Here is a 71,871-nt window from a genome sequence, read left to right on the forward strand (position 1 = left end):
CATCAGAGAGGATACTAGTGATCAAGAATGATGAATAGAATAGAATTCCTTATTAATCAAGTGTGATTGGACACACAAGGAATTTGTCTTTGGTGCATATGCTCTCAGTGTACATAAAAGGAAATACAGCGGTACCTCTACCTAAGAACGCCTCTACTTAACAACTTTTCTAGATAAGAATGGGGTCTTCAAGATTTTTTTGCCTCTTCTTAAGAACCATTTTCTACTTAAGAACCTGAGCCCAGAAAAATTTCCCAGGAAATTTGAGAGCGGTATGAAGGCCTGTCCAGTTTCCTGCCATTCCCCCTTTAATCCCGGCCATCTGGGCTGCCAGAGGAGCCTTTTGGTGGCGCTTAAGGAGGCTTTGGCAGTCCAGAGCGAATGAAGCATTTTCCTTTCTCTGGGTGCGTGGAGAGGGAATAAACCACTTCGCTGTGGTGACTCCCTTGTGCTGCCTCCCATACACCTGGCACGATGTTGCCTCCCAGAGTGTCTGGATGCAGAAAGGCAAAAGGGGATGCTTCGCCCCAGCCGGATCAACTGCTTCAGCCAAACTGAGGAGTCACCACAGAGAAGGAAAGGCGCTGGCTACAAAGCGAGCAAGCAAGAGGAGAGAGGAGTCCTTCAGCATGGGAAGGAAGAGGAAGCAGGTAGCAGCAGCAGCCGCCGCCTTTTGGTCAAAAGAGTGGGAGGTTCCTCCCTCTTGCCTGCCTTGGTTTCTCTCTCTGATGCAGTGTATGGAGGCAGCCAGGCCCTGAGGTGTGTGCTGCTCCTTGCCACCTCAAAGTCCCCTTTTTTTTAAAGCCTTGGATTTTTTTTTGGATTGCCCTCACCTTCCTTTCATAGCGGCTGTCCTCCTCCTTTTCTTCCTCTTCCTCCTCCCATCCAAATTCTGAGTTTTTATTTCTTTCCTAATGGGTTTGCACACTATTTGCTTTTACATTGATTCCTATGGGAAAAATTGCTCCTACACAAACGTTTCTACTTAAAAACCTGGCCATAGAACGAATTAAGTTCTTAAGTAGAGGTACCACTGTATACAATTTTGATGATTAAAAGTAGCATTTCCTCTCCATCATCGTCTCTCTAGCTCTCTCTCTCTCTCTAGTGGACAGTTTGGAGTAGAAGCTATGAAGGAAGAAGAGTCCTATCTGTACTTTTCTAACTCAGTTGACACACACACACACACAAACACATAGAGACAAAAAAATAATAATTCCCGGAAGTACCAACAAGGACAGACAAGACTTTAATCTCTTATCGTTCCCTTCCCTTCTTTCTAGCTCTATCTAATTTCCGCTCGCGGCCCCGCCTCCCATTTTCTGCGCAAATCAGGCAGGCCTTCGGGGTTTTTCCAAGCCGTGTGACCCTGACGTTAAAATGCCACTCCCGTGACGTCAGTGGGCTGAGGCGGAAGAAGAGCGTAGAGGAAATATCGAGGAGAAGCGACGGTGTTAGGTGACTGCTCGGTAAATTGTTAGGAAGGGGGCGGGGGTGAGTTTCGGAGTCAGGTCTCTGAAGCTTTTATTGGATTTTTTTTTGGGGGGGGGAAGTCCTTTTCTGCTCTTCCTCTTCTTTTCCACCGTTATTCTCCTTTGTCATTAAAATTATATCTATTTAGAATTGTGTTTGCGCTTTTCTCCTTGCTAGTACTTCCTGCTTTCCACCATCACCTCCCTTAGGCACAGACCTGTGTCAACTAGGCGACTTTGCTTCTTCGCTTTATATTGCTAGTCCTATTTTTGCCGTGCTATATAAAGTAAGCTCATCTAGTCTATCCTTCAGCTGTGACGGACTATTTTCCCTATCATCACCAGTGGTGAAGAGCGGTGGGTGGGAGAGCGCATCCGGAATACTGGCTGGTTTTGGAAGATTACCGTAAAGGTTTCCATTTGTTTGTTACATTGGATGTCTTTATGACTGGTATTTATTTGGAATGATGTATTGAATGCATATGCTAACTGTTGGGTAAGGAATAATGCTTTTTCAATACTCGGGTAGTTTGTTATAATAATTTATTACATTTATATGCCACTCAGCCCTCTGAAAAATAAACGTGCAGCCTGTTAAAGTAAAGTAACCTAGCTCAATATTTGTAGTCAAAAGCTTCATAGCCAAGGCAGTTTCATTGTTTAAATTTGTTTTGGTCAAAGTGGAAAATGGTTTGGTTTTGGTTTGATTCTCTTTATAATTATTTGCTTTGTCTATGATGGAGTAGCTGATGCTTATCGTATTTATTTCTTTGTTTTATTAAATTTGTATACTGCCCAACTCCCAGAGGACTCTGGGCGGCTCACAACAAAGATGAAACCATTGTAAATATTGAAGCCATCTATTAAAAACAATTAAGAAACATATACATATACTACTGATGTGTAAATGATAGTGCTAGCTTTTTTTTGTTAGCTTTAGTTTTTTCCTAGCTTCAGTTTCTGAAGATAATTGAAGGACTTGAAGATTTCCACATTGACTGATTGGCAAGCCACAATTTTTAGTAATTATTAGTAGTAGACTTGTACAGTAACTTATTTGGATGGATATTCTCGATGACAAAGATGTAGCCACCTGAAAGTTGCTTAACAACTCTCACTTCTATTCTTTTCTAGCTTACCTATTGATGACTGATGCTAAGTGTTGTATTTCAGCCATATTAGAACACCTGAGGTGTGTTCCACATTTCCATCATGATAGTTATATCTCTTAACCCAAAGCTTTTACATAGATACCTTTATATTAAATATATTTATATGGAAAAGAAAAGAGAGTTCAAACCGATCTTTGCTAGGTTTATATATTTACATTATTTTAGCTCAATCACTGAGCCCTTTAACCTGTATCTAATGCTATCTAATTTATGACAGGTAGGTTCTCAATATTTTCCAGATTGTGACTTCTGATCTTTAGAAATCAAATGAGAATAATTAAAAATGCAATTCCATTTGGCTTTTTCCATCGTTTCACTAGAATGGTTCTATTTTAGGCTTGTGTCCAATACATGTAGATTGCTTACTTTTACTTATATAGAAATATGACAGATTATAGGAAGTTTGGTCTTTGCCCACCCAAATATGGATGAGTGGACCCCCTCCACCAAGAATTCCTATCCAACATATTCATACTTTTGGAGGGTATCTGGGTTGAGAAAAAGTGCTCTGAAACAGCAACTATTATTTTGTTTCTTAGGGAAGGATTGCATTTTCATTTTTTGCTTATAACTAAACAAGCTGTGTCCTATTTTTAAATTTTTCTGACAGAAGTAACAGTAAGTATACACATATTCAGATTGTGTTTTGGAGTTGGTAGCGATATGGAAGAGTGACCAATTGCCATAAAGGGATTTTTCTTCAGAAGTATAGGTTGTTCTTTAAATAACAGTGCATTTCAAAATATAAGTGAATAAGTCTGGTTGAATTAGCCAGGAACTTAAGCTGGACTTGTCATCTCATTCTTATGCCTATTTTCTTACAATATAAATGATTTTTCTTAATTCGGATCATTTTTATTTGCTCAATGAATAACAGTTCTACTGTTAACTGTAGCAGCAAACTACAGAGAAGATAATGTGTTATGAATATTAAATAAGATATTGAAGAGTGTATAATGTAGAGCAGTGATTATCCCCCTATGGTTGAGATTCTCCCTCTATGGTTGAGATTCTCCCCCTGAGAATCGGTGCAATGTCATCAGAGTGGGGTCTGGGAAGGCTTGAAGAAATGTTATGATTTAAATTTTGAGTTAAGTCTTAGGGGTCTGTGACCATGGTCTATGACCACAAAAAGTATATAAAGGGGATCTGTGGTGAAGAAAAGATTGAGAATAACTGATGTAAATTGTAATCCAGCAGACGTGCTTGGTAAATCCACAGTAACTGAATTTAAACATGCCTGGGATAAACATATATCCATCCTAAGATAAAATACAGGAAATAGTATAAGGGCAGACTAGATGGATCATGATGTTTTTTTCTGCCGTCAATCTTCTATGTTTCTATGTAATTAAATAAAGTCTAACATAATTCATAAAGTATAAAATACAATGTAATACAATACAATATAACACAAGGTTTTGAATAGTGAACAGGTTTTTTTGTAGTTCTTTAGACGTTTCGATACATAGTTAGAGAAATAAGAAAGTTGATATAAAAACTGCTGCAAAGAACTCTGGCTAGAAGTAACACATACAGAGAGAATTGTTTGTCTCTCAGAACAGTGAATGTTTCTGTCTTCATTCTCTAGGTCTAGGTAGTTCTCACTCTTAAATTGCAGTATACTTAGCACGAAACTTTGAATATAATTTTAGTGATCCAATTGGCGATTTTGATCTTTGACTATATATATTTGAATAAATTAGAGTTTATTGATGTATTAGCCAAACCTTGTACTTTTTATTCAAAGATACTTGTGTGTTTTATATTTCTGCATCTTCCTGTTTCTCAAAAGTTGTAGGCTGACTCATTTTCTGCCAGGATGGATCTATTATTTGGGCGCCGGAAGACCCCAGAGGAGATGCTACGGCAAAATCAGCGGGCTCTGAACCGTGCCATGCGAGAATTAGACCGTGAGCGGCAGAAGCTGGAGACCCAGGAGAAAAAAATCATTGCTGACATCAAGAAAATGGCCAAGCAAGGACAGATGGTGAGTCTGGAAAGAAAGGGCAAATATGATTTTTGAAAATCATCAGAAGAAAATCTATGTATCTGCTTCCTAACTTGGTTCTCTCATCTTAGGATGCTGTGAAAATCATGGCTAAAGACCTGGTGCGAACAAGGCGCTATGTAAAGAAATTCATCATGATGCGGGCTAACATCCAAGCTGTGTCCCTTAAAATACAGACACTCAAATCAAACAATTCCATGGCTCAGGCAATGAAAGGTGTCACCAAAGCCATGGCTACCATGAACAGACAGGTGGGTGAGCCGCAGTAGTCTTTTTGAACTACTCCTTTTTAATCTATATCAGTGGTCCCCAAACTATGGCCCATGGGCCACAGGCGGCCCACTGAGGCCATTTATCCGGCCCGCCAGTGAGTGACAAGAGCACAGGGAAAAGAAAGAGAGAAAGAAAGAAAAGGGAAAGAGAGGGAGGGAAGGAGAATTGGAGAGGAATGAAGGAGGGAAGGAAGGAAGGAAAGAAGGAGAAATGGGAACAAGGAAGGAAGAATGAAATGAATAGAGGGACAGGAAGGAAGGACTGTTTTTTGGGGGGGTATTTTTTTTTAAATTTTTCTCTCGACATACATTCAAACAACACAGTGTACCATCTAATTTTCCATGAATAAAATGCGGTATTTTGTTAGTAACTAGTATCAATCATCAAAAATGTTGCAAAAGGTTTTTTTTTTCTAATTTTGTTATCCAGTTACATTCATTTTCTTTTAATTAAATTCCCTCCTTAATGTTACTTCAAAAAGTGCAACACCAATTATATTTCTAACTTATTAGCCATTATGCCAAAGTGCTTCCTTCGTTCTTTATACATTTTTCTATAAGCCAAGAAAACCTTGTATAGCCAATCAGATGTTAACAAAAGAAAATTAAAAACAAAACATAAACATATATGAATTTCAGATTTTCTCCCCCCTCTAAATAGTACATTCCCATTTTGTTTTTTACTTTAAAACAAGGCATGTGCAGTGTGCATAGGGATTTGTTCATAGTTTTTTTTTTAGTCCGGCCCTCCAACAGTCCAAGGGACAGTGAACTGGCCCCCCGTGTAAATAGTTTGGGGACGCCTGATCTATGTAATACTCACTGATCAAGCATCTGGTTGCATTCAGAAGATCCAGTAATGAGCTGCCAAATTTTTTACTGCCACACTGTGGGTGTGGCTTATTTTGTGGATGTGGCTTGATGGTCATGTGACTGGGTAGGAGTGGCTTGCCAGCCATGTGACCAGGTGGGAGTGGCTAGAACGATCATCATCGTTCAAGTGAACTGTTAAGTCCTTGACTTACAACCTCACCAGTGTCGCTCGCTGGGGTGACAATTTGCTTTGCGTTTGCCTGCTCTCCTTCCTGGGTAGCTAGGCGAACGGGTGCAGATCAGCTGGTCTCCCTGCCGCTTTCTGAGGAGGAGGAGGGTGGGAGAGGGGGAATTTAAAAATATCAGAAAGCCGAGGGAGAGTTACACGATTATTATTGCTGCACTATGCCTTTGCATCTCAGCTGCGAGCGGAGTGAGGGCTTTGCAAGGGGAAAAAGACCGCAGCACAGACTGTTTCGGCGTGGCTCAGCTCAGCTCTCCTTTTTTCCAGCTGCTGCTGCTGCGCGCTCATCACTTTTTTCCTTTTTCCTCATTCCTGGCCTTGAAAGGTGGCCGCGTGAGGCTGGAGGGGTGCTGGGCAGGAGAGAGGGAAGCTCGTCCGAGGCCAGGAAAGAGGAAAAAAGCGAGGAGCGCAGATGCAGCAGGGGAAAAAAGGAGAGCCCACCCAAGACTGGTAATCCCGGAAGTAAGTGCTGCCAGTCAGGTGGAGCTGGGCATGCAGCTTCATTTCCGCTGGTAGAACTGTGTTCCACCCCGTCCTGCCTGCTGCCCATCACTGAGAAGATTGCACTTTCAGATTGATTTGCCTAAACTTCTGGAGAGCCAATGTCAGTTAGATTAGACATCTGGAACTAAGAAGCCAAATAATTTGACTTGACAAAAGGCAACTTTTTAAAAGCTATTTTTTTATAGTATGTGTGGGATTTGAATATATGTTCCATGCAGTGCTTGTTTAGCGGCTGCTTCATTTAGTTACCATTTGTAGTTAAGACCAATGAAGAAGTTATTTTGCAATCCCCTAATTTACAACTTTTGCAGGTCTATAAAGCAAAGGAAAATGAATATGAGATCATAAATATAGCGGTTTTTTTATTGATAGTTGTGGTTGCTAAATGAGGACTACTTGCAAAATCTGTTTTGTTCGTTTTTTCAGAAAGGGAATAAAATTGGAACTGCTAAATAGGAAGAACTAGACAATGGTGATATCTTATGAGTGGCTAGGCAGAAAATGTGGCACAGAAGCATTTTTAAATTGACTAATGCAGAGAATGTATCACCTATAGTATCATAATAGTTTACAAATACTTTTTTTCAGTTCATCAGCTGAACTATTTTTTCAACAGGATTCTTCAGACTGGATTCAATCTGTTGTGAACTATTCTCACTATCACTTGGTCAATTAATACTTTAAAAAAGTCTGTTAGTAACAGTAATCTGATAGTCTAGTGATGTCACTGTTGCTCATCATCCCTTGATCACCTCCAGAATAGTTTCTGCAATGCAGTCTGGCCTTGAAGAGCATCTGGACTCTTTATTTGGTGCAGATAGCAGATGTGTGTGGACTGTTATGAGTGTCTTAAGATGGCTTACAGAACAGAGTGTAATCTTGGGGTGCCGCTTTTGACCTTTAAATGCCTACGTTGGCATAGGATAAAGTTATTTGAAAGATTGTCTCTTCTATCTATCCCATCAGGTACAGAAGAAGAGGTATGTTCTGGGTCTCACCTGCTAAGGAGTTCCATCTCATGGGACCCAGGAGAAATGCCTTTTCTGCTTCTGAATTTTCCCTCTGTAACATCACTTCTCATGTGGTGAGACTAGCCCTATCACACTTAATTTTCCAGAAAGCTTTGAAAAGGTGTTTCTCTCATAAACCTTGGAGTTCTGTAGTGACCCTGTAACTAGAGGGAGGGATTTTAAGTTTTTATGTTTTACATTTGTTATTTATGGGTTTTTTTTATTAAAAAAAATTGCAATACTGTTTTAACTTTTCTGCTTGTAAGCCTCCTACAGTCATTTTTTGTGAGATTGGCAATGATAGAAATAAAATATTCCCTTCCATTCTTTTTTAAAAGGTTAAAAGCAAGTGAGGGTTTCATTTCTCTTCTGAGATTTTGTAACATTGTTATTTCTTGCTTCCTTTAGCTCAAGTTGCCTCAGATTCAGAAGATCATGATGGAGTTTGAAAAGCAGTCAGAGATCATGGAAATGAAGGAAGAGATGATGAATGATGCTATTGATGATGCAATGGGAGACGAAGAGGATGAGGAGGAAAGGTAATTAGCACTGGGGACAGAAAAGCTGGTAAGGGTTGCATATTGAAAAGAGAGTTTGGCATCTAAGAGGTGGCAAGTGATAGCTTTTTGACTGTCAAATCCCTCCCTGAAATCTGAGCGCAATAAAGCCAAGCCTTTTAATTCAATCTGAAGTTGAGATAAGAATTGAGATTCTCTTAAGGGAAGTAGTGGATTAGCCAAGCAAACAAGTACATTTCATGTTCTTGTTTTTCATTCGCAGTGATGCTGTTGTCTCCCAGGTGTTGGATGAGTTAGGTCTGACATTGACTGATGAGCTGTCAAGTAAGTATTTGCATGAATTAGGAAAGAAGTACAGCAAGGGAAGAGGCATTTTTGATTCAGCAGCTATAGAAACTGACTGAGTGAACGAACGAACGAATAGGAGAGAACTCACATGATTCTTGTAAATCCCAGATGGGTAAAATTATCATTATATCCACCAATTGATTCTGGGTAGTTCAAAATATATTATCATAAAAATTCAAAACACTTAAAACAAGATGGGATATGGTCACTCTATAGAGACAAACAAAAGTAACAGAAAATAACTGAATAACTATCCAATAGTTAATAGTATTCCAACACATAATTTAAAAACAGGTATTTCAATAAAGATTAAAAATATGTGGTGAGTGATAATATTGCCAGTAAGACTGGGACTCTTAAACTTTGTGTACTGTAACTCCCTAATCCCCATAATACTATAATTTCAGAAATTTTCCCTAAAACTAAAGTTAAATGGAAATCCTTGAGAAAAATGCAGTGGTCCCCTCTGGAATGAATGTAATTTCTTAATTGTAAAATTAATTGTAGAAAATGTGATCCTGGTTGCTTTATTCAAAAAACCCCCCAGAATGAAGTAGTTTGCTATCTATGTTGAAAGAAGACACTGAAAGTACATAGAGGGAGATTTATTTTAAAAATTGACAGTCTTCCCTTCCTTCCTCCAATTCAAATGGTGCTGCTATGTGGTTCTGTCTTGGTCCATGTATGCACAGTCCAGTCCTATCTTATAGCTTCTGGGTTTTCCACCCTACTTCCTTGGATTAATCAGCTTGTGCAGACAGAGCAGGAAATTGAGCTTTTAGGATAGATCTAATGTGTGCAAAAATCATTAGTAAAGTGCCCCCCCCCCCATCTGTTCTGAAGAATAACAAACAATTCTCGAAAGTTTTCAGGCCTTATTTTAATCTATTTGGGAGGTGACCAAGGCATTGTGACTGTGAGAGAACCTCCTGGTTCAGAAAAGGGCACAGTTTGTGCATTAAACAATTTTTTTACAAAAGCTTTCTTGGTCATGGCTTCCACCTGCTCTGTGAATCCAAGCGGACACCCAGATTTCTCACCAATTCTGTTTGAGGCACTGTACCCCATCCAGACTGAAAGCTGGAAAAAAAACATTGGATCCAAGAAGCCCTAAAATCCAAAGCGACTGAGTCTTGGTGGGGTTAAGCTGAAGCTTGTTCTTCCTCATCCAGATCCCCAGCACCTTCTTGACACTGAGACAGGACCTCTCGCAGGACCACTTGGTTGTCCAGGAATGGAGGTGTAAAGATGGGTATCATTAGCATATGGTGCTAATGATACCCATTAGCATCTTACCATGTGCTGCTGAATTACTTCATCCAGCACTATGTTTAGTTGTTAAAATAGTAGTAGGGAAGAGCATTAAGGTAGACATTTTCCCACTCATCAATTATGTCTGGAACTGGTGTCTGGAAGGGCCATCAGCATGCCATGCCCCTGCTCTCAGCCCTTAGCGCCAAGATCAATAATATTAAAAGCTATTGAGAGATAAGGGGAGCAAAGATGTACCATTTCCACTCTGCTCTTGCCAGAGGTCATCCATAAGTGTGGTTAATGCTATGATTATTGACATAATAGGCCCGGGGGAACTGAGATATCTCCCCCCGGCCTATACAATTTATGTATGGTATGTTTGTATGTATGTCTGCTTAATAAAGGGTTTTTAAAAATATTTAAAATAGTAAATTATTAGATTTGTCATAAACTGTTTTATTGTGTTGTGAGCCGCCCCGAGTCTACGGAGAGGGGCGGCATACAAATTTAATAAATAAATGAATGAATGAATGAATGAATGAATGAATGAATGAAATGATATGATATGATATATGATATGAGAATCTTTGCCCATTTTGCCCACAGTTAACCTAACCATGATAAGAGTAATCCCGATGCCACAGTCTTGGTAGAGAACTAGGAATGGATGGGGAATAGTGTTATTGGGTTGTTGCAGACTTCATTCTCTTCCTCACAGACTTGCCTTCCACGGGTGGTTCTCTGAGTGTGGCAGGAGGAAAGAAAGCCGAAGCTTCAGCAGCCCTCGCCGACGCAGATGCCGATTTGGAGGAGCGGTTAAAAAACCTACGGCGAGACTAGAAGAGCAGTGCTCAGCTCCCTTGCCTTCCCCAAGCACGGGTGCTCTTCAGCCACTCTTGGTGTTAGGATTACAAGCAGGGAATCCTAGCGTTGCAAACTTGTGTAGGGTTGACCACGGGTGGCATAATTGGGGGAAATAAGGGTTAAACCAAACTACGTGGTGCTTTTCTATTCCCCTTTAAGTTGAAAGGACTTTCAGCATCACCTGACAAAAGTATAGGGTAAAATATTTTTTTCTTTTTTCCCTATCATGAAAATGCTTCCATTTTCATGAGGCTGAATACTTGGGATCTAAAGGAAATTTCCTTTCAAAGGTGAGGGAGGGCAGGAGTGGGTGACATTCCCTTCTTAATACCTCTCGTTCTTTTGGTGATGATGGTAAGCTGGAGCGGGCCAAGAAGGGGGAACAATAGGTGATGTCCCTGCCATTGATAAGTGGCCAAGAACTTTAATATTCTTTTTCCAGCAAAACTTTATATAAAACCCCGTCGCTGGAGGCAGGCAGGTACGCAGGCAGACCGGCTTCCACACTTGATTCTTTGTCTCTTGTAATAAAGGTTGTAAGTTTATACTAAGAGTTCCTCTGGCATCTACTCTTGCCCCTGAAATGGAACAAAATGAAACTGCCCCTTGACCATTGTAGTTCTAAGTGTCCCAACACTGCTCATTTGTCTCTGTTGTACATTTGGTAACTTTTGGAGCAGGGCATGTTTTACGTGGGAAATGTAGGCAGATTGCTTGGTTCTATACATTTCTTTTTGAGTCTGGGACTATATAAAGACCATTGTAAATGTCTTCTTATGCTCTACCTATGTTTGAAATGATGGGCCCAGTTAGTGAGTTGTAGATAGGATAGGTGGGTTAAAGCAAAATGAAGATGTCTACAAATTCGACATGGAGCAGAGAGCGCTGAGGAAATACCTACTTAAACAGTGCAAAATTAAGCAGTGAGATTCCTTTCAGCAGGGTAAAGCGACAGCTTTGCCCTTTGTTGGAAGGGAATTTATTTGCCCTTTATAAATTTGGATGTTAAATCCAGCAATCCTGATAGCTGTGTGGAGACATCAGAGGCAGAAAAGAGCTGAAAGAGAGGAAGATTTCTCTTGAATCCAGCCTATCGCTATGCCACAGGAAATTGTGTATCTCCTGTGGAATGAGGTTGCTGGATGAGAGGCTATTTGGCTGATCTGGCATGCATGCTTTTGCCTTACTCGAATCCATAACAAGGTTTACACAGTTGTGCCAGGGAATTTTCAGATGGAATTGGGGAAGACCAAAAGATGAAGGGAATTTGTGAGGCCTGCGGAATATATGACATGTTCCCTGGGGTGTATAGACCATCCCAACCTAGCTTCATTCTAGAAAACAAACGGGAGAGAGGAATTTTGGAATCTCTTCCATTTTTGTCCACCTGCTATATCTAATGACTTTCTGCAAATGATCCAAGGAGGCTGATTTTCTTTTTCCTTGTCTTTATTTTTAATTGCTATGTTTGGAGGAGGGATGCTTCTGATTCCCAGGATCCAAGGTGGAATGTCATCTGAGGTCTGAATTGTTTGGGAGTGCAGTATCCAGAATGTCCCAGGGGTGGTGGAAGAGGTGATTCTGAAGGATGCCCGATCATGGGATGACTCCAGCAGGCTGTTTAATGTAAAGCTCTTCTGCGGTTTTATTTTCCCTTGAGTGCTACTGCACAAAGCAAATATGGTAAAGGTGAGACTTCCAAAAATCTGGGAACATTATGCCAAAATCAGAAGACTTCCAACGGAATAAAGAGCAATGACTCAGTAATTTAACATGTCCGGTCAGAATAAAATACAGGAGCTTTATTGAAGTTGGGAACTCCTGTAGTGCCTGCTGAGAATGGTGCATCAGTGCTGAGCTTTCTGTTGGTTGAACATTCTGGAGTCCCTACGGGAAAGGAAACATGGCTGGCTGGGGATTCCAGTGATTTGGAGGCTATAAAGATAATAGAAAATCATAAAGTAATATAGGTGTATTTTCCCATTGCTGTGGGATATAATGCTGCTTCTGACAAATGGGTGGGGTAGGATGCAATGGGGAGAACTTTCAGCAAATAATTGTATTCACACTACAAACCAGGGCAAAATGGAGTATGGTGGCTTGTAATCAATATATCAGTACATTGGTACCTCTACTTAAGAATGCCTCTACTTAAGAACTTTTCTAGATAAGAGCTGGGTGTTCAAAATTTCCCCCCCTCTACTTAAGAACCATTTTCTACTTAAGAACCCGAGCCCAGAAAAAATTCCCAGGAAATTTGAGAGCGGCATGAAGGCCTGTCCAGTTTCCTGCCATTCCCCCTTTAATCCCGGCTATCTGGGCTGCCAGAGGAGCCTTTTGGTGGCGCTCAAGGAAACTTTGGCAGTCCAGAGCGAATGAAGCATTTTCCTTTCTCTGGGCGCTTGGACAGGGAATAAACCTCTGCCAGCACCCAGAGAAAAGAAATGCTCCCTTTGCTCTGGGCAGCAGAGGAGTCACCACAGTGAAGGAAAGGCGCTGGCTACAAAGTGAGCGAGTGAGAGGAGAGGGGAGCCCTTCAGCATGGGAAGAAAGGCAGCAGGTAGCAGCAGCAGCAGCAGGCAGTGTATGGGAGGCAGTGTATGGGAGGCAGCCTTGCGCCGGGTGTATTGGAGATGTATGCTCCTCGCCGCCTCAAAGTCCCTCTTTTTTTAAAAAAACGTCTTAAAGTTTTGGATTTTTTTCGATTCCCCTCATCTCACCTTCTTCCTTCGGCAGCGACTCTCCTCCTCCTCTTCTTCTTCTTCCTCCTCCCACCCAAATTCCGAGCTTTTATTTCTTCCCTAATAGGTTTGAATGCATCATTTGCTTTTACATTGATTCCTATGGGAAAAATTGCTTCTACTTAAGAACGTTTCTACTTAAGAACCTGGTCACAAAACGAATTAAGTTCTGAAGTAGAGGTACCACTGTATAATCGGTATATAGTGGGAACTCAACCACTGATTTCCAGTGCTGTCCAAATTGAGTCATCACATACAGTAGTACATGTGGCTTATTTGGATATAACATTATTTGAACACAGCAACTGTATTTGGCAACCAAATTATTTAGGAAGAATATCTCCTCCTATAGTTTTTTGGGGCTCCTGTGTCAATATCTGAGCTTGGATTAAGGATTGCTAATGTTTTCTCTTGCAGGAGCCATATGTCTTTAATATACAATGTCTTATAAATCTACTTGATAAAACCTTTGCCTCTCTTTTTATCTTCCTGTGTAGAAAATATGTTTGGAGTCAAGCAAGTTTCCTGTGTTAAGACCTCCCCACTATTTACTATTTATCTTCAGAAACTCCCTACTAACAGATTTTCATTGTTCCCATATTCCTGATACTTCCATCCATTCTATGGCTTGTTTTCCGTGTTAAGCACCCTGATATCATGGAAGCTTGCATTTAAAAACAGAGTCAAGAGATAAAGTTTCATTGCAATAACTGCTACACTTCTCATATGTTTTGTCTTTTAAATAAAATGAAAAGAGTGAAACCCTTTCCTCCAAGATAATATAATTGCTGCATATCCCCTCTTTCTGACTAAATGAATTCCCTATAGCCCAGCTATTCTATGTGGCAAGTTGTCATATTCCCACTGAATGCTATCACTTTTACCCCTGAAGTCCAAACAATATAGCAACACTCACCTAGGGGGCGTTTTTTAGATCCGGGTGAGCTATGCCCAGTGCCCGCAAGCAGGAATGATATGTCTCCAGCAGTTCTTTGCATGCCTCTTCTCCCTTTTCTTTAACACTGTAAAGGTAAAGAAGTGGTAAAGCAATGATAACAATACTGCTGGTTTGTCTAACAATTGAACAACAGCACATAAACCTGGAAATCTTTCCCTGCAACTCTCAGAGGTGTGAAGCTCCTGTCACACCCACAACGGGGTTAGTGAATTGGTAGCTTCCATTACCCTAAGGCAGTTAAAAGTGCCCACTTTAAAATAATAATGAAATATTTTATTGTATTTTCCCAGATTTTCCCAAGTTCTATTCTTCTCCTGTTATAGGTATTGCTCAATGACGTAAGGATAATAGCCCTTGATATATAGAATGTTCTCGAAATGAAATTTAACAGATTTTTTAAAATTGTTTTTTTCCGTTCCTGAAGTACTTATTTCTGCTTTCAAAAAATAATAAATGCACCAGTCCAATGTTTCAGTGTTTTTCACATTCATCTGTAAATAACACATATGGGTGAGCAGTTGTGTCTTGTAGTGGGAGGAATCACGTTTGAACTGAAACAGCGGAGATGGGGGGATGACTTATATTTTGGTTTTTAGGTTGGTAATGATGTGCATTGCAGAAGACAGGAAAGTATACCATGTATTTACAACTTGAAGCTTTGGGGCTGGGTCAGAGGTACATTCCATTCAGAACAATGGGACTTGAAACCGATTCTGCAACACCAACATTTGGATCATATATGGTTCTAGGCGAAGGAACATAATTTTTGTATTTGTTGCAAGTTGTACTCTGGCAGCAAACTGGAGATAGAAAGAAACACTTAAAAAAATGAGGATGAGTCAAATGCTACTTTTCATTATTTAAATAACATTCTAGGAGTTGACGTCCATTTTAAAAGATGCCAAGTTCGAAAAATAATCATCTAGAAGATGTCTAGGATGTGAAGGGTGTCCTGGAGGATTCTGTGTTTTCCTATCCATTGCTGTAAAGAGCAGAGGGTGCCCATTGACCAGTTGATATAACTGGACAATCTTACAGATAGTTCTTGACATAACAATGGTAACTGAGCCGGGAATTATGGTTCAAAATCACTGTAGCCGATATGTGACTGCATCTGATTATTTGACATTGTTTGTTGTGATTAAATGAATGCTGCAGTCATTAAGCAAATTTTATGGCCATTAAGTGAATTAGTTTTACCCAATGGGATTTTCTTTTTTAACTGGAAACCAGAAGTAAATGCTGAAAATCAGCATAATAATAATAATAATAATAATAATAATAATAATAATAATAATAATAATAATAACAGCAGCAGCAATTATTATTATTATTATTATTATTATTATTATTATTATTATTATTATTATTATTATTATTATTATTGAGCATTGCAAACAACCATAAAGATGACCTAGTTACCTAAATATAATTAGGGAACTCTGTGTGTGTACACATGGCTATCAAGTCATAAATAGCTTTTGGTGGTCCATTATAACTTCGAATGGTCGCCAGTTATCATAAGGACTATTTAGTTAACATAGAACAGTCTACCAGCTCTGAGAACTCAGACCAAGTGTGTCACTGATTATTCATGGATCAGAGATTTCAGTAAATAGAGTAAGCTATGGTTAAATATGAACAGAGACATTGTCTCCATGCCAGGAAAAACTCCATCTATTAGTTTTTGTGTGTAAAAGAGCAGAAGAGACCACAGTATTCATTCCCTGCCCTTATGCAATATGAATATTTTAGAGGTAGATAATTAACAGGATTAGCTGGAGTGATTTCATTTTCTTTCATCTACTTCAAATACTCCAATTTTCTTAATTTTACACATTCTCAGTTCTCAGGGCACAATTTCATTTACCTACTTTTGAAGTCGATTCCTCCTCTAACCTGTTTCCATTTGGGCTATAACCTGACATACTCTTTTCCAGAACTATTTTAATTTTTGAGAATAGGGAGGTGGATTACAAATGGGAGAAATTGTGGGGGTTGAACATTCCAGTTCAGGGTTCCAGCCAACTGTCTTTACGTGCATTCTAGTTATCTTCCCCTTTGTGTTATTCAGTGGCCACTGAGAAAATTTAGAACAAGGTGGTTGGTAGCCAAATTTGGGAGCAGGCAAGCTAATTTTTAAAATGGTTTGCGGAGAGGGGTGGCATACAAATCTAATAAATAAAAAATAAAGATTAAAGTTAAAGTGTTAAAATTATTCATATGTGATATATGTTATATAAAATGTAATTGTGAGGAAGACATAACAAATGAAATGTGGAAAAATAAATTTTATACTACGTAGATGGGGAAAAAAAATCAAGGGGGGGGGGAGGAAACAAACAAAAATCCTTAAAGTGGGGTTTTTTGGTGCTTTTAAAGGTTTTGGACTTTGAGTCCAAACTTCTGTTTCTAAATGTTTGCCTAATATCAGCTTCTTAGCCCGGTTTAAATTACCGGGATAGAGGAGCTTCTATATTCTGGAAACAAAAAAAGGAGAGGGGGCATAACAAATAGTCATCTTCTGTCTGCACGCGAGGTTATTTGGGGTGATGGAAGCATTGAGCCACGTACAGTATTGTGCAGCAAAACTCTTGTGTTGTTTTTGGGACTGGCTACATTCTTCCTTTCTGGATCTACAAAAGTGCCTCAGGCTTGATTCCAGTCCAACTGAGCCCTGCTATTTCTCTGCCTCTCCCTGGGCTTTGCATTCCTCATGCCTGCCATTTTCCCAACTTAGCTATGGTTGGATGCATCTCAAAAAGCCCCAGAGTGGCAGTTGGAATCTAGAATGTTCACAGCCATTTTTAAACAATGTGGAGATAGTTTAGATGTCCTGTTCCCAACGTCCTGCAGGTGTTGGACTGCCATTCCCCACATGTCCCATCAAAACAAACTGTAATTTATGGTGTCTGTTGTGGAGGGGCAAATGGCTGAAGAGAAGTGGGCAGAATCCAATGATATTCTCATGTGCTGGGTTTGTGTGTTGTCAATCTTGGTTTGTTGAATAAATTAGTTTTGGCTAGATTTAAGACATAAAAAACCACTTAATTCACACAGTGGTTGATCTTGCATAACACACCGTAACACCAAGCCCAAGATCTCATTCTGATTGAGGGCAGCTTAGACAAGATGATTACTCAGCTTGAATCTTAAATTGATTTATACTACAGAGCTATTATTCAAAACCTCTATATAAATTGGGGTTATAGTTAAATATCAAGAAGATGCCCAGGTTCTGAGAATGGGATTAATCATCATTTTCAATTTACAATATAATTGCCCCTCACCATAAACACTGTACGTAGTCTAATTCACACAACATGGTAAAACTAAAAATTTAGTTTTGAGTCTCTTGAACTCAGGCAATAGGGTTGTCTTTGGCTGGGATCAAATTACTTATTTATATGTATATAAATAAAGCTATAGCAGCTTTAATCTTGAAAAGACTGTGTCACAGAAAAGGCAGTTTCAAGATTTTAATGATATAAAGTCATCCAAAGTCACCTTGTGTGAATTGGGCAAACATATAAGTGTATAAACAAACAAATATTTATTTATTTATTCAATTTTTATGCTGCCCTTCTCCTTAGACTCAGGGCAGTTTACAACATGTTAGCAATAGCACTTTTTAACAGAGCCAGCATATTGCCCCCACAATCTGGGTCCTCATTTTACCCACCTCGGAAGGATGGAAGACTGAGTCAACCTTGAGCTGGTGGTGAGATCTGAACTGCTGACCTACAGATCTACAATTGGCTTCAGTGGCCTGCAGTACAGCACTCTACCTGCTGCACCACCCTGGCTCTATGCAAACAATAGACAGCCAGTTTAGGTCAATTAGAAAGTGGAAGACACTGAATCCTAGTCCCGCTTTAGGTATGAAAGTTGGTTGGGTGACTTTGGTCCAGTTATTCTCTCAGCTCCATTTTTCAGGGTCAGGTGACAATCTGGTTAGTCAACTGTTGACTCCCAATATCTTCCAGAATAGCTCTCTTTGCAAGCTGTAAAATGGTAGCTAATGCTATTTCTTGTAATGAAGCTGCTACAAAGTTATCCTTGTAACAAGGACGTTGTATATAATAACCCTGGATGCTGTATTTTATGGCAGCTGATTTTTTTGTGCAGTCTTCAAAGGCACCTCAAGAAAACCAAGTTAGAATAAACCTTACAAGATATGACAAAGGTGTGTGTGAACATCTTTTCGCTTTTTAAGATAAGGCCACAATCAATAAATGTTATACCACATGATTCTTGACAAATGTATCTTTTTCTTTTATGTACACTGAGAGCATATGCACCAAGACAAATTCCTTGTGTGTCCAATCACACTTGGCCAATAAAATTCTATTCTATTCAATGATGTACCACTCAAAATTGAGCAAAGATCTTCCTGTCATGATTCTTGACACATTTATCTTTTATATACACTGAGCGCATATGCACCAAAGACAAATGTGTGTCCATTCACACTGGCCAATAAAGAGTTCTGTTCTGTTGTGTTCTGTTCCATTTCTTTTCCATTTCATACCATTCCATTCCATTCTATTCTTTCACCTACTTTTCCTGCAAGAGCCTCGAGACCCTCAAACCTCAAGAACAGTTTCCGTGGGAAACACCACCCTTTGGACAACCAACCATTTAGCCCCAGAAGCATTCTAAATAAATAGCCATTCTGTCTTGCATGGGTTTTCTCAGCTGGTTTTTCCTCAGTCAGGCCCTAACAACTTATTTTGAGTAATGTGTATGTTTCTCTTTTTGTTCCTTTATCTTACTTAGTTTATTATTATGTATTTTTACTTCCTGAACACCCCTCTGCCACAGAGTCACTGGAGTTGGGCACTGTAGAAGTTTAGCAAACATATGAATAAATAACAGAATAACAGTTGGAAGGGACCTTGGAGGTCTTCTAGTACAACCCCGTTCAACCGTATACCATTTCAAATAAGCAAGCAAGCACGCATTTTTTCCAAATTCCACATATGCTCACTGAAACAGCTTTTAAACCTGAGTTTGTGTGTGTAGCTCATTTCTGATTTCCAGTCTGAAATGTTTCCTGTTAATAAGGTATTATAAATCACCATATGGTAACAAGGAAATGTTTAGGATACTCCTCTTTCATATTTTCTACTTGTTTAAAGTTGTTCCTGTTTTAAATAAAATTCTGCAAACAACATTCAGGATAATTCAAGAATTTTGAAGCATGGCTAGCTAGATTGAAATTTATAGCTCAAATTGACATGAGTTTTACAGTATATGGGAGACCCTGGCAGGGAACTGGCTACAGCTGAGAATCGTAATAATGACAAAGATTTTGAGAAGATCACAAAGTATTAAGATCTTAAAATCAAATGGAATGACTATGGTATACACTGGCTGTGATGGTCTCAGTGGTTATTGGTGCCATGTCAAAAAATTTGGAAGGCACTTCATTTAGAAAATCTAGGCATTGACAACTACAAAAAGTAATTACAAAAAGCTACTGTCTTGATCCACACTTCCAATGCTGATCTGTTACAACATCCCAGGTTCCTGGCAAGAACTCGGTATGAATGAAATATGACACCACTTAAGGAAGTGGCAGTTGTGATTTCACATGATTGTGTATATACAGTAATAATAGATTTTAAACTCTTTAAAAATAGATCCAACGTCTGGTTTCTCCTAGGAAAGTCTGTCTCAACTTAGTTATTTGTCCCGATTTCTCCCATTAGTGTGGCTAATGCTGAGCTCCCAAAGTTTTAGTCTTCATTTCTCATGAGTCCAAAATGGGGGATATTTATTTATTTATTTATTTATTCATTCATTCATTCATTCATTCATTCATTCATTCATTCATTCATTTATTTATTTATTTGATTTGTATGCCGCCCCTCTCCGGAGACTCGGGGCGGCTAACAGCGACAATAAAACTGTACAATAGTAATCTGATATTAGAAATGATTAAAAACCCATTAATATAAAAACCAAACATACATACATACATACCATGCATAGAATTGTAAAGGCCTAGGGGGAAAGAGGATCTCAATTCCCACATGCCTGGCGGCAGAGGTGGGTTTTAAGTTGCTTACGAAAGGCAAGGAGGGTGGGGGCAGTTCTAATCTCTGGGGGGAGTTGGTTCCAGAGGGCCGCCACAGAGAAGGCTCTTCCCCTTGGTCCCGCCAGGCGACATTGCTTAGTTGACGGGACCCGGAGAAGATCCACTCTGTGGGACCTAACCGGTCGCTGGGATTCGTGCAGCAGAAGGCGGTCCCTGAGGTAATCTGGTCCGGTGCCATGAAGGGCTTTATAAGTCATAACCAACACTTTGAATTGTGACTGGAGACTGATCGGCAACCAATGCAGACTGCGGAGTGTTGGTGTAACATGGGCATATTTGGGAAAGCCGATGATTGCTCTCGCAGCTGCATTCTGCACGATCTGAAGTTTTCAAACATTAGCCCCGTGTAGAAATTGCCTCACGCTCTTTATAAAACCGGTGAGAACAGATGCTTTAAAGTTGATGACAGTCCTTCAGAGTCAGTCTTTGCAGCAGGATCACAAGGTCCTGCCTTGAAAGCACTACAGAAAAAGCCTACATGTGGCAAGTGCCAAAATGCAAGAAGAAGAAAAAGAAGAAAAGATTTGGACTGAAAAATTCACCCCATATTTCTCCCCGTGAAAATCATAATGAATGGGGATTCCCATTCTAAAAGCAGATGCTCTGTGCAATGTACAGCGGCCATGCTAACAAACAAAATTAGTTGGACAGGAAGCTTCATCAGTTCAACTGTAAAACAGCCCATAGAGGGTTCTCACAAGCTTTCAGCGCATGCTTGTTGCTTTAAATTGGGCCAGTTACCAGGGCAACGCAGCAGGAGAGCCTAAATGTGGGTCAGGAATACGCTGATGGCAATGGATTAGACTGGCAGGGTAGGGGCCATGTAGGAGGAGGAGCTGCTGGCTTCCTCAACCTGTCACTTCCTATCACTTTCTTGGAAGCCTTGTGACAAGCTGACCTATCAGAGCTGCATTGCAAACAAGCTGAACTGAAATCATCTTCAAACATCCATGTTAACCTCTGCATTTCCTACAGGAAAATGCTGCAAATTGTATCCCATTCCTCTTTATGCTGCTCTCCAGAGTACTTTGTAGTTTGTCCAAAGATGCAGTGTGGTTTCCTACAAGATAACAAATTCTGTATGGAAATTCAAATTCAAAGAACATGACTCTACAGCTCAATATTGAGCTACATGTATTTTTTTCTTTTGGAGATGTATCAATATTTTTTCAATTTCCTATATGCTCTGATTATGTATCATCATTATATCATTACCGTCATCCAGAAAAGAAATACTAGGCATAGGAAGTAGTGCAAAGAAAGTGTCTGTTGTATTTTTATGTATCAAATGAATATTGTGTCTACTATGCTTCTGAGAATCTTAAAGAAAGATCCTAGGAGCAGACTCAGATACAGCAGAGTCCACAACATCTATAAGCAATGGATTCCACTATAGGTTTATCTTAGGCCCTGCAGCTCATATTCCTTGTAATCTTTCATTAGCCCAAGGCTCTAAACTCCCTCAGTTATGTAATTGATTGCTGCTGATTTAAATTGCTGCAGCTTCATTAGCAAAAATTAATGTTCCCTTCTCTGCTTCTTTCAGACCTAACAGATGGTAGGTCTTAGAGCAGTGATGGTGAACCTTTTTTTCCCTCAGGTGCCGAAAGAGTGTGGGCGCATGCTATTGTGCATGCGCGAGAGTCCACACCATAATTCAATGCCTTGTGAGGGCAAAAACAACTTCCCCTGCCCCCCGGAGGCCCTGTGAAGGCTGGAAATAACCTGTTTCCTAATTTCTGCTGGGCCCAGTATACAGTACTTTTTATCCTGTTTCCTCAAAAATAAGACCTCTCCTGATAATAAGCCCAATCATGGTAATGAGGACAAGCACTTATTTCAGGGTTCAAAAAAATATAAGACAAGGTATGTCTTATATACCTTGGGGAAAACATGGTATGTTTTTCATATTCATACCTTAAAAAATTGAAATCCATGCCTCATAAAACATAAGCCGCCCTGAATCTGAGGAATAGGGCGGCATAGAAATCTAATTAATAAAAAAGAGAAAAAGAAGATGGCTGCCGAAAACTTATTTTGCAGCTGCCATGTTCAGTAATCTCTGGCTGGAGACAGGAAAAGTGTATTGATATCAAAGAAACTTTGCGTGAAATCCATATGTAAAAGGGAACCCAGGATAAAGGTCTTTATGATTCATCTCAAGTAGAAACAATGATAAATATATTTGGTGTTTATTTATTTATTTATTTATTTATTTATTTATTTATTTATTTATTTTATTACTTAGATTTGTATGCCGCCCCTCTCCGAAGACTCGGGGCGGCTCACAACATGTAGAAACAAATCATGGGTAATCAGACAAGTTTAAAATGTTTAAATATTAAAAACCCCATATGCTAACAGACACACACACAGACATACCATGCATAAATTAAACGTGCCCAGGGGGAGATGTTTCAGTTCCCCCATGCCTGACGGCAAAGGTGGGTTTTAAGGAGTTTACGGAAGGCAGGAAGAGCAGGGGCAGTCCTAATCTCCGGGGGGAGTTCGTTCCAGAGGGCCGGTGCCGCCACAGAGAAGGCTCTTCCCCTGGGGCCCGCCAACTGACATTGTTTAGTTGACGGAACCCGGAGAAGGCCCACTCTGTGGGACCTAATCGGTCGCTGGGATTCGTGCGGCAGGAGGCGGTCTCGGAGATATTCTGGTCCGATGCCATGAAGGGCTTTAAAGGTCATAACCAACACTTTGAATTGTGACCGGAAATTGATCGGCAGCCAATGCAGACTGCGGAGTGATGGTGAAACATGGGCATATCTAGGTAGGCCCATGACTGCTCTCGCAGCTGCATTTTGCACGATCTGAAGTTTCCGAACACTTTTCAAAGGTAGCCCCATGTAGAGAGCATTACAGTAGTCGAACCTCGAGGTGATGAGGGCATGAGTGACTGTGAGCAATGAGTCCCGGTCCAGATAGGGCCGCAACTGGTGCACCAGGCGAACCTGGGCAAACGCCCCCCTCGCCACAGCTGAAAGATGTTGTTCTAATGTGAGCTGTGGATCGAGGAGGACGCCCAAGTTGCGGACCCTCTCTGAGGGGGTCAATGATTCCCCCCCCAGGGTAATGGACGGACAGATGGAATTGTCCTTGGGAGGCAAAACCCACAGCCACTCCGTCTTATCCGGGTTGAGCTTGAGTCTGTTGACACCCATCCAGGCCCCAACAGCCTTGGATGCCGCCCCTCTCCGTGGACTCGGGGCGGCTAATAACAGTGACAAAAACAGAATGTAAAAAGCCAATACTAAAAACAGCTAAAAACCCTTGTTATAAAACCAATCATACATACAAACATACTATGCATAAATTGTAGAAGCCTAGGGGAAAAGATTATCTTAGTTCCCCCATGTCTGACGGCAGAGGTGGGCTTTGAGGAGCTTACGAAAGGCAAGGAGGGTGGGGGCTATTCTAATCTCTGGGGGGAGTTGGTTCCAGAGGGCCGGGGCCACCACAGAGAAGGCTCTTCCCCTGGGCCCCGCCAACCGAAATTGTTTAGTTGACAGGACCCGGAGAAGGCCCACTCTGTGGGACCTAACTGGTCGCTGGGATTCGTGCAGCAGAAGGCGGTCCCTGAGATAATCTGGCCCAGTGCCATGAAGGGCTTTATAGGTCATAACCAACACTTTGAATTGTGACCGGAAACTGATCGGCAACCAATGCAGACTGCGGAGTGTTGGTGTGACATGGGCATATTTAGGAAAGACCATGATTGCTCTCACAGCTGCATTCTGCACGATCTGAAGTTTCCGAACACTTTTCAAAGGTAGCCCCATGTAGAGAGCATTACAGTAGTCGAGCCTCGAGGTAATGAGGGCATGAGTGACTGTGAGCAGTGTTAGCTCAATTTTGTCCCAAGGTCTTGATTTAAGTAATACAGAAGGCACTGATTAGTGTGTGTGCAATAGCACGATGTAACTACTTTAGACAAGAAGGTGGAACAGGAAACACCGCAGCATCCAGATCCCTCCTTCTCCTCTTCCATTCTCCAGAGCTTCAATGGCAGTGAAGGGGGCCTCCTAAGGAGCACTTGTGATTGGTGTTATCTTAGGTCTGAGACTGTAAGAACAGAATTTTTTTTCTCATGGACTGACTGTTAGAGTGAAGAAGACAGACCATTGATTCCATTATAAATGTTTCAAAATGTGGTGTCTCAATCCATGATGGGATGGTTGCACTGGAATATAATTACACTTGTCTTGAAATTGCTGAATTTGTTGCTGGCTGGTTTTCCGAGCTTTGCTTGGAGCGCTAGTCATTTCTTGGTTTTTTAAAAAAAACATAATTTCATTAAGGTTTTTTAAAAAAACTAAAAGTACTTGCTAAATTTTTTTGAAAAGGGTTCAAGAAAGCAGCCTCCCCAAAAGCAGCTTTATGACAAGTTTGTGTTTATGACAAGTGTAAATTCCATATCTCTTCATGTCTTCTTCATCCCAAAACCCATCTCTTAACAATAGGCAAATCAAATTAAGTAACTTCCAATCTGTTTATCAGCAAGGCAGAACTCTAAAATATTTAAATGTGGTCAACTTCACATCAAGGGTTAGGGTTGCTTCTCCTCACTTCAAAGACATCAACAAAATACAATTTCCCTGTCTCTTTATTTAGTACTACTGAATATCTAAAATATACTATTTAAGCCTATGTATATATATGCCATATATGTATATACATATTACACAGGCGCGCACACAAAAACATCATCTATTATATGTGCTGTATGTGTATGTCCACCTCACACACATCCCCCCCACTTCTTCTACAATTATATAAATGCTCAAAAAAATAAAGGAAACACTTTAAATAACACAATATAACTCCAAGTAAATCAAATGTCTGTGAAATCAAATTGTCCACTTAGGAAACAACACTGATTGATAATCAATTTTACATGTTGTCAATTTTACATGTTGTCAGCACATTCAATTTTGTACAGAACAAAGTATTCAATGAGAATATTTCATTCATTCAGATCTAGGATTTATTCTTTGAGTGTTCCCTTAATTTTTTTCAGCAGTGAATATTCAACCTCATTTACTGCATTTGGAAAAACACCTCCAGAGTCTACTTTCTGCCACAGCCTAACTTCTGTACCCTAACTTCTGTACATTAGAATATTACACATTCCTTCAGATGTACTTCCCTAGTTTGCATATTCACTCTTGCTTAGCAACCAAATTTTTGGGGTCAATTATGATCATAAGTCAAGGACTATCTCTGCCTTCCTCTGCATGCAGCCTTATCCTAGTAATATCCTTCTTTCTGGTAATTTTCCTCTCTATTAGAGGCATCAAAATAATGTAGACAATGTAAGGTTTCCTGTTACAGCATGGGGTTGGACTAGATGACCCCTTAGATGTCTTCCAGACCTAAATTGCTGTGCTGTTTGTTACTGCGCTGTGCATAACAATTGGGGTTGGCAATGTATAAACAAGCTAACAATGAATGCTTGTATGTATTAAAGTATTATGGCTTTAAGAGTTAGTGATGCAGATTGCCATAAGAGGGAGCCAGAAGCGTGATTCATTCTCGCTGTTTGATCTCTGATCTCTCTGTCTCTGTATTTCTCTGTTAGTGCTGATTAATTGTGATTGCTGTAGTAAGAACAGTGTGTTCGACGATAGTTTATGTATTTGTAAGCTGTACAAATAAGTCTTGTTATATTATCAATGTACTGAGAGATATTGACAGATTTGACTGTGCATGACTGGACTGTTTAACTTGACCATGATATTTGCTAAAGTAAACATTATTTATACTCTTTGGCTTGTATGATTGAACCAATACTCATATCTCCTGAATATCTGCTGGACATCTGCTGGAATTTCACATTTCCTTTGCGCATGTGCATCCTTGATAACTCAGGGGTCACTCTGTACGCTTCTTAACACTGTTGAAGTTTCAAAGTGTCTTCTGAAGCCACATCTAGTGCCAGGGTTTGTGATGCATTCTTCCTTTTCTCTCTCTTTCTCTCTCTCTCTTTTCTCCCCTCCCCCCCTCTCTCTTTCTTTCTTTCTTTCTTTCTTTCTTTCTTTTTCCCTTTTCCCCTTTCTTTCTTTCTTTCTTTCTTTCTCTTTCTTTCTCCCTTCCTCTTCCTCTCTCTCTCTCACACACACACACTCACTCTTACCTAGTCTGGGCACAAACAATCTGTTGTTACAGAAGTTTTCATTTCTCTCTATAATGCACATGGTACTAATCAATACTCTATTTCTCAATTATGCAAAGTCTCCCCATATTTACTTGGCAGTAAGTCTATTCTCTTCCAGTGGGATTTACTCCTAATAGATACACAAATGATTGGGGGCAACCTTAATAAGCTTTAAGTAAAACTTCTACATTAACAAAATTTATACCTAAACAATAGAATATAGGAGTAAAAAATAAGAATGGGAGGGACAGAAAAGGTTGCATGGCTGCAAAATAAGCAGAAGGGCAATTTTTAGCCGCTTTCTGGGACTGAAAAGTTGAGGGGACCCAAGCAGGGATGGGTTCTAACGTATCTTGCTGCCAGTTTGCTTCCTCAAGATGGCGACCACTTGCACAGTGCCAGAAACCTGGCCTCTGCATATGGTCAAAAGAAAAATATAGCTAAATATTTTTTTTAATGAATTTTTTAAATTAAAAACGTTGGTGGTGACAATGGATCGGCACTGACAGATCCAGTTTGGTGATGCCATCGTGACATCACAAGTGGGTCACTATTGTTTCGGGAAAACCAATCTAAACCATTCTGAACCCACCCCTCCCTAATAGAAACAATAGACTAAAATATAACAAGGAGAAATGATTTCTTTATAGACAAATGCTCATTAAACGTCTTTACTTTGAATAAAAATGCAATTAAGTACTATGAAAGCTAAGATCATAAAATTACTATAAGGGTGGGAAATGATAACTTCTTAAAATATAATCAAACTTAGTATGCCATATTTTTCAATTATAAATTCAATAAATCCCCAAAGACCCACCCCAAATAATATGTCTCATTTTATCCCTGGTGAAATAATCTGATAATGTGCAAATCATCATGTCTAAAGCCTTTCATGACATTGCGCTGAGTTACATGAGGCATTAATTTTTGCTGCTTTGCTGCTTCAAATTCCTAGAGGTTGAGGGCCCTCTAGTCTACATTCCATAGGGTAAGAATCAGACAATAGGCTTTTTAAGTGGTGGCCCCCATTTTTTGTACTATCTTACCCCCAGAAGAACCTTCTTTCCCAGGGGTGGGCTACTCTGGGTTCGCCTGGGTTGGGACAAACCTCTAGCAAAGATTCTGCACAGTTCAGCAAATCCCTCAATCCCACTTGTAGCTGGCTCTGCCCATCCCATTCCTCCCAGGAATCTCCACATGCCTGTTTTGGATACAAGATAAAGACAGGGTCCACATGGCGGCTCGGGGAGGGTGACAAATGGGCCTTCTGGAAGCTCTGAAAGGCTGGAAACAGGCCCATTTCTGGCTTCTGGGGGGCCTCCAGAGACCAAAAAGGATGAGGAAAACCTCCGGAGCCTGGGGAGGATGAAAAATGGGACTCCTAGAAGTTCCTGAAGGCCAGAAATGGGCCCATTTCTGGCTTTTGGAGGGTTTCTGGAGCCCGAGGAGGGCAAAAATGTGCACCTGCTGCCATGGTGCAGGAGGCCAGCTAGGACCACCTATTCACCAACCAAGCAGAGAACCTGTTATGTCCAGAGGATAGTTAGGCCTTGTACCCGCCCCATATTCCTTGGGCGGGAAAATACTACAAGGGGATTGGTTGGCTCAGCCTGGCAGCCCTGTATATATATAGCTGCCAGGCACGGCCATGTTGTCTTTTGCTTAGTTCTGTAACCGTTACTCGTTGTTAATAAAGAACCGTTACTCACCACAAGAGTGCAGTCCTTCATTCCTGCAAGGATCTAACATCTGGCGACGAGGAAACGAGCACCAGAGAAAAGGTAACCAGGGGAAAAGAAAAACTGCTAAACTTTCCCTGCTGCTCGGGCCACCGGATCTCACTCCGCCGCCCACGCTGCCACCGCACCGCCGCCGAGCTCTTTAGCTACTCCGTGGCCGAGGGAAACCCCCCTGGGTCTTCCCCACCGCCCACGCACCGAGGGGAACCCCCTGTGCCTTTACCGCTGAGCTCTCCCAGCTGCTCGGAGGCCACCAGCCTTTTCGCTGCCACCGCGCCACCGAGAGAACCGCGCAAACGTTGCTGCCGCAGCTGTTACTAAAATTTTTGAAGCCCACCCCTGCCCTTTCTCTCTATTTAGGTGACAGATTAAAATTAAAATTGAGCCGGGGTGGTGAAGCAGGTAGAGTGCTGTACTGTAGGCCACTGAAGCTGACTGTAGATCTGTAGGTCAGTGGTTCAAATCTTATCACCGGCTCAAGGTTGACTCAGCCTTCCTTCTTTCCGAGGTAGGTAAAATGAGGACCTGGATTGTGGGGGCAATAGGCTCTGTTAAAAAGTGCTATTGCTAACATGTTGTAAGCCGCCCTGAGTCTAAGGAGAAACGTGGCATAAAAATTAAATAAATAAATAAAAAATCTATTTTAATATAGCAGTTATTTGAACCATGGTTTATGCTGGTATCTTTTAATTTAATTTATTTTATTATGGTTTTAGTTGTGTGTACTACCAATATGTTGTATGCTAAACTGGGTTGATTAAGGTGACTTGGAAATACACTAAATAAATAATAGTTGCTGAATGACGATGGCTGTTTTTATCATTAGAACAATGGCTTGATTTATAAGGCTTCAGTTATAAGAGTTGGCTGAGTATAATATAGGCCTAAATAGAGTGTATAGGATTTCCTGTTTGAAACCCAAAATTTATGTTTATTTTTTAAAGTCTGCTTATTTACAATCTTTGTTTCAATGGTGTTTCTATGTAAAATGACCCTTGGCATTGTCCTTATTATTTTTCACTGGGTATTTGGCTTTCCCAGATTAGGACCTTTCTATTTTTATGCCTATCATAGGGAAAAATAAAAAGGAAATGATAAAGACCTTATGACTAGCAGGTCCAGCATCAAATCCTCTTCCTAGGAGCGCTAGGATTAGTTTGGTAGATAGAAATAAATAGGAGATTATGAAATCATTGTGATGTCACCAAAAGGAAAAGTGGGGCTCAGTGAAAGTGGGAACATATGAAGGGGAGAGAATATTCCTGAAGTTTAAAAAAAAGGGGGGGGCAGGATGTTGTTCTGAGAATGAAATGTGCCCTACAAATTTATCCAGGTCACTTAGCAAACACGAAGGAAAGAGTCCTTAATGCGCACTGGCCTATCTTGATCATAAAAATCGCATATTGCTTGTGACTGCATTTGCTTATTTTTTAAAATCTGCTCTATTGTTGCCTGAAATGCAGCTGGAATGAAGTTTGAATCTACTCATTGCAAGATGGATTTTTCTCCTTTTATCTTTATGGCTTCTCTTGTCTTCACTTCCCAGGGTGAGATCTTATCCTGTTAATAAATTGTTATATATAATAATTGTGCTATAAATAATTATATAGTTATAAAAGAAAACTAGTCACACATTTGTTTATTTTTAAAATTTACACCACCATCATAAAACAAGTGATCCTTTATAGTGGATGTGAACATTACAGTGATTCCGAAGAGAGTATATTGAGATCAGTTCAGTAATTTATCTATATCCTGTGCTTTTTATTACGTAACACAAACCAGTATATTTTCTATGTTTTTCTATGTTTCGATTTATTTAACACCTCCTTCAATGAATTCAGATTAAGAGTAAGTTGCTGGCAAAAATAGTTAGTTGTTTTATCAATTCTACTCTTCAAAGAAAATTCCCATTAAAATGAGAGGAGCTTGTTGATAAATATGATTATTTTTTTAAAAAAAGTTCATGTATTCTGTTCTTAGGTGGAGCTTCCAGTTATCTGTTATCCAGAATGTTTATCAGGCTAACATCTGCTCACTTCAGCTGCTGGTATTTCCAAACTGTTTAGTAGCTGTTCTTGCATCAACTTTTCTTTTGAATGCTATGAGGCGAGATGAGTGGATTTATCTTGCTAGCAAAGGTAAGCAAAGACCTTGCATTTTCTTCTTCCCAATAATTCCCAAGTTGACCAATGGCTTGATTGTAGTACTTTCTCTAAAGAGAGGCAGTTTTGCAATGTGATTGTTTCTAAGCAAAGAAGCTGAATTCCTGAAAATGCTTTTTCAGGTTAATTCTTACTCAAAGGAAGATCAGGAGAATGTATAGTAAAAGGGCACGCATTAAGATTTAGCATTGCTAAAACTGCTTGAAAATGGGGGGGGGGGGAACCTTTGACAGAGTTTGGTGTCACTGATTTATAGTGCTCCAGAAAAAAAAAAGCTAGGAAAAGAGTTTGCATATAGCAGTTCTGACTTGGGGTCAAAGTCCTGGGGCTGTCTGAGAGGCCAAGCCTGTTTATCGTGATCAATGGGTGCCAATAGTCAGTGACCTAGTTTATGTAGTTTGGCTTATAATAACAAGGACTTTCATATGACATTTTCTGAAGATTCCATATACCAATTATCACAAACCAGCCCTGAAATTCCTGCTCGGTTTGTCCAATGTTGCTGTTTGGCACCCAGACTAATCTCTCTGCCTTATATTCAAGAAATTGCTTGGATTCCTTTAAATTCTCTCCTCTCCCCACCTTACCTCTGCTCTGGGCATCCAAGCCATCGCCCATGTGCTGCATGAAAGCCCACATATTAAATGACTGCCTATTTACCCTTGAATAACCCTGCGGCTCACCTCAGAAATATGGTGAAGGGGTTTGCAGTGGAAATCAAGACCTCCTATCATTGGCTTCAGTTTCACACTAGCCCCCTTTTCTAGTACCACCTGTCTCTTTCTCCAAACCATCTCGCTTTCCTTCAGCAGCATTTCCCAAAACCCCAGAAAAAATCTACACATACCTCACTGCTGGTTATCTTCCATGCCCCACTCACCATTTTTCAAAGTTGGCTTTCAGTTCAGCACAGGGGGGCTCCTCTGGAGGAGCATCTGGAGTACCTTGTCCTTTTGCAGGGACTTCTGGCTGGTTGGGACTCTGGGACATGTTGCAGCTCCTAGTGTGTGTGCTTGAATCTGCCCTGATCAAGAGGAGCGAGGAGCATTCTGGCTGGAGGCAGCCCTGCCCACCACTCATGCGGGAGGGGTAGACAGATAGGCTGGGTGGGTGGATCTTGGTTATGGGAGATATGCTTCAGCAGCCTGCACTGCCTGGTTTAATTTGCAGAGCTTAGTTGGGAGAGGCACCCTCTCTCCCACGTGAGGATGGATCTGCTATGTGGGAAGGGGGGGGGGGAGAGGAAGAATGGATGGTGTCTCTGGACTGGAAATGGCCTCGGGTCAGATCCAGGGAGACCAGTCCTTACAAGCAGGAAAACGAGCCTGCAAGGTGATCAGCAGATGCCTGCTTGGAATTTTTTGTGGTTTTTTTAATGCAAGTTCAGAATACAGCTGCAGCCCTATGGAGGAATGTCAGGCTCTCCAGCCATTATCCCAAAGGAAGCTTATGTTACCCGATGGGTTGGGTTCAGTCAGTGACTAAGCTTCAGTTACTTTATACTGGGGGATATGTGTGGGGCAGTGCGCAATAGCGCAATGCACGTGGCCCATGTTTTCCTATTTGATCTGATGAAGTGGGGATGGAGAGTTTAAGAGTGGCTGGGATCGTACATTTACCTAAAGAGGAAGAGAGGTGCCATCCAGGGGTGGGTTCTAACTTACTTCATTGCCGATTGGCCTTCTCCCGTGCCGTGTATTCGTGTCCCATAGGTTCACGCGCACATGAGCAGTGCAGAAAAAAAGGTGGAAAAAAAAATCTGGTGATGCATGTGCAGTGCTAGAAATGCAGCTTCTGTGCATGCTCAGAAGAAGAAAAAAATCCCCCCCAAAGATGGCAGCATCCACAGACTGGCACTGGCCGAACCGGTTCCATTATGTCATCATGACATCACCAGTGGGTCATTACCGGTTTAGGCAAACCAGTCCAAACCAAGAGGAATCCATCTCTGGTCTCTGGAATCCATACTGGCATGCTGGAATTACTCCATAGTAAATATTGCCACTCTGCACATGCTCGGATGCTTTTGGAAACAAATCATTGACTTTTACTACATAGCTGAAAACAAGGAACTTAGATTAGACACTAAGAGAATGGACTGCCTCAGGGAGAATGTGCTAGTGAGTTTCCATGAATCTTTAACCTGCCTCAGATTGACTCTTGAAAGTTTGGTTGCTTCTGTGTCAGTGTTGCTAAGATCATGGGAAAGGAGAGAGAGCGAGAGCGAGAGCGAGAGCGAGAGAGAGAAGATAAGGGAAAAGAGGAGGAAAAGAAGAAGCAGAAGAGGAAGAGGAAGAAGAAGAAGAAGAAGAACAAGAACAAGAACAAGAAGAACAAGAACAAGAAGTAGTAGTAGTAGTAGTAGTAGTAGTAGTAGTAGTAGTAGTAGTATTACTATTGCTATAAAGCCGGGAATTTTGGTGCATAACAGTGATGCTCTGTTAACTCTGAGATGGATAAATGACACACCAAAACCTTTCTACTTTGAATCAGAAATTGTACAGGTAGTTCTTGACTTACAACCATCATTCTGCCCAAAATTTCTGTTGTTAAGCAGAAATTTGATTTTTGCCCCATTTTACAAACTTTCTTGCCAGTGTTGTTAAGTGAATCACTACAGTTAGTAACCCAGTTGTCAGTGTAGGGTTCCTTGTCTCTGGCGCTACTGGTGTGCTCCCGGAGACTGGCGTGGGTGTGCATTGGGTGGGCACACACACATCAACATGAGATTTGGCTTCTGTGCATGTGCTAGGGCACTTGCATGTGTGAAATTTCACCAATTTTGAGCTATTTCTTTGCTTCCGCGCATGCGCAAAAGCAAAAAATAGTCGAAAATTGGTGAAATCTCATGCACGTGAACATCCCTCATGTGAGATTTCACTTCTGGCACATGCACAGAAGCCGAATCTCACATGGGCACATGTGTGCATGCATTGGGGACATGGAGATGTGTGCGCATCTCCATTTCCACTACTAGACTATAGTGTGGCTCGTACCGGATGCAACGCGAGTACTGCCAGTTGTCGTGAATCTGGCTTTCACATTGACTTTACCTGTCAGAAAGTCACAGAAAGGTGATCACATGCTGTGATCTTCGGATACAGCGTCTGTCCTAAACATGAACCAGTTGCCAAACATCTTTTGATCATATGACCATGGGAATACTGCAAAGGTCACAACTGTGAAAAATGGTCATATTTTTCAGTGCCGTTGTAACTTGAAACCTTGGCCGATGTTTGAACCTTCTCCAAATGAAGTCAAGTAAATTAAATTAACTGTTGCAAGTTGAGGACTACCTGTATTTGGTACAGCGGGATTGACCAAAACAGTCCACAACGATTGTTATTATAATTATGTGGAAGTTTCTTTAAGTTCAAAAATGAAAAAAAAATGCATAGGTTGTTTTGTGGTTTTATTAGTGGTTATTATTAGCCAGTTTTCCTTTAGGATAAGGTGACCAGACGCAATTTTTAATAATTGCCCTGCGTCCTGATTTTCCTTTCTCTGGACTGTCCAGAGCGAATAAAGCCTTTCCTTTCTCTGGGCACTGGGAGAAGCTTCCTCCTCCTGAAGAGAGAGAGAGAGAGAGAGGGAGGGAGGGAGAGAGAGAGAGGGAGGGAGGGAGAGAGAGAGGGAGGGAGGGAGAGAGAGAGGGAGGGAGAGAGAGAGAGATAGAGAGAGAGAGAGAGAGAGAGAGAGATCGGGGAGTGTGTGTATTGGAGACCAAGTGCGCACCTCTCCAGTATTGGGGAGTGGAGAGTGCTGCTTCCAGTATGCTTTTCAAAAAACGGGAAAGATAATCAATTGATATAAGTGCCAGACTGGGAAGCAATACAGAAAAACAAACATCGAGGTAAAAGTCTGTAGAGATTTTTCAGTCGCCCATTGTCCATGCCTCCCCACCTGCCCCGGTCAATGGTGTCCGGCTTTACCAAAGTTATAATCTGGTCACCTTATTTTAGGAGCTCAAGATGGCAGGCAGAGCAGCCTCTTCTCCCCACTCCTCTCCACAACAACCTTTGAGGGAGGTGCGGCTGGGAGACTGTGATGAGCCCAAGACCTCCCAGTGGCCTTTAGCCCCACCTTCTTCCCCTGGCCTAAAATACAGGTGGCTTGTGGCCAAAACCTTCATTGGATCTATCTTATAGGAGCAAAGGGTGCCTCCCAGGAGAGATAAGCAGCTTTGTGTTCATAGCTTACCCTTGATGTCTTTGGGTATGTAAGGATTTTTAAAATTGGTTAATTGACAAATTACGTGGGAGGATCTGGCAGCACACAAATTCTCCTTCATGTCTATTGAGTATTAAGAGACTGAATTCGGTAACTCCCAGGGACACACACAAAAAACTATGAACGCATGAAGGGTTCTATAGTTAAAGGAGTGTTTGCTGCAAGGATTGCTAGTACAGGTAGTCCTCAACTTACAACAGTTCATTTAATGACCATTCAAAGTTACAATGGCACTGAAAAATGCGATGTGCCACCGTTTTACACAATTACGAACCTTTGCAGCATCCTTATGTGATCATGTGATAAAAATTCATAATGCTTGGCAACTGGTTCATATTTATGACCTGCGCTGTATCCCAAAGTCATGTGATCCCCTTTCTGTGACCTTCTCACAAGCAAAATCAATGGGGAAGCCAGGTTCATTTAACAACTGGGTTACTAACTTATCAACTGCAGGGATTCACTTAACAACTCTGGCAAGAGTTGTACAATGGGGCAAAACCCATTGTACAAATGTCTCTTAACCACAGAAATCTGAGGCTTAATCCTGCTGGTAAACTGAGAACTACGTGTATTCAATTCAATCCAAAATTGTGCACAATTTTGTCTTAAGGCTGAAGAGAAAATATAAATTTTCAATGGCATCCAAATAGCACCAACAACCATAAAACAACAAAAACAAGGAAAAAGAAACGTATTTTGGGAATGTGTCCATCTGACATTATCCATTGTTGGAAGAATATTAGCTTACTTTTTGACACTAAAAAAAAAGAGAGTTTAGAAAATGAGCGAGAAAAGACAATCAGAACAGGACAGTGTGACTTTATACGATCAACATCAGTGCACAACTGTAATTGTCCAGGAGTGTGTGTGTTACATAAAAGGGCCATGTTTTCATTTCCTCCTTGACTTCTAGCCAGAGACTGAAATTCAGCTTTCATAAAGACTGTCATTTTTTAAAAATATGGGTCTGTGCTGACCTCTGGTGGACAGAATACTAAAATGCAACACTGTAAATGATTCCAAATAGTCAACTATTCAGAAAAGCTATTCCGAAAAGTTTAATTTCTGGTGACGTGGGAGGAAGATGGAATTATTGTCTTCATAAAAAATATTAGGAATGGAGTTGGGGAGGGGGACATACAAATATATTCAGTATATCAGCATAGGGGTATTAATTCCAGTTGCATTAACAATTGTAGAATTAGTGATGAGAATCACACAATGCCTCAAGTTCAAGTTATTCAAATACTGCAGTGAAGCCTTTCTCAAGTCTATGTTGAAAGTCAATATGACCTGAAATTTTCCAGCTGAGATTTCAAATTTTTAGTATTATTAGCTGCTTAGATTCATGTTTATTAATTAAATCTATTTGCTGCCTATCTCGCTACTGGGCTACTTTTTTCACATACTTGAAATGGGTAGCCATATAAATTTACCAAATAAATGTATTTATGTATTAGATTTAAACTAAGGGTGCATGGTGGCACAGAGAACACCCCCTTTTTACCCTATTACCAGTACTTCAATAAAGAATGCAGGCCAAAGTTATACTCAAAGACTGTAAGTTGATGTTCTGGTTTGTATACGGTTTGTATACGGATGATATGCAGATGATACCCAGTTGTACATCTCCACCCCATGTCCAGTCAACGAAGCAGTGGAAGTGATGTGCCGGTGCCTGGAGGCTGTTGGGGACTGGATGGGTGTCAACAAACTCAAACTCAACCCAGACAAGACGGAGTGGCTGTGGGTATTGCCTCCCAAGGACAATTCCATCTGTCCGTCCATTACCCTGGGGGGGGGAAACTATTGACCCCCTCAGAGAGGGTGCGCAACTTGGGCATCCTCCTCGATCCACAGCTGACATTGGAACATCATCTTTCAGCTGTGGCGAGGAGGGCGTTTGCCCAGGTTCGCCTGGTGCACCAGTTGCGGCCCTATTTGGACAGGGAGTCATTGCTCACAGTCACTCATGCCCTTATCACCTCGAGGTTCGATTACTGAAACGCTCTCTACATGGGGCTACCTTTGAAAAGTGTTCAGAAACTCCAGATCGTGCAGAACGCAGCTGCGAGAGCCATCGGGGGGCTGCCCAGATTCGCCCACGTATCTACAACACTCGTGGCCTGCATTGGCTGCCGATCAGTTTCCGGTCACAATTCAAAGTGTTGGTCATGACCTTTAAAGCCCTACATGGCACTGGACCAGAGTACCTCCAGAACCGCCTGCTACCGCACGAATCCCAGTGGCCGATAAGGTCCCACAGAGTTGGCCTTCTCCAGGTCCCATCGACTAAACAATGTCGTCTGGTGGGCCCCAGGGGAAGAGCCTTCTCAGTGGCAGCCCTGGCCCTCTGGAATCAACTCCCCCCGGAGATTAGAACTGCTCCCACCCTCCTTGTCTTCCGTAAACTACTTAAGACCCACCTATACCGCCAGGCATGGGGGATTTGAGACACCTTTCCCCCAGGCTTATTATAATTCATGTTTGGTATGTATGTGCTGTTTGGTTTTAATTATGATAGGGTTTTTAGTTTTTTAATATTAGATTTGTGCCAGTATAATACTGTTTTTATCGTTGCTGTGAGCCGCCCCGAGTCTTCGGAGAGGGCGGCATACAAATCTAATAAATTATTGTTGTTGTTGTTGTTGTTGTTGTTGTTGTTGTTGTAACAACATGCTGAGGCATTTCAGATCCCCTAAAACTGAGTCATAAACTGACTTCTGTGTAGCCCAGTCTACCATTTTTTGTGTAATCCAATTGTAAAGTTGAAAGAAGTCATTAAGAAGCCACACTTCAGATCTTTAAACCATTTTTGAATATTTTTAATGTTCCTTTTGTACAGTAGCAGTATTTAGCTAGAAATGAAAAGAAAGTTCAACATAAGATCAACCATTGGAAGAAGAGGACATGATAAAGAGTAGAAAATGCACACTGAACATAAAAAGGGAACAGCTTCATTTTGTCGTGGAACTGTGATGGTCATTAATGCCAGTATTAATGAAATCCAGTATTTCTTTAGTATAGTTTATTGTCAGCCATGGTTATAAAGACAGTGGCTGCATTCATATAAAATGCTTCTTTTGATTTTAATTACTTTTTCAAATGGCTAATACGTTGGACAAGCCAACTCCTGTGATACATTCAATGTAACAAGAGAATCCATGAATTAGATTAACTCATGAACTGGGCTGAGCATGTGTGAGAACACAATCATTAACCTGGCTAGAAGATCACTTCTGGGATTTGTGTACTGCATGGGAGTGCATCTGGGAGAGGTTCACACCTTTTAATCACTGTTCGTACTTGAGCCACAACTGCATTGTGACTGGTACCTTGGATGGGGGCAATTCGGGTTGCTCCACTGTGATAGTGACGAGTGGCAGTGGCGTTGAAGGGAATACTTGCTCTCATTTTCACGCCACCCATGTCCAGTTCACAGTGGTGGTTGGGTGGGACTTCGACTTCAACTGTGTCAGAGTAAGTGATCGATTCACTCCGTGTGTAACCTGTGGTCCAGTTGAACGTTTTCTCAGATGAAATGCCCCATGATAGCCCAAAGATTTCAGGTATCCCTGCTGTCATTGTAAAGCCTATGCCCTGAGAGAAGGAAAGGCCCACATCCCAACTATGTTCGGAGGTCACTGTTCCTGATAAGGTGGTTGACTTCTTAACTGTCCTACAATCATAGTTGGTAACTTTGCTAGAGACTATAGATATGCCTGATTCGGTGAATGATCCCTGGTCTAGAAAGTACCTAACACTGGAGAGGCTCTGTGAGCGATAATCTTTATTAATGGTCAGGACATCATAATATTTATAATAGTACTCCTTACCGTTCCAACCAAGGAAGAAAGCTTGATTTTTACTATCTACCTTCCCTAATCCATACATATTTTTACCAACATATAAATCTATACCTGCACAGGTGTTGATGGAGTTTGGGGGGACTTTACCCCATGAACCCCCTCTCCAGCTTAGGGTTTCAAACTCATGTCCATTCACCAAAACCCAGAACTCAGAAGTGGAATATTCTTTGTTTCCATATGGGTAATAACAGTAAGGACCCTGGCTGGGACTGTAATAGCCAGCAGCACAGCCCCGTTCAATGCAAGGATATTCCCATCTGCCAGCATAGCTATTCCAGTGAGACACAGCTTCGGTGGGTATAGATCCTGGGAATAACATCCAACTCATAGTAGTTTCATAGAAAACACTAACATTTCTGCTAGAATGTTGGATGTCATCATTCTGGTCTTGAGCACTGTTGGTTTCATCTGAAAAATAGAGAAAAATATTAATTTTAATAAAGAAATATAAGCATATTTTCTGGACATCTTTCTTAGCCATTTCAGTAACATCTATTTCTGTATGTCCATGGAAATTCTTATTCGTCCATGTCATGCTTGTCACAAAGGTGTGTCTTTCAAAAGACAGAAAGTCCAGTTGCCTTTTGAAAGAAAACACCTTTAGGTCTGTACTGTAGGATTCTAACATAGTTCCAATCCATTTACTAAATCATTTGTTTATAAGCATTCCTACACTACCGTGTCCAAGACTTTCTCATGGGTTCATGAAATCAAAACTGAGAAATCATTTGTAAAAATATTAAACTGTGGCTCTCCTCATCATTTTTATTTGTAAAATATATAGGTTTTTTTTCATGAAAACCATTTTCAATTGATATCTAAGGTCATTTTGAGTCCTCCATAACTTTTATAAGTGGGGAAATTCTTCAAAGAAAAAATACTGAAAACATTGATCGAGTGAAATTTTGGAGATTATGTTTTAAGGTTTCTGTTAATTTTAATGGATGGAAGTTAAACTCTAGGCTAGAATTTGTATATGATCCTTATATACACACACACATGTTGCCAGCCGAAGCGCCCGTTCTTGCATTGCTGGGATTTCCCCGAGGCTCCCCTCACTGGGATTCCCTTCATTTTTGCCGGCACTGCTTTGAATTCCAGCGAGGGGAGGCTCAGGGAAATCCCAGCGCTTTGGCTGGCAATGGAAGTCCGGAGGTGGGGTTTCCCAGCAAGGGGTGGCTCAGGGGAATCCCAGCACTTCGGCTCACAACGGAAGTCCGGAGGCAGGGTTTCCCAGTGAGGGAACTATATACTATATACTATACTGTATATACAATCCAATGTTCCCTCTAATTTATTTTTCGGGGTGGGCGGAAAAGTATAGTGTCTGAGCAGCAGTCCCCTTGGGACTGGGCGGCATAGAAGTATAAATAAATAAATAAATAAATAAATAAATACATACATACATACATACATACATACATACATACATACATACATAACTAAATAAATAAATCCCTTCTTTTTTATTAAAAGAAATTAATAATAAAACAAAACCAAAATCTATTACTATTAAAACTAAAACAACCAGCAAAACCAAAAACATAACTACAGTATTAATAAAAACAGGTGAGGGCTGGGTTTTTTCCTTCTGTTATTATTTAAGTGCTTTTACCATATGTTTTAAATCAAGAGTCACTTCTCTCTCTGTTTCTCTCTCTTTCCTGTCATTCTCTGCCTCAATCATTTTCTCATTTCTCTTTTTTTCTCCCCTTTTTTCTATCTTTTTTCTCTCTCTTTCTTCCTTCCACTCTCCCTCTCTTGCTCTCTCTCTCTCTTGCTTCCTCTCGCTCACTCTCTCTCACTCCCTTCCTCTCTCCTCTTTCTTTCTTGCTCTATCTCACTCTCTCTCTCTTCCTATCTTCTCTCTCTCTCTCTATCTATCTCTTGTTCTCTTTCTCTCTCTGGTTTTCTTTCTCTCTCTCTCTTGCTTTCTCTCTCTCTTGTTCTCTCTTTCTCTCTCTTCCTTTCTTCTCTGTGGAGGTTGGCGAAGGTTTTTCTTAGTTTGAATGTTCTGGGCAGGCTGGCAGGGGGATGGGGAGTGTGCGCGCCCAACATTCAAACTAACCTTTGCCGGCCTCCACTGTGAGAAGAATGCCTGCCCCACCTTTCCTGCAGCCCCTTTGCTGACAGCCGGGATGAAGGTGCTCTCAGCGAAGGGACTGCGAGAGGGGCGGGGCAGGCATTTCCAAAGTGCTCGGAGCGGCTAGCAGCTGGATCAGGAGGACAAGAAGTTGCAGCCACCACTGCCTTGGGAGGAGCCATGCCCCAAAGTGGGAAGCGGAGGAGGAGAAAGAGGGGTGGATCTGGCTGGTGGGGGGCAGCGGCGAGAAGCCAGGGGTGCGAGGGGGCCAGAGGTGCTGGAGAGTGGGGGCAGGGGCAGCTGTGGCTCCTTGCGTGGCCTTGGAAAAGGGTGCGCAGGGGGTGTTTTGGGGTGCGTGGGCACACAGGTGCGCACCTTAGAGGGTACAGTGATACAATTTATTGCTTGTAATCTGTTCTGGTTTGTATTTGTTGTTCTTCCTCCCCCACATTTGAACTACAATTCACAAAATATAAAATCCACACCCTAGATGAGAAGATAGCAGTCAGTGTCTTCAATTCACTTCTCTTGTATTTTCTCTTTCTCTGTTCACAGAGACTTGCCAACATGCAATGGTTAACCAATCAGTTTTGAAGATTCCAGCACTTGAGATTCTTTATAGGAAACACTAAGAGACCTGCTTTATCCAAATGCTCTACTCCTGGTACTGATGTATGGAAATACAACATACATAGATTTCAGCTACCAGAATTCCTCAACTAGCATGATGCTAACTCAGAATTTGAATTTGGGGCAAGTTAACTTTTAAAAAATAGTTGCACTATTTACGATATCTTGGAATCTTGTAAGTTATAACCACCATAGTGTGCCTTGCTTCTGTCCACAATGCAATTTCTTTTGTTTTACTGTAGAAAGGATTTAAATGAGAACATCTCAATGTACTTTTTCAAACAAGGAGCTCAAGATAAAAAAGATTGTAGACAAAAGGAATTTCTCCATGGATGAAGCTCACTTTATATACCTGGGATCAACCGAGGAGGATGTTTCTTCACTGTTCTCTTTTGGAGTTCAAGATGACTGTTGACTTCATTGGCCAGGGGACCATCTATGATCAATGAAAGGAAGAGAGTGCAGAACAGAAGATGCATCTGAAAACAAAGAAGAAGATCATTTCAGATTTTTGAAACATTGCAAATAAACTGCCATTTTATTAACTCCCTTCCCCTCTGTCCTTGCTAGTGCTATCATATTTTAAACACACTTCTTATATATTAAAGAAAAAGAATACATTTTTATACAGGCACTTTTAAAATACTTAGCTATAGGTAAGTATGGCTGGAGCTAGAAAAATGTGGTAATCTGAGTAGTAAGAAATGAGATTAAAAGTGCCAGGCTTTTGAACATCAAACAAAATGTTTCAATGCAAATAGCATAGGCTATTTTTGAAGACAACAATTCCCCATTAAATAAGTCACCAATTCATTTTACTTTTAAGTAACTGTACAAAAAATCATAGACTGAATGATTAGACCAAACTGGTGACTTGATTAACTGATTGAGTGGAGGAGAGACATTTATATTTGTTCAATCCCACCCACCCCGCTGCCTTCTGCAATGCTTAAAGGAAGAGAGTATTTCACTTACAAGCCTTGCTGCTAATTAGAGTGGAGAAGTTGCATGCAATGAAATGAAGCCCAGGGCCAGTAGGATACTAGATGTGGCTGTTTGGACCAACATAACTTTAAAAAATGCCTGTTTGATCTCTAGCAGAAAAAGATGAGTAGAAGTTTGCCTTCCTGGGCACTTGGACATCAAGCATTTCAGACTGCTTTTGGGGCTATCATTTGTTTGTTTGCTTGTTTGTTTGACTTCTATATTGCCCAATCCCATGGGACTCAGGGTGGCTTACAACAATAAATATAGTGTTAAAAAAGTCAAATAAAGTAGAAACAGTAAAAAAATCCATTATACTAACAATAGAAACCCTTGACACTGTCCAATCAGACATACATACATACCAAGCACTCACAGTTCGGTTGTGACTAGATGTGACACTCATGGCCCCGAGACCTGCTGGCAAAGCCACGTTTTCATGGCCTTTTGGAAGGCCAATAGGGTGAGAGTAATATGTACAAGACATAGCTCGATTTTTACCCCAAGAAGATGGTTTTAGAGAAATCACTGTGGCACTTTACTATAAAAAATAAACTAAAAGACATAGCTACTGAGCAAAAATAGAGGCACTGATTTTAAGCTGAAAAGTGTCAGTAAAATGTCACCAGGATATTTACAGTATCTGTCCTTCTTCTAAAAGATGACATCTATCCACAAGTCATGTTAGGTAATCTGCATGAAATACTGAACCCCTATTAATTATATTTATAATGGAGGCAACTTACCTTGGGATCTCTTTCAGAAGTTCAAGGCTTTTGATATGGCAATTGCTGTCCTATTTATATAATTTACAGAGAAAAAAAAGGGTTACAGGGTGGGAATTGTTTTGCAAAGAGAAAAATCCTAATTGGGTAGTGTTGTGAGTTTCATAAGTAATCGAGAATATCCATTTCTGATTATCACAAAGTGGCACCTTGAAAATGATTTATAGAAAACATATCTCATGAACCCTCCAGTTTCTAAAGCAAATATTTGAGTAGAAATTTCAGGTGTTCTTTTGACACGCTGTCTCATACTGAAGCCATTTAGATCTTTTTCAGAAGCTTACAATTGGAGACCTCTTTTCTTATCTTGTCTACTCCAATGACATTTGGTGCCACAGAGGTTCTGAAAATGCATGTTTTGTAGAACCTTCTTAATTAAAGCACATACAGAAAAATGAGCATTTTCCCTTGGAAATATATCTTGTTAATGATCTTTGTCACATATTTTGTGGCAATTAATTCAATAAATATGTTTTGCACGAAGGACTACTTTCTTTTATCTAAACCAAATCAATTTTATTGCATGCTTCTGCTGTTAGTGGAACGAATTAGGACAATTCTGGTTAACTTCTTTTTTTAATCTTATACATAATGGATGATTTTATTGTTGTATAATTGATGGCTTTATTATTGTTCTAAAATGGCAAACATTTTGGCCCTTTGTTATAAGGAAACTGCCCCCAACACTCTGATGTTTTGCTCTATTCTGCTTCTCTTTACCACTATGTGGTAAAGGTTAATTTTCACCTTGTGAGAAAGAAGATAAGAAAGAAGTCAACCATTCTGCCCAGATAGTTAAACAGATGCTGGCTCTGTTAAAAAGTGCTACAGTGATCCCTCTATTATCGTGAGGGTTCCGTTCCAAGACCCCTCGCGATAATCGATTTTTCACGATGTAGGGTTGCGGAAGTAAAAACACCATCTGCGCATGTGCACCCTTTTTTCTATGGCCGCGCATGCATAGATGGTGGAGTTTGCGTTCCCCGTCGCCCACGCAAAGGGGAAACCCCGATTCGGCTCCTCGCTGCTGCTGCGCTACCGAGCAGATCAGCTGCTGGGCGGCCGAAGGAACCTTCCCTGGGTCTTCCCGGCCACCCACGCAAAGGGGAAACCCCGGCTCCTCGCTGATGCCCGCCGCTTGCCCGCCCGCCAGCAAGAGGGGGAAGACCCAGGGAAGGTTCCTTTGGCCGCCCAGCAGCTGATCTGCTCGGCGCAGCAGCAGTGAGCAGACGAAGATCGGGGTTTCCCAGCCGCCCACACAAAGGGGAAACCCCGGCTCCTCACTGATGCCCCCGCTCGCCCGCCCACCGCCCGCCGCCCGCCAGCAAGAGGGGGAGAGATAGAGAAAGAGAGAGAAGGAAAGAAAGAGATGAGAGAGGGAGGAAGAGAGTGTGAGAGAGGAAGAAGCAAGAGAGAGAAAGAGAGAGAGAAAGAAAGATGAGAAAGGAAGGAAGAGAGTGACGTCATCGGGTGGAAAAATCGCGATACAGTGATCCCCCGGTTATTGCGTCCCCGACCATTGCGAACAGGCTAATTTGCAATTTTTGAACCCGGAAGTCAGAACACCATCTGCGCATGCGTGCCCTTTTTTTCTATGGGCACGCATGCGTAGATGGCGCCGGGCAGATCAGCTGCTGGGCGGCTTCCCTAGGTCTTCCCCCTCTTGGCGGGCATCAGCGAGGAGTTTCCCCACCACCCACGCAAACTCCTCGCTGCTGCCGCTTCGCTCGGGCCGCTTCCCAGCTGAGTACTCAGCTGGGAAGCGGCCCAAGCGAATGGCTTGTCCGCAGCCTGCCTGCCCGCGCGCCCGCGGCTCGCGCGCCCTTCTCCCGCCCACGCCGTTCGCTCGGGCTGCTTCCCAGCTGAGTACTCAGCTGGGAAGCGGCCCGAGCGAACGGCTTGTCCGCAGCCTGCCCACGCCGTTCGCTCCCCCTCTTGCTTGCGGGAGAGCGAGAAGCCCTCCCCAGCACCCGCTCGCCCGCCCTTCGCCGCTCGCCCGCCCTTCGCCCGGCCACCCGCCCTTCGCTCGCTGCTCACCTGGGTTCGGGGGGGGGGGGGCTGGCAAGCCGCCCATGCCGGCGGCGACGTTTTAAAACAGCGGCGCGGCTTTCCAATGAGTCCCGAAGACAAACGCGGAAGTTTGACGTTTTTACTTCCGCAGCGCTACTTCGCGAAAACCCGCTCGTTGCGGGGGGTCCTGGAACGGAACCCTCGCAATGAGCGGGGGATCACTGTATAGCGTTTCGCAAAGATTGAGATCGCGAAAATCGAGGGATCACTGTATTGTAAAAAGTGTAGCACTCAGAGTGCTACAAAAGTGTAGCACTCTGTTAAAAAGTGCTATTGTAAAAAGTGCCATGCTGTAAGATGCCCTAAGTCTAAGAAAAGGGCGGCATAAAAAATAAATAAATAAATAAATAAATAAATAAATACTGTAACAGAAGGGGGAAAGCCTAACTTTTATGAAAATCCTATAGAAAGTACAGTATAGTAGAACATGCTTGTTGTTTTAGTTTTTCCAAGTTCATAATTTTACCTCTCCCACAAAAAAATATTTTTCAGTGTGGGAAATGTGCTTAATTGGAAGTAAATTTGTTGGAGATAGTGTAGAGTTATTAGAATGAGATTAACAGAATTTTATCTTCTAATTGTCTGTGGAGATTCTCAGTCATCCAGGTCATGATTGTCCTAAATATGCTCTTTCAAGAGGAAGGATTCTTTGGAAGGATTCCTTGCAGACCATCAAATGACCAATGATTATTTGTAGTGATGGGCGAACCGAACTCGCACAATTCGGGTCCATACCAAATTTTGCAGTGTTCGGTATGCCGAACCCGAAATTTTTTGAAACTTCAGGCAAAGTTCGGGGTCATGTTCGATGTTCAAAGCTTTGACGTCACCGGCAGGTTGCTAAGGTCGCCAAGATTATCACTTTCTGGATTCCATGGATATATCAACTGAATTAAAGTCAACAAATAGTGTGAAGTATAAAAATTGTTAATGGCAATGAGCATCCCTAAATTTCCTTGCCAGCTTTCCTTAGAGAGACTTTTTCTTATTTCATTGTTTAAAATTTATGACCTTTACTTTCCTGCACTTATCACTGTTATATAACTTTTATATAAGAGTGATCTTTAGTTAATTTCATACATATTAAAACATGAGTCAATGGAAAAGTTTTAGATATACAGTAAATACCCTTGGAAATAAATAATCTTGGGAGCAGGAAAGATAAAAATATTTGAATGCAAATAACAGCTTGAATGTATCTCTTTAGCCTTTGAAGGCTACACTTGATACTGTATACTCTTGTGCTAATTATATGATTAATGTGTAGAATTTTTTTAAGCAAATAAGAAATCATATGGAGAGAAGAATTGGGGTAAAATAGTGGCTCTTTGGGAGTGAAACCTTTCTATCTCAAAATAATTGGAAAAATGATGAAACATTTTTTTTAAAAAAACATATTTTTTAAAATATGTTTTTAAGATGTAACAACTCAGCTAGCTCAGATTAAAAAAATCCAATGTCTAAAAGATATTGTGGAAACAGAACAAGTTCTATTTAATTCATGACATGAGTCTTTATTGAATAGCCCGGTTCCAGAAACATTTTTTTGCTAAAATTTGATAATTCCAACTTTATTGGAATAAATAAACTTGGAACTTTATTTTAACTTTGATAAAATGAAGTTGGAATAAAATACAATAATTTAAGACATAGATAAAATATGATAAAATTATATTTCAGTGTCACCCCTGCAATCTATCCCAATTAGTCTCAAGTATGCAGATCTCAACCAAAACATTTCGTTTAAGTATTGTGCTGTGTTAAATGTTATTTTCAGGTTCTAGCCTCACATAAGGTTTGGTAAAAAGATACCTATCTTTCACCCCTTTATACAAGCATCAATTAAATAAGATGTGAGCCAGGTCTTCTACATCTATACTGCAATACTCTCTACATGGGGCTACTTTTGAAGAGCATTCAGAAACTACAGATTGTGCAAAATGCAACCACGCAAATGATCATGGGCCTTCCTAGATATGTCCATGTCTCTCCAGCACTCTGCAGGCTACATTGGCTACCAATTGGTTTCCAGATGCAATTCAAAGTGTTGGTTATGACCTATAAAGCCCTACATGGCATCAGACCAGATTACTTATGGCAGCGTTTCCCAAGCGGTGTGCCGCGAAGGTCAGGTGTGCCGCAAAGTTCCTAGGGAAGCTCCAGCTGGGCGGGGCACTGCCGGTGCCGGTGCCTCCGACCTTGGAGCTCCCACTCACAGCTGCTCCCTGGCTACTGCCTGATGCCGCTGTTTCCGGTGCTCTCCTGCTGGGCTCCAAAGAAGGAAGGCGGGGGAAAGGAGAGCTTCAGTCTTCGTGCCTCCTTTTCCCCGCCTTCCTTCTTTGGGGCCCAGCAGGAGAGTGCCGGAAACAGCAGCATTGGGCAGTAGCTGGGGGACAGTTGCGAGTGGGAGCTCCAGGTCGGAGGCACCGGCACCGGCAGCGCCCCGCCCAGCTGGAGCTTCCCTGGTGTTGGCGGCAACCAGTGTCCTTTGGGGCCCGGCGGGAGGGCACTGGTGGTAGTAGGGGGAGGGTGTCAGCTGCAGCGGCCCCAGGCAGTCGTGGGGAGATGGCAGCGGCAAGAGGAAGCTCCAGAGAGAGAGAGAGAAAGAGAGAGAGACATAGGAATAGAGGCAGAGAGAGAGAGAGAGAAAGAGATAGCAAGAGAGACAGAGAGAGAGAGAGAAAGATAGCAAGAGAGACAGGGAGAGAGAGAAAGAGAGACATAGCAAGAGAGGCAGAGAGAGAGAGAAAGAAATAGATAGCAAGAGAGAGAGAGAGAGAGAGAGAGAGAGAAAGAGATAGCAAGAGAGAGAGAGAGAGAGAAAGAAAGAGAGACATAGCAAGAGAGACAGAGAGAGACAGAAAGAGAGACATAGCAAGAGAGGCAGAGAGAGAGAGATAGCAAGAGAGACAGAGAGAGAGAGAGAGAAAGAAAAATATAGCAAGAGAGAGAAAGAAAGAGAGACATAGCAAGAGAGACAGAGATAGCAAGAGACAGAGAAAGAGAGATAGCAAGAGAGACAGAGAAAGAGAAAGAAAGAAAGAAAGAAAGAAAGAAAGAGAGATAGCGAGAGACAGAGAGAGAGAGAGAGAGAGAGGGGGAAGGAGGGAGAGAGAAAGAGAGCAAAAAAGAGGAAGAAAGAAAGAAAGAGGGATGGAGAGAGAGAAAAAAGGGAAGGAAGGGAGAGAAAGAGGGAGGGAGAAATAGAGCGAAAGGGAGGAAGAGATATATTTTTTTTGTCCAAACTTTTTTTTAGCCCCCCCCAATGTTCCCCAGGATTTTGAAAATATGAATAATGTGCTGCGGCTCAAAAAAGGTTGGGAAACACTGACTTATGGGACTGCCTTCCGCCGCATGAGTCTCAGTGTCCAGTCAGGTCCCACAGAGTTGGTGTTCTCCAGATCCCGTCAACTAAACAATGTCATTTGCTGGGACCTAGGGGAAGAGCCTTCTCTGTGGGGGCTCTGGCCCTCTGCAATCAGCTCTCCCCAGAGATTTGCACTGCCCCCACTCACCTCGCCTTCTGCAAAAGTTTGAAGAGTCATTTGTGCTGCCAGGATTGGGCCCATTAGATCCTAGCCCCCTGGCTGATGAATGAAATGTATGTTTGTTCTTTTGAATTGGAATGATTGATTTTTACGAAATTGGGTTTTAGATTAGCTAGTTTTTAAATTTAATTGGATTTAGGATGTTTTGTATTGTTTTTATATGTTGTAAGCTGCCCCAAGTCCTCAGAGAAGGGTGGCATATAAATCAATCAAACAAGAAAGAAAGAAAGAAAGAAAGAAGGAAGGAAGGAAGGAAGGAAGGAAGGAAGGATAGGACATGGCTAACTTTTTAAAAAAATCACACTGGGATTAATAAACTGAAGAATCAGAATTTTTCTAATCTTCAGGAGCAACATGACCAGCTATTGCTGCAGATATTTTACAAGTTTTAAGGCAAGTTATTTAGCAGGTTTCTGTCTAACTTTAAATCATGTGAGTTCTCTAAAAACAACAGATACAAATTTCTCAGAGGATCAGGGGTCAGCCAATGTCACCAAGGCCCAGCAGTAGTCTTCCACAAAGCCTTTAAATACTGAGGGAAGCCAAATTATAGCAACAGCTGCAAAATATGCTCAAATATTTGCTTTAGAAACTAGAGGCAGCTACATGATAGCTGCAACATAAACCATCCAGACTTCATATTCTTTTCTATAAATAGGAAAAGAGGTGAAGCAGCAACTAATTAAAAGGATTACTCGGCAACAAGCTGCAATGGATTCTCAGGTAAACTGGAAATCAGAGCAAAGGGGATCATGCAAAACTCATTAACATTTGGGCTTAAAATGGTTTTAACAGATTTTTTTCCCCTTGATGTTTTCTCAAAAAGTGATACCCGCTGGAAACACTGCATATATTTAGGAGTAAACAAAATAATAGACAATTTTATAGACATTAGTGTGGGATTTTGAAAGATGCAGTAAGGGGATATTATTTCAGGAGAAAACTCTTGCAAATGTCATGTAGAAAGGTGATTCAACCGATAAGATTCAAATGATATTTCTCAGAATTGAGATTCTTCCAGCATGGAGGAATTATAAAAATCTGTTTACCACCTTGGAGAAAATTAATGGACATTTTACATTAAGACCTCACATGCTGGAATTAAATATAAAAATATCTTTCTGTTTTTATTATTCAAAATCTAAATGTCTGAACAAGTTGAATACCACAAGGTGGCAGTTTCATTTCAATTTCATCTTTTGAAAGTATGAAATACCTGTGTTATCTTTGTTTCAGATGTGGTGTCTTTTATTCTCTGCTCTCTTCCTATCCCTGATCATCAGTGAGTCGCTGGCCAATGATGTGCATATTAGTTTTAAAGTTATAAAGAGAACGAGAGAGAAAAACATTCTACAATCAAAACCAGGTACTTAAGATGGGCACTTTTAACATCTGAGCTAGTGGTGGATTAAAAACTCGAGCAAAAGAGTGTCTAGCACCTCAAGGCTGTTTGTTCCATTATTGAAAAAAATTATTAGGACTTTTTTCTCATATCAAAATTAAATCTACTTCCATGTAATACAAAACCTGTTCTATCTTCAACTTTTCTACAAAATAAGCCTTCAGATACTAAAAAATAATTTCTTTTTCAGCATTATAAACATCTGGAATGCTTTCTCTCTTTATCTACAGATTTGTTTTTCTTTTCAGGCTATTTAATGTCTTGGTTACTGTCCTCTAGAAAGAATCCCACTTTCAAATAATTTCCTAAATCTGGGATCCCCAAACTTTAAAACTTGTGGACTTCAACTCCTAGAATTCTCCAGTCAAATCCACAAATCCTAATGTTGCCAAATTTGAAGACCTCTGTCCTAAATTGGGATATCTAGACATGGGCAGAATAATTTTATGTATCTATGTTTTAGTCTTTAAAATGGGCTTCAAATCAAAGCCAATATTTTTGTGGCAATAAAAATGGAATTGGAGCTGTACATCTGACTTTGTTTGGGAAAAGAAATATATGTTACAGTTACTAGTTTAATTTAATGTAATTTTTAGATTTGTATGCCATCCAATTCAAAATGAATCTAGACAGCATACACTATTGTTATTTCTCATTTTAAGAAATAGACTGATGGATTAGAAAGTGCATTTGACCCTGGCAATTTATGTATGTATGTATGTATGTATGTATGTATGTATGTATGTATGTATGTATGTATGTATGTATTGGAATTTTTCAAAGGGAAAAGAAATTACATAAGCTCCTTCTCCCCCATTTCTTCATGAAACTTTAGCTGATTTCTTTTGTTTCTATTTCGCTTCCTTCTCCCAGGCAATGCAGATAGTAGGAGTGCAGCAATAAAAGATGGAGCAGAGGAACAGCCTTCCAGTAGAAGCCTTAATCTTTTCTATGGAACAACCATGAGATGGGCTTGGTTTTCTGGCTATATCCCCAGTGGAGCTGTGTCTTACTGGAATAGCCATGCTGGCAGAAATGAATATCCTTGTATGGTTTCAGATTGTTCTGCTGGCTATTACAGTTCCAGCCGGGGTTCTTACTGCTATTACCCATATGGAGACAAAGAATATTCCTCTTCTAGCTTCCAGATTTTGGTGAATGATTATTCCTTTGAAACACTGATCTGGCAGCCGGGTTCATATGGTAATGTTCCATCCAACTCCATCAACACTTGCAATGGGGAAAGAGTTTATGTTGGTAGAAATTATCTTGGATTGGGTAAGGTGGTCAGCAAACATGAGGCCTTCTTCGTTTGTGAAAATGGCCGGGAAAAATGGTTTAAAGACTATGAGGTCCTGACCATTAAGAAAAACTACCAATCTCAGAGAATCTCCAATGTCAATTATAACCTAGAGCAGGGATCCTTCAGTGAGGGAAGCTTGGCATTAGCTTCCAGCAAACTTACCAACAAAGATTGTAGAGCAGTGAAGAAGTCAACCACCTTAACAGGGACAGTGACTTCTGAAAATTCCTGGGATATTGGCATGTCCATCGCTCAGACCCTCACTTTTGGTATGACAGTAGGGATACTTGGCTTCGTGGAAGGATCATGGCAGATTTCATTACAGAAAACTTTCGACTGGAAAAAAGGTTATACATATAGCAAATCATTCACATATTCTGAAACAGTTGAGGTTGAAATTCCACCCAACCACAGCTGTCAGCTGGTAATGAATGGCAAGATAATGAGGGGACAGGTTCCTTTCACTGCTACAGCCACCCGTTACTACTATGACGGAACCCAGAGGAGTGCCTCTATCCAAGGTGTCAGCTACAATGCAGTTGGATTAGAAGGAGAGACACAAGTTGAACGTTGTACCCCAATCCCAGATGCTGTCCCCTGCACCGCATAGATCGAGCTTCCTAAATGCCTTTGTAGCTTTATTAGTTTGCAACAAGAATCCAAATAAAGTTAATTATTCTTGAGCCTTTAGAAGTATTCATTGTAAATTGAAGTTTATAATCCAAAACAGTGATTTACACCACCCTGATCTATTTGCTTTATTGGTATTAGTAAAAAACCAGTTAGCCTTGGGTTCCTTTGAACTGAATTGACTATAAAGCAGTTCCTAGAAATTAGACTTTAATTACAAATTTTAAAAATCAGAATAAATGCAAACTGTGCTCATCTGTTCATAGCTAAGAAATCTCCATGCAAAATAGTGATGTTATCAAGGGAAGGGTGCTATATTATTTGAGCACTGCAATCTTGGAAACAATGTTGGAGGTTTTGTAAACCTGACTTTTGCCATTAAACTAATAGCATTATCAAAATGTTATTGTCCATGATTTCATTATAAAGAAACTTAGTTGAAATTAATGTTCGTAATTCATTAAAAGTAAATATTGGTCAGACACCCTTTCTATATATCTATTTTATCATTTTCCCCAGGTTATTTTTGCTTTGAAATTTGTCTTCTCTTCCTCTGCTGTTCTTCTCTTTTTTCTATTACAATATTCCTATTATAATAATAGGTGAGTATTCCTAATATTCTTAAATTAGAATTAGGACTCTTACACAAAAAAATGATATAAAGTATTTAGCAGTTTTCCAAGTACCCACAGGAAGCAGAACTCTGAGGCAGGTGGAGTCCTCAAAGAACAATTTTATTGGAGATATCATATTGGCACAACTGGTGAAAACTGACTCCTTCTTTCCCCAATCAATCACACTCAATTGAACTGTTGGTTGGTTGTTCGGTTACACTGCTCCTCCTCTCTCCAGCCACCTGTTGGGATATTCTTTGGTTCCCACAGGAAACTGTTCTCTTTTGGCTGCAACACCTCAGCTATTTATGTTCTCCCCACCCTGCCCCCACTTCTGCATTGGGGCAACTCTGAAGCCTCCATGATGGCTTCAGCCAGGTTCGCTTCAGAGATGACAGTATTGTATTGCATTTTGGAAATTAATATTAAAGTACAATCATGCTTTTAAAAAGTAAATGTATGCTCTTCTTCCATTATTTTTATCTTATATATTCCCTATCAATACAGATAGTCCTTAAGTTATGGCCATTTGATAAATGACTGTTCAAAGTTTCAGCAGGGTTGAATAAAAGGACTTATTATGACTGGCCTCCATAGTATGACTATTGGAGTGCCCTCATGGTTACATGATCAAAGTGTGGGTCCTTGGCAGTCCATCCACACTTACAACCATAGAGATATTTTAACTTTTCCCCACCTTTCTCCCTTCCATCTATGCCCTTTGGACTCTTGCACTCCATGGCCTCTGCCACTTTATCGAACCTTCCTGTCTTCTTGCTCCCACTGCTGACCAAGCATGACGGCCTGAATCACACGAGGCATCCTTCCCAAGGTTGTGCATATCCTCATAAGATCTGCAAAAGATGGTTTATGTGGCCAGTAGCTGCACAAGGCCAGGGGGAGCATGCCTCATCAGTAGCAGGAGCAAGGAGACAGCAAAGGTCAATTAGCATTGTATGTAATTGTAGCATTGTAGGTGGCAGAGGATAGAATGGCAAGGGTATCCCTGGAAGGTAGAGTGGCAACTGCATTTGGAACCAACTTCTGAGACAGCTGGGGCTTCCTGGGGCAGAAGGATTTCCCAAGGTGTCTGGCTTCATACCATGCTGTGCTAGGCTGTTGAGTAAAATTGGGAAGCTTCCAGGTGCATCTATGGTTCATGCTGCATTGCAATTCCAGGGGTGTCTTGCAATCTCAGAGCTTCAGTGTGCCAAGAAGCCTCTGAGCCACAGCTTGACAAATACCCTCACAGTTCTGCAATTCTGCAAAGCAGGGTACAGAGCAGCAGTGGTTCTGCCCAGTTCGGCGAATGATAGGGAGGCTCCGCTCACAAGCAATGTTTCCTCTAATTTCTTAAGTATAATGTCTGAGCGGCACATTTTCATGCCTGGGCGTGGATCAGTTAGAAACAAAAGGGGGTCACGTTACCTCAGGACACACAGCAATGGTCATAAATATGAAACGGCAGCCAAGTTTTGATTCTGCAGTCATCGGGCTGCTGCAAAGGTCCTAAGTGTGAAAAGGGTGTGAAATGAATAGAGTTTAGGCGGTTGGGCTCTTTATAGTTTATTGTCTGAGTTGCAGGAGTAACATTGTTTTACCAGCCGCTATAAAGTAAATAGGCACAAAGCAAGCAAATGGCTCTGGGCTACTGTTCTTATACGTACCCCTTTGGCTTCCTGCCCAAAATAACTGACAGTAATTGAAATCTCCCGCTCAGTATCCAGTACTTAAATCCCTATCTATCTATCATCTATCTATCTATCTATCTATCTATCTATCTATCTATCTATCTATCTATCTATCTATCTATCTTTCTTTCTTTCTTTCTTTCTATCTATCTATCTATCTACCAACCCAAAACCTACTCCCAACACAAAACCAATCTGAAATGCAAATTATTAAATGCCAGAAGTATAGCCAATAAGATACCAGAATTCCTCCTCCTTCTTGACTCCTCAGAAATTTAACTTCAAAAAAGCAAACTATGAATTCATTGACACCCCTCTCTCAACATTAAACTGGCAAACTTTATTCACAAACTGAAACTCTACGGATGACCTCTACAACACATTCTTGCTCGAGATGAAAATAATCACCAGACTTTACGTACCATTAACATCTACCTCAATCAAGAAAAATAACCTCCCCATCTTAATAAGAAAATTACAAAAAAAAAAATCTCTCTGATGTAAAAACAAAAAAGGACAAGTAGCAAACTTCAAAAGCCATTATAAAAGCATATGCAACCAAATAAAAGCAGCATACAAGAGGAAAATCTCCTACGCTCCAAATCCAATCGAGCCATCTACAACTTTATCAACAACAAACTCAAGGACTATAGACCTATCTCACCTCTCAAAGGACCCAACAACAAAGAATGCCATGACGATTCATCCAAAGCTAACCTCCTGAACTCATTATTTGGCTCTGTCTTTGTCAACAGCAATGACTCATTCCCCAAATTCATCTCTTGCACCACAAACTCTCTCAATGACCTAACCCAAATAGACTTCAGTGAAAACCGAGTTGAAAAAGCATTACGTGACCTTAAACCCCCTCTATCAGTCGGACCAGATGGCCTATGTGCATACTTCCTAAAAAACCTCTCTTCTGCTAACCACTGAGCATAATCTTCAAAAAATCCTTCAGAACCAGCACGCTTCCCAAACTATGGTCATCCCCATCTTCAAAAAAGAAGATCCCTCTCTTGTTGATAACTACAGACCAATATCACTATGCTGCATCCCATGTAAAGTCATGGAATCAATTATAAATCAACCAATTACTTTCCACCTAGAAACCAATAATCTGCTCTCTAACAAACAAACCTGCAGCTCCTCCACTACAAAAACTTATGGACAACTCATCTTGATCAAGGAAAATCTATAGATGCAATTTATATTGACTTCTGCAAATCAGTGATCCACGACAAACTACTTCTAAAACTCAAATCCTATGGCATCTCAAGATCCCTCCACAGATGGATTACAGCATTCTTGTCAAATAGACAAGTGGTTGGAATAGAAGCACCATATCTACCCCTGTTCCTGTTAAAAGCGGTGTCTGCCAAGGTAGTGTTCTGGGACCAACGCTCTTCATTCTCTACAAAAATGACTGTTGCGATCTCATCACAAGCAACTGTGTTCTCTTTGCAGATGATGTAAACCTCTTAGTTCAGTGCATAAATTAGCATATGTAATTTCTAAATATGTCTTGGGCCAAACCCTAAAACCATGTAGTTTTCTTAGATAGCAGTTTATGGAGGGGTTCCGCGATGGTAACTTTATTTTTCAGGAAAATACTGGAGAGGTTTAGCAATCCTAAAAACACTTCCAACTCAGATTTGTTGGTGGGCACTGGAGCCTCTATAATGGCCCTAAGCTTGTCCTTAGTGGGGTGCAGTCCAGATCATCTATCCAGTACCCCAAGAATTCTACCTCAGGAACTCTTATCTGACATTTTCTCACTTTACCTCATAGTCCTGCAGCTTGGAAATGAGTTAGCACTTCTCATAATCTCTCCCTTAGCAGGATGACGTTTGCCGTTATTAATGCATCATCAAAATATGGAACGACACCTGGCAATATTTAACACTTGATCCATTATTCCTTGGAAGATCCCTGGGGCCATGCAAAGCCAAATTGTAACTTGTTACATTTAAAAGTCCCATGGTGGGTAACAATAATTTGTTACCCACCTCTGCAGTCTCATGATCGACAGGAAGTTACTGATAAGCCTGCACAAGGTCTAATTTTGCAAAAATGGCACCCAAGCCTAGCTGTGTAATATATGTTGGACTACAGGTACTGGGTATGTACTCTGCTATAAGGCCTTGTTCAATGTGTATTTACAATCAGCACATAAGCACACAAACCCATCACTCTTTAATATTGACACTATTGGGGTTTCCCATTTAGCATGATTGACTGGTTCTTAGTCTTCCAGACTTATTAGCCTATCTAATTCTTTGTCGATCAATGGCTTAAGTGGAAAGAGGACTCTACAGGGCCTTAGCCTTATTAGTTGTATGTTGGGGTCTATCATAAAGGAAATAGAGGTGCCCACGTACTTGCCAAATGCTGAGTCAAAGGTCTCCTGGTACTCCTGTAGCAGGTCATCACAGCTGCCCATAACTGACACATTAATTGTCTTCTCATCTTGAGTCACCTTCATTTGGAGAGTTCTGAACCAATCTTGACCCAGTAGACTTGGAATGTGGTCACAGACAATTGTCAGCAGCAGGCTTGCTTGTTGTTCATCTTATGGCCACTCTTTTGATTCCCAACATGAGGATTCAGTTTCCTTGGCAATCTGAGATCCTCACCAGTTGAGTTCTTAGTTGGCCCAGGGTGAGGTTAGAAATGGCCTGCTTGATAGTTTCCCAGGACACAATTTTTATTGATGAGCCCATATCTATCTGCATCTCACAGGGGGAACCTTCCACTAACAGAGTAATGCAGATTGGTGCACTGCTCTGACCCCTCACTTGGTTTACCCTGATATAATTTACTTCTGGTTTGGGAATGTAGCTGCTGGCTCATCAGTTTGGAACTCTCTCACCTTTCCTCGGCTCAATCAGGTAGTAGTTTCACCTGGAACCTCTGGATGAGAAATGCAGTGCCTTGTAAACTTTCATTATGTGTCCAAATTTCCCACATCTGTGGCAAATGGCATTGCAGAACACTCAGTTGCTTTGGGGTGTTGCCCCCCACAACTAAAACAAGATACTGGTTTCCATGTCTCTCTTCTATGGCCCATTAGATATCTTGGCTGCCCTGGCTTCCTCTACTGCTGCCTTCAGGGTTAACTCATAGCCCTTTGCTAGGAGTCATTTTTGTAATCCTATATCATTCATTCCACCAATGAGCTGGAAGAGTAGTGCTTCATCTAGATTCTGAAATTTGCAATGGATTGTGGCTTTTCTCAGTTCAGCCATGAAGTCATTTATGCTTTCTTGTTCCTGCTGAAAACGTTAGCTGAATTCATACTGGCTAACAAATTTTGAAGGTGCCAGATCTTAGTGCTTCTTGAGTACCTCCTGTAGCTTCATCCACGTAACCAGTAATGGGCAGCCGCACTGTGGGTATGGCTTATTTTTTGGGTGTGGCTTTATGGTCATGTGACTGTGTGGGAGTGGCTTGCTGGCCATGCAACCAGGTGGCAGTGGCTTGAACGATCATCATCATTCAAGTTAAGTCCTCAACTTACAACCTCACCAGTGTCGCTCTCTGGGGTGACAATTTGCTTTGCGTTTCCTGCGCTCTCCTTCCTGGGTCGGCCCCTGCCTCAGGCTAGGTAGCTAGGCGAACGGGTGCCAATCAGCTGTTGAGAAAAGATGGAGGAGGAAATGGGCCCCCTGCAACTCCTGCCGGTGCTGGTCTCCCTGCCTCTTTCCGAGGAGGAGGAGGATGGGAGGGTGGGATAGTCAGCTGGAGCTGGGCACACAGCTTCATTTATGTTGTGAGCTACCCAGAATCCACGGAGAGGGGCGGCATACAAATCAAATAAATAGATAGATAGATAGATAGATAGATAGATAGATAGATAGATAAATAAATAAATAAATGCTGCCCACCCCTGCACATAACTGTTTCTATAATTTTGGGCTCTATTAATGCCACAGCCCTATCAAAAACCTTGCACTCATAATGGCTCAGGAAGATGCTGGAGGAATTATTATTCTGGAAATTTTCAGTGGATGTTTAGACTGCTGTTGAACTTGGATTGGGAGCACCAGGACTATTCTAGGCTCTGAGACAGATAAATGATGGCAGCTGGATTGCTAATGAAGACTGGTGAATGGTAAATTTTTTTGGAATATAGATGTTTTTAAAGAAGAGGAATATAAAACCTTTTTAAAGGACTATCTTGAAGATTTAAAGAGATGCTTCATGGAGTGTGAAGATAGATTCAAAACAGCAACTGTGAAAGCTTTGGAGCACAGTGTGGACTTTGATGACTTGATTGTGAGAAATACACTAAACCAGTCCAAATAGCACTGTTTTTGAATTTCTTTTCAACTCTAATATAACTCTTTCTGTTCAAGGTTAGTCTCAGTTGCCAATATGAATAGGTTCCCACAATCTGGGGCAATTAGTCTTCCAACCAGTAGATGGCGTTGTCCATTCCAAATAACATAATTCCATTTTTTCTTACAAAATATATTCTTTATATATTAAAAATCACTTAGTGTTTAAATATTCTCTTCCAGGTTTTATTTTTCAGTCACTTTCAATAATTTTAGTTTCACTCAATTTTTTTAAAAAACTCCTCAAAATTGGGCTTTAAATCCAGTTTCTTTATTTTTTCTATGGGTTTTCAACTGGATAGTTAAGTACACTCTCCATTTTGAAGTACTTTTCTCTCCCATTGAATTTTTTATCTTTCTTCTTCTAGATCTTTAAGTCAGCAAAATACTTACCAGCTATTATACCTTTGCCTCTCTCTCCAGCACAGTTCGATCCTGTTCCTCATATGACTCACAATCTCTTTAAACAATCCTAGACGTGGCTGCCACAGCAAGGATGATAGCAAGTTGTCTTCTGCAGAGGCTGGCTGAGAGACTGGGGTTGGTTTCCTGGGGGGTTTGCACACCTCCCAGTCCTTGAACTAGTGCCTCTCTTTGTCCCCTTCCCTCCAGTGTGTAGATAGTAGATGTGTGTATGTGTATGCATATGTATGTACATGCATGTATATAGACTATACAATATATCTTGGAACAAGTTCATTGTTAGTGCTCTAGCCACCGGTGAACTGTTTTCATGTCACCATTCCCTAAACATATAGTTATCAAGCATATCTAACTGTCTGCAATGCAGAAATAAAATAATCAATGTTATATTTATTAATCCATAGAAGAACAATGCAAAAGTAAAGAAAAGGAAGACCCATATTAAAGCAAAGTTGAATCCTTGACCCATATTTGCTTCAGAAGTATTGTGTTAGTTGTCTAATCTCTTGTTTAGGTTTAAATCTTATCTGTTTTTATCTAAAAGTTTATTATCGAAAATCAAAGGTCTGGGAGAATATTTAATACTGCTATCTACTGTGCTGTTGGCTACCATTAAGTGGAGGGAACAGAGTTGTGCGGATTCCAACTATTCCATGGAGCATTAAGCCCCAGAGCCAGCTGTGAGTCCAAGAAACAATGGCAACCCTCAGGAGTGGAAGGAAGAAAGTAGAATTCCAGAAAATCATTTATCATTTTGGTCTGCTGAATGGAGATGTGGTTGACTTGAACCTGAAGTTGAGGTGACCTATTTTGTTCTCTGAACAGCTCCTTTTTTCAATGGATGATCTATTGATTAATTTTGGGGAATATGGTCTCTTGAGCCTCTCAGGAGCCTGAGACATCCTCATGTGGCGTTTCCAACACTCCATTAATGTGAACTTGAAATCAGAATATGTTTACAGCAATTTGGGGATATTTGATGTTGATGGATTAAATATCCCATCATCACCAATATCCCCATCTTTAGAAGCCTCACTTTGGGACTAACTGGCTGGAATAAATGCCATATTATTGCTACTGGGTAATTCTGGAATCACAATCCATGAAATGATTTCATGTGATCATCAGTGCATGGTGATCTGAAAGGTCCAGGAGATAATGGCAACAGCCACAGCTGCTTTGCAGGGGAGAAAGAGAGAGGGAAAATGTTCTATTTTTATGCTTCCAGAAGGGAGGAAATGTTTTACTTTGTTTAGGATAGGGTGGGGCAGAAGTTATATAGTGAAGGAAGCATTTTTATCTTTCACTTCAGCCTATTGGGAGGAAAAGAAGTGATGGTTGCCTGCCTGCTTTGCCTTCTATTTGCCTTCAATCTTCTGCCAGTCCTCCTGGCTGGAAAAGGTAATATTGACACCGTGGTTTTAGAAAAGGAAGGAGCCTAGGCAATCTGCTCTTATGTGCTGTTGAAAACACTTCCAGTCTCCCCTCCTCAGTTTTGTTATGGATACTCTCTTTTCCCTCCTCATCTCCTCTCTCACTCCTGGTTATTTCTTACTGTTTTCTTCTCTCCAGCTTTATCAGCTAATACTATTGACATGCCATTGAACTTACAAGTCTTCCAGCTTGGACCTCTCTAGCCATCTTGTTCTAATGAAACCATTTCAATAAGGACAGGAGATATTTTTCAATTTATCTTTTCAGAGAACTGCAGCTAAGGATTGTATCATTGAGGCAGGTATATTTCTTAGGTGATTTTAATTGGTGTGTTATAAGAAGGAACAATGCTGACATCAAATTAAGAGTGGAGGAATGTACAGGTGGTCCTCAACTCACAATCACAATTGAGCCAAAAATGTATGTTGTTAAGTGAGATATTTGTTAAGTGAATTTTGCCCCTTTTTATGACTTTTCTTGCCACATTTGTCAAATGAATCACTGCAATTGTTAAATTAGTTGTTAAGTAAATCTGATTTTCCCATTGACTTTCCTTGTCAGAAGGTTTCAAAAGGGAACCACATGACTCTAGGACACTGAAACCATCACAAATGTGAGTCATTTATCAAGAATCTGAATGTAAATTACATGACCATGGGAATGCAACAACGGTTGTAAGGTTTTTAAAAAAATATATTATTTAAAATATATTTTATTGGTTTTGCACATAAAGTTACATAAAACAAACGTAAAACGGTGCACAGTGCATGTGCCCATCACCCGACTGACAATCCCACCACCACCACCACCAATTGCAGGGGGTTCAAATATTTATTAGTTTATATATTTTTTTTATTTCCTTAGCTCTACTTTGTATTTGTTATTATTAAAAGAGTGATTGGAGTTTACTTTTTACATTTTCGTCACAGATTCTACTCAGCATATAACCTTTCACCTTATTCCATCGTGCCATCAGCTTTTCCAATTTATTTTCATCAAAGTTGTTTAATCTTATTTCCATGATTTCAAAATGAACGGTTGTAAGTGTGAAAAATAGTTATAAGTCACATTTTTAGGGCCATTGTAACTTCAAATGGTCACTAAATGAAATATTGTAAATCAAGGACTATCTGTATTTTCCAAATTTTAATCCACCAATATAAATTGGGATTGGTAACACTAATTTTCTTTTTCCCATAAGACTTTTCTCCTATATTTTCATCTTACTTTCCTTTCCTTTAGATCAAGATTCAGCTTCTTTCTATATTGTGAAAGGCTTTTAGCTTTTATAGGCAGTAAAACAAATTAATGGCATTAGTTTTTGGAAATTTGCTTGGTAAATTGAGTATTTATTCTGGGATTTTTATGTCTGTGAGATATCGACTTCTACCATGCTGACTAAAAGATGGGGAAAATTTAAGAAATAATCTGTTCCCACACATTTTAGCATATTTAATCACTAACTCACTCTAAACCGTCCACATCACTCTACAGAGGAAACTATTTCTTCTGTTCTCCATCAGAGCTTGGTGCACTTAGAAGAAAGAAACACTCATGTGTGAATGCTGTTTGTTGACTTCAGATCGACATTTAGCACAATCACCCCTCAACATCTAGTAGACAAACTGGGCCTTTTAGGCTTTAATACTCTTTTGTGCAACTATGCACAAAATAGATGCATTTTGTGGATTCTTGACTTTCTTATTGATAGGCCCCAATATGTACGAGTTGGGATTAATATGTCGAATACCATTTGATTAAGCATAGGATCTCCTCAGGGCTGTGTCCTAAATCCACTTTTGTTCACTCTGTTAATCCATGATTGTCGTGCTAGGTTTACCACCAGCCATGAAATGAAGTATGCAGATTGAGGATGGTTACCACCAGGAAATAGTGGCAACCTAATAGCCTTTAGTGACCTAGTGTAACAACATTGCCAAATTCAGAAAAAGCAGGCACAGCCACAAACCTCTACATATTAATGATTCACCTGTGGAGATGGTTAGCAGCATCACATTTCTGGGTGTGCAGCTAATGATTCAGCTAGCTTGGTCGCTCAACACTAGGGAAGCAGTGCCTACATTTCCTGCATCACATGAGAAAAGTTCATCTTCCTTCTCTGGTCCTTGCCACTTTCTATAGAGGTACCATCAAGAGCAATCTGTCATATTGCATTACTGTCTGATTTGGAAGCATTACTGCTTCAGATAGGAAGGCAGTGCAGAGAGTGCTAAGGATGGCAGAAAAGATAATTGGTAGTTCACTAAGTTACTAAGAAGTAATTTAGAACTAAGGAGAAACTTCCTGACAGAACGATTAATCAGTGGAACAACTTGCCTTCAGTAGTTGAGAATGCTCCAATACTAGAAATTTTTAAGAAGACGTTGGATAGCCATCTGTCTGAAATAGTGTAGAGTTTCCTGCCTAAGTAGGGGGTTCAACTAGAAGACCTCCAAGGTCCCTTCCAAGTCTTCTACTTCCTCTTCTTCCTCTTCATCTTCTTCTTGTTATTATTTCCTTTTATCCAGGCTGCAGGGTTGTCTGGGACACTACACATTCTACTCAACCTGTTTTCCTTTTGGAAGAAGTTTTCGTAGTATCCAAAGCAGAACATATAGATTCAGTCAGTTTTGTTCCATTTAGCATTAACCTTGTGAATTCTCAAGTTATCCTCTCTTATCTCATATCATCTAGCTGGGATTTCTAATATAATTTTCTCTCCTTGAAATATCTTTTGTTTGTTTAATGAAGTTTTTTAAAGACTAGCCTCCATTTCTTGATCTAACTGGTCCACTTCTTGAAAATTCACAGAACAACATTTCTCTCTCCCTCCCCCCTCCCTCCCTCCCATGCATAAACACATACAGACATGGACAATAACAAAAACCTTCCCTGCTTTCTCCTCCATCTCACTCTTTCCCTCTAGCAGAAACTGGATAGACTGGGAAGAGGTAAAAAAAAAAGAGGCGGAAAAAACTGGAAAACTGCCTCGTGTGCATTTATTTATTTATTTGTTTGTTTATTTATTTGTTTATTTATTTATTTGGATTTGTATGCTGCCCCTCTCTGAGGACTTGGGGCGGCTCACAGCATATACAAAAACAGAACAATAATATAAATCCAATTAATACTACATTAAACACAACCATTAAATTCAAATAAAAAAAGAGTAAAACCTATCAAACCAATCATTCAACACTCATGCTCAAAACTTTCATCAATCAGGGGGAAGATCTAAAAGTCCCAAAGCCTGGCAGCAAAGATGAGTTTTTAAGCTGTTTTGGAAGGCGAGGAGGGTGGGGGCAGTGCGAATCTCTGGGGGGAGCTGATTCCAGAGGGTCGGGGTTTCCACAGAGAAGGCTCTTCCTCTAGGTCCCGCCAGCCGACATTGTTTGGTCGACAGGACCCTAAGGAGGCCAACTCTGTGGGAGCTCTCCGGTTGCTGGGATTCATGTGGCGGAAGGCGGTCTCGGAGATAATCTTTGAATTGTGCCCGGAAACGGATTGGTAGCCAATGCAGTCTGCGGAGTGATGGTGAGATATGGCCCAAGACTGCTTGCGCAGCTGCATTTTGGACTGTGTTTGGAGTTGAAGTTTCCAAACACTCTTCAAAGGTAGCCCCATGTAGAGAGCATTGCAGTAGTCGAACCTTGAGGTGATAAGGGCATGAGTAACCGTGAGCAAAGACTCCCTGTCCAAATAGGGCCACAACTGGTGTACCAGGTGGATCCGGGCAAACGGCCCCCTCGTCACAGCTGAAAGATGGTGTTCTAAAGTTAGCTGTGGATCGAGGAGGACGCCAAAGTTGTGAACCCTCTCTGAGGGGGTCAATAATTCTCCCCCCCTGGGTTATGGACAGACAGATGGATGTGTCCTTCAGAGGCAGTACCCACAGCCACTCTGTCTTGTCTGGATTGAGTCTGAGCCTGTTGGTACCCATCCAGAACTTGACAGCCTCCAGACACTGGCATATTACTTCCACTACTTCTCTGGGTGGACATGATGTGGAGATGTACAGCCTTGTTTTGGGACATCCTCATCCCTGCTCCTTTTGCCCAACCTGTGGCAAGACCATGTTCAAATTTCTCACTTATAGGCAAAAATATTGCTTTCACTTACCACATTGCCACGAATGCTGATGTTTTTGAGGTATGCAGGTTTAGAGGCTCCCCATGTGTTTCTATATGTGTAAATCACCTTGAGGGCTGTTGGGAGAGCAGATTTTGAGGTGTTTTTGTTAAGGGTTAGTATCTAACCCTTTACTCAAAATTAGCCATTCTCCCCCCCCCCCATTGTCTCCCTGTGATTGCAAGATTCTCCCTTTAAAGACCTGCTGTTTGAAGAAACTGGGAATCAGCAGCAATTATTTCAGCATTGCCATTTCTCATTAATATTTGGAAGAAAATATTGGCCATGTAGTATTTTGCAAAGTCAGATCAGCCTGTTATTAAACTTGTCATTATGTTGGAATGCTGGGAAAGGAAAGGCCCTGCCCCTGACCACAATCTATCTTGGTCATTTTTTTCCTCCTCTCATAAGCACATCAAAGCAAAATCCCCTGCCTCCCTGAGCCCGAGGCTGCCCTGATGCATGTTTAAACATCTCACACAGCCAAATGGCCATGGAAAAATATCCTTCCATGAAAACCCCAGGGTGAAAGGGCAAGGGAAGAGCACAGGATAATCAATGGCAGGAGAGGAGCACCAGTGAAGAGCCAGTTGAGTAAGAATGGCCATTTTGGGTCAGCCAGGTGGAATGCCTGAGAAGAAGTGGGCGTACAGCCATGTTAATTGTCTTAGACCCAGTCTATAATTTAATTCATGTACAGTTATGAAAATCTGTACTTTGATAACTACAAATCACTTTTCTTGTATTAATTTTTGAGCCAGTGAAATTCCAGACATTTTTAATATTACTGAGCCAGTGAAATATGTTCTTCAGTTTTCTAGTATTTGCAATTCCAAACTGGGGGCACAAAACAGGAACAGAATCAATCCCTTAGAATGAGTAAAAATAAAGATTAAAAAAGAATGGTAGGATTTTCTGGGCAACATTACTGGATAATTCTTTCCTTGGAATATCACCTCAGGATGCACATATAGTGGTACCTCTACCTAAGAATGCCTCTACTTACAAACTTTTCTAGATTAGAACCAGGTGTTCAATTTTTTTTTGCCTCTTCTCAAGAACCATTTTCTACTTACAAACCCAAGCCTCTGAAACTGTAACCAGAAAAGGCAGGGAGAAGCCTCCATTGAGCCTCTCTAGGAATCTCCTGGGAGGAAACAGGGCCTCCACCCTCCCTGTGTTTTCCCCAATTGCATGCATTATTTGCTTTTACATTGATTCCTATGGGAAAAACTGCTTCTTCTTACAAGCCTTTCTACTTAAGAACCTGGTCATGGAATGAACTAAGTTCGTAAGTAGAGGTACTACTGATTATGATCCCATTTAGCTGATCACTTAATCAGAAAGAAAGATGGGATTGGCCCTTTCTTCTCTCAGTTCTTGGCATAATTTAGAAACATATTAATTTGATTCCAGGCATTTCATTTTTATTCTGTGATTCTGAGGCTTTAATAAATTGCTCCCTCATTTCAATCATAGTTTCCCCCCTGTCCAGGTTCCTCTTCCTGTGTCTTTCCTTTTGTCTTTAATGGGAGGCCATATTCATCTTGCACTAGAGATGGAGCCATTGATGAGCAGCTCTGGTGCAGTACAACATATAATTATGACACAGATGGCCAGTGGAAGCACTGCATTCTTCAAGGTAAGTAATCCAAAATCCTATCAGAAATGAATAATTCAGTACTCTGCTATCTTCTGCTATCTGCTATCTTCTTCTCTGAGCAATGGTTTATAAGTTATATTGGAACAACTGGCTCATGGATTCTAGGAAAGACATGAAATATAGCATTAACACCACAGATAAAATAGGGATACTGTTTCTCACTGTTATAAACCTCTCATCCCCTGACCTAATCCCTGCTATGCTGAAGTATCATCATGATAATTAGCTGGAGAGAAGAGCAATAAAATTATCATTACATAGAAGTAGTTGCCTTTACAACAGATGCAGGGATCTGGGAGCTGTGGCACTATAAATAAATGGAAAATGAAGTGGTAGGTGCCAAGGAGTCTGTGCTATGTTCCCTAAACTCATCTTAGATAGCTTCTCATCCAAGAAGTTTCTTCAGCTCTGACAGAATAGTGGGGAATGGAAGAATTTATATTTCTTGCAGACAGCTGGTAATCTGCATCCTTTTAGAGGGTTGTTGAAATCCGTGTCTCCCAGCTTCCTGCCAACTCAGAGTGAGTCATGGTAATTAGAGATCTGTGATCAAAGAGAGACTATTGGGAAGTTTACATTACTGCAGGAGACTCTAACGAGCAGCTGTGATAAATGGACTTAATTCGGGCTTTGCTGATGTATTTCATCCCTTCTTGCTACTAAACTACAGTGATCCCTCGATTTTCGCGATCTCGTTCTTCGCGAAACGCTATATCGCGATTTTTCCCACCCGATGACGTCACTCTCTTCCTTCCTTTCTCATCTTTCTTTCTCTCTCTCTTTCTATATCTTGCTTCTTCCTCTCTCACACTCTCTTCCTCCCTCTCTCATCTCTTTCTTTCCTTCTCTCTCTTTCTCTATCTCTCCCCCTCTTGCTGGCGGGCGGCGGGCGGCGGGCGGGCAGCGGGCGGGCGGGAGGGTGAGCGGGGGCATCAGCGAGGAAGACCCAGGGAAGGTTCCTTCGGCCACCCAGCAGCTGATCTGCTCGGCAGCGCAGCGAGGAGCCAAATCGGGGTTTCCCCTTTGCGTGGGCGGCGGGGAAACCCCGATCTTCGTCTGCTCGCTGCTGCTGCGCTGCCGAGCAGATCAGCTGCTGGGCGGCCGCAGCAGCAGCGAGCAGACGAAGATCGTGGTTTCCCCGCCGCCCACGCAAAGGGGAAACCCCGATTCGGCTCCTCGCTGCGCTGCCGAGCAGATCAGCTGCTGGGCGGACGAAGGAACCTTCCCTGGGTCTTCCCCGCCGCCCATGCAAACTCCACCATCTGCGCATGCGCGGCCATGAAAAAAAGGGCGCGCATGCGCAGATGGTGTTTTTACTTCCGCAACCCTACATCGCAAAAAATCGATTATCGCGAGGGGTCTTGGAACGGAACCCTCGCAATAATCGAGGGATCACTGTATTAGAAATTGCATGTTTAAATCTTGTCAAATCCATGTGAGTGGACCTATTTCTTGGAGGGCTAATCACTTGGACAGAACAGCTCCATGTATGTGGGGGTTAAATCAGTTTTTCCCTTCTATGTCCATCATGTACTGACCAGGCATTGATTTGTACTAGAGACACAGCAATTTGTATATATTTTATCATTCATCCTGATCATTACTGGAAAGATTTAAAAATGTAAAGGCAAAAAAGAACATTCTTCACATAAGTCTAAAACCATTTGTTTGTCTTTAGGTCATTCAGTTGACAATGATGAATGTAAAAGACAAGTTTTTAGCTATGTCTTGCTCATTTTTCTTTCCATCTACATTCATACTTTCCATGTTTTCAGAGCATGGAGGAAATTCTGGAGGAAAATCCTGTGTGTTTCCCTTTGTCTACAAAAACCAGACATTCTACACATGTACCAAAGAGGAGAAGGAAAGATTCTGGTGTGCTACCACAAGAAATTATGACAAGGATCTTAAATGGAGCTACTGTGCTGATACCAGTAAGAACAAGATATTGAGTGCTGTAATTATTTACCTTGCGAAAGGATATAAGAGATCAAGATGTTCAAGTCACTAGTTTCAGAAGCTTCTTTTCATTGTTAATTCAGACATGGGAGACAATATGTGTTTTGTAAGAAAGTACTAAAAGGCACAAGCAACCTGCTAGAAAACATTTATCAATGTGTGAAAATTCATTTGCTGCACAGCTAAAGTAATATGACTAAAAAGATGCTCACTATAACCTGGAGAGAGAGAACAATTTAAAGAATATTTCAGTTACTAGGATTAATTTAGTTGGCAAGAGATTTGAAGGAAGAAAAACGCTGGCTTTAGATATAGATTTGAAAGACAGAGAGAATAATAAAAAAAATATTAAGGAAATATAAACTCTTCTGATATTTGAGAGCAGAATAACTTGATATATGAAAGTTGCAGCAAAGAGTCATAATTCAATCTATATAAGATTATTATAGGATAAGAATTTTCTGTTCGTGTAGTAAATTGCGATTTGTGAACCGGTGCCCTATAAAATTCATTTTGTTTAATTACCAGATTTAACTATTGAGTTAATTCAGTTGCTGATAAAAACTTGTAAAGCCAAGGAGGGCAATATGCTTCCCTCCTTCCTTATTTATGGACTCTGGGGAAATGGAGGTGGGTGGGAGAATTTTATTTTTTATGATGACATCTACCTTATGGAATACTTTATCCAATGAAATATATTAAGCCACATCACTCTGGGAAAGAGTTTTTATTCACAAAATAATTTTGATTGAATATTCATTTGTTTTGGATTAATTTTCTTCCAGTTTCCAGTTCTTTTCCCGGAAATGATATGTTGCTGCTATTTTTAATATTAATATTGTTATTTGATCTGTTTTAGAAAAGGTAGATGCAATACATATTTTTTTGTAAATAATGTTTTAACTGCCTTGAATTTCATTTTTATAATTTGTATTCTTTAAATTGTTTAAAAATATTTTATGTTAAAAATAGATGAAATTTGTTGTTGTCCCCCTTGAAAAAGGGGACGTTTTCTTGTTTTTGTCTAAATGCACTTGCTAGAGTAAAATTATATTCATTTTTCCACAGGATTAGATGCCAATCCCAAGGGACCCTGTGTCTTTCCTTTCATCTTCAACCACACATTTTATTCATCATGCACAACAGATGGGATTTCTAATAAGAAGCCATGGTGCTCCCTTACCAAGAACTATGATACTGACTTTCAATGGACCTATTGTGAACCTTCTGGTAGGATGGTGGCATACAAAGGATTTATGGTCTTTTTCTTTCTGCTGAGTGATAGAAAAAGGTTATGTGTACATGATGTTGGATAGTGGGGGGCTGGAGTAGGAGTACAATATTAAGGTAGGATCTCAAAAAAGAACCATGAATGAAAGCAGACACTCCTTTTTGTAGAAGAGACTTAAAATATATATAGAGAGAAATATAGTAGTTACTTTGGACATGGGGCCATGAGAAAATAGGCATGTTGTTTCTGTGGTGCTTGGAACATTGATTTTTTTTGTTGACTTTTGCCTTTATTGGATGATCAGCACTGAGGTATCAAGTTATATGTAAATAAAACTATTTTTCCCATGCTTCTATGAAGGAATGAGTACAAATCTGAATAAAATAGTAGTTTGAGGAAGAAAAAGAGGATCCTATTAGAGCTTATTAAATCATTTTGAATTATTCAGCTGGAGAAGTTACACAGATAGACCTTGCTTAAGCACGGTCCTGTGTAGCAATTGCTCATAGTTACAAGAATACTGGAAAATATATCTTTATGACTGGTCTTTGTATTTATGACTATTGCAGCATCCCTGCAGTAACATGAACAACATTTGGTTATATGGTGGTTATATGGTGTATCACTTAATCACTGTGGATGATTTGCGTAGCAACTGCAGTAGAAGTGATATTGTAAGCCCAGCTTAGTCATATGATTAGTCTCTAAACAACTTTCACTTAGCAATAGAGTTGTGAGTCCAAATTGTGGTCATTAAGAGAAGTACATCACCTGTTATAAGTGAGATGGGAGGAAGGTGGAGGAAGAGAGAATGATTTATTTGGTTTAATACCTAAGGACACGGAGAAAGACAACTCCAAGGTAAAATAGATCATTAGAATTCCATTCCTAAATGCTCACTCAAGAAAATTAGCCACTGGAGTCTAAGCATTATTTATTTATTTCAAGTTTTTTATTCAATTTTTATTCCATCCTTCTCCTTGGACTCAGGGCAGTTTACAACATGTTAGCAATAGCACTTTTTTAACAGAGCCAGTATATTGCCCCCACAATCTGGGTCCTCATTTTACCCACCTTGGAAGGATGGAAGGTTGAGTCAACCTTGAGTCGGTGATGACATTTGAACCGCTGACCTGCAAATCTAGCAGTCAGCTTTAGTGGCCTGCAGTACTGCACTTTACCCACTGTGCCACCTTGGCTCATTTATGCCCTGAGACTGGATTAATCCACAAACTCTTGGAGACTTTGGATGAAAAATGATATTAAAAAGTTTTGCCCTCCTATGCAAATATACCCCCCCCCCTCTTTCTTCCACCAAATCTATTTCCATCTAGCTACCACCTGGCAAAGTAGGATGGTAGGAAAAGTCTTTATATAAAATGTTCTACCATAGTCCTTATCCCTTTCAGTCTTCCTTCTTATCTTCTTTTTTAGAACATTCCTCTCTTTTACCAATCAGCTAATCTATGTGTGATTGTGTGTGCATGGACATTCAATATAATGATTTTCTTTACATGTTCGGTATGTAAAGATAATAAAATGGCAAAACACTGAAAGCAATTTCTGGCTTTCTGGCATATCTAGTTTTGGCTTCATTGCACATTAAGTTTAGGTTGTAGATTTCTATATTGCAAAGTTATCCTTAAGTAACTGGCATCCTCTATATGTTTTCCTTATTTTATCTATTGAACATCAGAGCCAAAAGAGAAGGAGGGGAATCTATCTTGTGTCTTCCCATTTGTCTATGATGGCAAGCTGTATTTCAACTGCACTACAGAAGGGCAAAGTAATGGGAAACGTTGGTGTGCCACCACTATCAACTATGATCTTGACAAAAAATGGAAGTTCTGTTCAGAGGAATTAGGTAAGAGAGATTAATAGTTAGAGAGTAAGAAATTAGATAAAGAGAAAACTTTAACCTTAGATTGTCTGCAGTTGACCTCTCCCCTTTTCTAAGGGGAGGTCTGTAAGGGGCGTGCATAAACGCACCATTGTGCCTACCATCCTTGTTTTACTGTTCTCTTTTATCATTACTTTTTACTTATGTTATGTTATATCTATACAAACTACTATCCTATACATGTTTGACAAATAAAATAAATAAATAAAAATAAATAAATAAAGGAAGAAGGGGGAAAAAAGAAACAAAACCTTTTTTTTCCAAATTGCCTTTGAGGAAATAAACTATTTTAACAGATGATTTAATGCAGTGATCTTATGCTACTAGATTGTTTTACTCCAATAACAGTAGCATTTACTTGTTAATTAAGTTGTTAATTAGCCAGCCCTCAATATACTAATTAACAACTAAAAGCTGTACACAATCCAAAATAATATAAATACAGCACAGAAAACATATACTGGAGAAAAAAAATTCCCTGGTGATGGGCTTCAGCATAAGCCTTGAAAGAATAAAGTTTTAGCTCCTATGATTGAATTGGATTGTATCCTTCAATGACTCAGTGGTCATATTTTGCCATTGAAATATGTTACATTT

General features: G+C 40.7%; 3 protein-coding genes and 1 long non-coding RNA gene across 8 annotated transcripts; 3 read left to right on the plus strand and 1 right to left on the minus strand.

The window, feature by feature from the left end:
- Positions 1-1,356: 1,356 nt before the first annotated feature.
- Positions 1,357-14,648, plus strand: CHMP2A (charged multivesicular body protein 2A). 5 transcript variants are annotated; one of them, XM_070728135.1, is made up of 7 exons: positions 1,429-1,469; positions 2,607-2,664; positions 4,440-4,634; positions 4,727-4,906; positions 7,907-8,037; positions 8,279-8,340; positions 10,337-14,648. In XM_070728135.1, exons 3-7 carry the CDS (start codon positions 4,467-4,469, stop codon positions 10,456-10,458), a joined length of 663 nt encoding a protein of 220 aa, XP_070584236.1. In that variant the 5' UTR covers positions 1,429-1,469; positions 2,607-2,664; positions 4,440-4,466; the 3' UTR covers positions 10,459-14,648. The 5 variants fall into 5 exon arrangements, with proteins under 5 accessions (XP_070584235.1, XP_070584234.1, XP_070584236.1 ...); XM_070728134.1 differs by lacking the exon at positions 2,607-2,664 and having other exon boundaries at positions 1,357-1,458; XM_070728133.1 differs by lacking the exon at positions 2,607-2,664 and having other exon boundaries at positions 1,377-1,469.
- A 14,211-nt stretch (positions 14,649-28,859) lies between these two features.
- LOC139153764 (uncharacterized) lies at positions 28,860-41,364 on the plus strand. Its single transcript, XR_011556884.1, has 3 exons — positions 28,860-29,736; positions 30,173-30,330; positions 41,095-41,364. It is a non-coding gene; the product is annotated as an uncharacterized lncRNA (long non-coding RNA).
- On the minus strand, positions 37,813-38,991 carry LOC139153137 (natterin-3-like). Its single transcript, XM_070726733.1, has one exon. The coding sequence runs from the start codon at positions 38,989-38,991 to the stop codon at positions 37,813-37,815; it is 1,179 nt and encodes a 392-aa protein (XP_070582834.1).
- A 5-nt stretch (positions 41,365-41,369) lies between the features above and the next one.
- On the plus strand, positions 41,370-51,942 carry LOC139153762 (natterin-3-like). The gene is made up of 3 exons (XM_070728132.1): positions 41,370-41,825; positions 49,793-49,922; positions 50,832-51,942. Exons 2-3 carry the CDS (start codon positions 49,793-49,795, stop codon positions 51,869-51,871), a joined length of 1,170 nt encoding a protein of 389 aa, XP_070584233.1. The 5' UTR covers positions 41,370-41,825; the 3' UTR covers positions 51,872-51,942.
- The last annotated feature ends 19,929 nt before the right edge of the window (positions 51,943-71,871 follow it).

Source organism: Erythrolamprus reginae, chromosome Z (genome assembly GCF_031021105.1).
Source record: "Erythrolamprus reginae isolate rEryReg1 chromosome Z, rEryReg1.hap1, whole genome shotgun sequence".
NCBI lineage: Eukaryota > Metazoa > Chordata > Lepidosauria > Squamata > Dipsadidae > Erythrolamprus > Erythrolamprus reginae.

Coding starts and splice junctions, on each gene's coding strand:
- LOC139153762 (XM_070728132.1), top strand. CDS start 49,793: ATGTGGTGTCTTTTATTCTCTGCTCTCTTCCTATCCCTGATCATCAGT. Junction 49,923..50,831: donor CATTCTACAATCAAAACCAG/GTACTTAAGATG, acceptor TCCTTCTCCCAG/GCAATGCAGATAGTAGGAGT.
- CHMP2A (XM_070728134.1), top strand. CDS start 4,467: ATGGATCTATTATTTGGGCGCCGGAAGACCCCAGAGGAGATGCTACGG. Junction 4,635..4,726: donor TGGCCAAGCAAGGACAGATG/GTGAGTCTGGAA, acceptor CTCTCATCTTAG/GATGCTGTGAAAATCATGGC. Junction 4,907..7,906: donor TGGCTACCATGAACAGACAG/GTGGGTGAGCCG, acceptor TGCTTCCTTTAG/CTCAAGTTGCCTCAGATTCA.
- LOC139153137 (XM_070726733.1), bottom strand. CDS start 38,991: ATGACATGGACGAATAAGAATTTCCATGGACATACAGAAATAGATGTT.